At 35.1% G+C, this 59,341-nt stretch overlaps 6 protein-coding genes and 1 non-coding gene across 8 annotated transcripts; 6 read left to right on the forward strand and 1 right to left on the reverse strand.

Moving 5' to 3' along the window:
* Positions 1-4,511: 4,511 nt before the first annotated feature.
* Positions 4,512-9,626, forward strand: LOC107178060 (uncharacterized). The gene is made up of 10 exons (XM_052438985.1): positions 4,512-4,752; positions 6,352-7,135; positions 7,227-7,373; positions 7,459-7,566; positions 7,663-7,824; positions 7,910-8,155; positions 8,242-8,697; positions 8,794-8,889; positions 8,980-9,108; positions 9,179-9,626. Exons 2-10 carry the CDS (start codon positions 6,356-6,358, stop codon positions 9,575-9,577), a joined length of 2,523 nt encoding a protein of 840 aa, XP_052294945.1. The 5' UTR covers positions 4,512-4,752; positions 6,352-6,355; the 3' UTR covers positions 9,578-9,626.
* A 58-nt stretch (positions 9,627-9,684) lies between these two features.
* Positions 9,685-13,376, reverse strand: LOC107174493 (uncharacterized). The gene is made up of 2 exons (XM_052438979.1): positions 13,236-13,376; positions 9,685-12,420 (listed from the first exon to the last, which is right to left on the reverse strand). The coding sequence occupies exon 2, from the start codon at positions 12,413-12,415 to the stop codon at positions 9,794-9,796; it is 2,622 nt and encodes an 873-aa protein (XP_052294939.1). The 5' UTR covers positions 12,416-12,420; positions 13,236-13,376; the 3' UTR covers positions 9,685-9,793.
* Positions 13,377-14,278: 902 nt separating this feature from the next.
* LOC102621119 (uncharacterized) lies at positions 14,279-21,319 on the forward strand. 2 transcript variants are annotated; one of them, XM_006478267.4, is made up of 9 exons: positions 14,279-14,613; positions 14,715-14,826; positions 15,507-15,697; positions 15,805-15,899; positions 15,975-16,388; positions 17,479-17,587; positions 18,423-19,071; positions 20,233-20,375; positions 21,020-21,319. In XM_006478267.4, exons 1-8 carry the CDS (start codon positions 14,479-14,481, stop codon positions 20,355-20,357), a joined length of 1,830 nt encoding a protein of 609 aa, XP_006478330.2. In that variant the 5' UTR covers positions 14,279-14,478; the 3' UTR covers positions 20,358-20,375; positions 21,020-21,319. The 2 variants fall into 2 exon arrangements, with proteins under 2 accessions (XP_006478330.2, XP_052294949.1); XM_052438989.1 differs by having other exon boundaries at positions 20,233-20,361.
* A 2,221-nt stretch (positions 21,320-23,540) lies between these two features.
* Positions 23,541-25,266, forward strand: LOC102621569 (probable carboxylesterase 18). The gene has a single exon (XM_025098728.2). The coding sequence runs from the start codon at positions 23,847-23,849 to the stop codon at positions 24,849-24,851; it is 1,005 nt and encodes a 334-aa protein (XP_024954496.2). The 5' UTR covers positions 23,541-23,846; the 3' UTR covers positions 24,852-25,266.
* Positions 25,267-35,136: 9,870 nt separating this feature from the next.
* On the forward strand, positions 35,137-35,273 carry LOC127901697 (small nucleolar RNA Z247). Its single transcript, XR_008053941.1, has one exon. It is a non-coding gene; the product is annotated as a small nucleolar RNA Z247 (small nucleolar RNA).
* Positions 35,274-43,049: 7,776 nt separating this feature from the next.
* Positions 43,050-44,228, forward strand: LOC102610897 (probable carboxylesterase 18). Its single transcript, XM_006478302.3, has one exon. The coding sequence runs from the start codon at positions 43,092-43,094 to the stop codon at positions 44,121-44,123; it is 1,032 nt and encodes a 343-aa protein (XP_006478365.2). The 5' UTR covers positions 43,050-43,091; the 3' UTR covers positions 44,124-44,228.
* A 6,171-nt stretch (positions 44,229-50,399) lies between these two features.
* Positions 50,400-51,701, forward strand: LOC102623064 (probable carboxylesterase 18). The gene has a single exon (XM_006478273.4). It carries the CDS (start codon positions 50,456-50,458, stop codon positions 51,449-51,451), a length of 996 nt encoding a protein of 331 aa, XP_006478336.2. The 5' UTR covers positions 50,400-50,455; the 3' UTR covers positions 51,452-51,701.
* The last annotated feature ends 7,640 nt before the right edge of the window (positions 51,702-59,341 follow it).

Here is a 59,341-nt window from a genome sequence, read left to right on the forward strand (position 1 = left end):
ATTTATATTCAGTCATTTATTATTTTTATTATGACCATATTTGACTAAATATATGAATAACTATATTTCTTAAAAATTATTTGGCCAATATAATAAAATAAATTGCCAGGTTATATTACTTGGCTTACAATTTGAATATTGCATGTACATGCTCTGGGGCTGGTTGACCTTTAAATTTACAAAACTAACCTTTAAGTTTTAGGAGTTTAGATGCATGGTAAATACTACTAATATGATATGAATAAAATTTATTATCATTATAATTCCACAATTGTTAAGAAACTTTTAAAATAAAATAAAATTAGAAGATGAGTGGATATGGATATGGATTTAGATATTAAGATAGATCCAGATCTGCTCCAGATTCGTCTTAGATCCGCACATCGATATCCAAATCCGATCCGATTGGATTTGGATCACGTAGATCTTGGATCAGATCCAATCCATTGCCATCCCTAGTTTAGTTATATATGTAACGACAACTACGTATAAAGAGCCAAAATCTTAAATACATTTCTTCTCTTTTTAGTATCAATCATTTAATAATCTATCAATAAAACGTTCTTGTAAGACATTCAATTGGCAGAGCTTTACAAATATTTTTAAGGAAAACAATTTATGGAAAGACAAGTACTCCAAAGTCATTTTTGAAAATAAATTTTAAAAAACATTCTAAATAAATTTGTAACCAAAATGCAACCTATTATCGTAAATTATAATGGTGAAAATTACTTTAAAACCATAAAAGGCTAATCCATATAAACATTATAATCCTTTCCATATATATTCACACATAATAAACATTAAGCATAAATTAACCTATCTCGATCGTTAAAAAACTATCAATACCTCAATCACATCATGAGCTTACCACGCCTTATAATCATCAAATTGACATTCATATCAAACTCCTAACTTAGTAATGCTTCTCAATGCCTCAACCTTCTTACCTATGAAAATACCAAACCAACTAAATAATTAAAATTCTATTCACCCTATACGTGTTGAAATTAATCCAATAATATGACACTCCAAGATTTCTAAGACCTTGCAGAGATTCTATTCATACATGAGGGATTTCATATGGAAATAACTCAGAATTGAAAGAGTTATAAATTTATTAAAAAATCACTTTATTTTAAGATAAAACAAAACTGTCTTTTCACTGTTTAATACTGCATAACAACAATTTGAAATTCCATAACTATTTATATACAAATCTAGAAAACATGTCATTTTAAATAATGTCAACAAATATAATAGACATTCAGAGATAAAAATATGAGATTTATTTCACAACAAAAAAATACTTCAAACGAATTTCTCATATCAAGAACTTATTCAGAAAATTTCTCAGCTGAGGTCGCCTAACTCAAAAATTCATAACTTTAGTTATGAAAAATGAAAAATAGTGAAACAAGCTTGGTATAACATTAGAGACACATAATAACGTCCATTAAAAATTTCATGACTGCTTCTAATTCCAAACATAATAAAGACTGATCTGTGATGTGATACTTGAATTTTTGGAAAACAGTTTTCAGGATTGCATAGGGCTAATTCTAAAATTTGTAACATTTATTATACAAGCCCAAAAATAAAAAAATTAAATATGCGCATATTAGACATTTAAAGGAATCTTAAAAAAAATTTCACTTGATTTTAAATATGTAAACATGCTGAAATTATATCATATTTCAGACCCATCAATTTTGGAACATAATTTCAGAAATTCTAGTAGCCCTACTTAATGAATTTTCATAATTATTCTACATCATAATACATTTTAAAATTAAACATGTAACAAATAAACATGTTTATTAATGCGTAATAAAGTTTCAAAAATTTTAAATGAGACTTTAATAGTAAGAAATCATCCAAATTGGAACTACTGCAGAAAAACATAATTTTCCAGGAACGGTGTACCAAATTGGAAAATTCATAGTAAATTCCTCAATACTTAGAATTAGAATTTTGAATCATATGATAGGTCAATAGAAAGATAGAGATGTCTATTATTAATAAAACATAAAATTTTCACTCATAAATATTATTAAGGGCATGCGATTCTCTATCTAAATCCACTCATCAATTAACAACCTCAATCATCTTTAATCCATTCTTAATTAACAAAAACCGCTATCCATGATATCAAAAAACAGTAAAACACCATCCATGACATCAAGAAGCACTAAAACTTGTAAAACATGAGCCAAGAGTGTATGATACTCCCACACACTCAAAAGGACATGATCGATTGCCTCCTCTTCCCCCACAAGTCCTTCTATCCATCCATCTTTTTCTTTCAGAAACCCTTTTGCTCTTATCCCTCTTTAAGCCTTTGTTTCGTTTCCTTTTATTGCCTTAAATGGTGAGAAACCAAAAGAACGGTGGATTTGAAATTTGTTGATATATATCAACTATTATTTACCTAACTTTGCTTTTTATCCCCCCTTTTTTTTTATTTACTTAGAGATATAATCACGACTTGGCAGGCGGAAACCAAATCAAATTATAATCCTGTTATCTCTCTTTAATGCTTCTCTCAAAGGCAAGTATGCACATATCAATATCATATCAAGTCAAATCTGGTCACTCATCTTCTTACCGATTCCATTCATTAATCTCTAATTATAATAAAGAGTATATATATAAAGGCCCAATTAAATTTGGCACGTTACATGCAATTTAAGAAAAAAATTCTTTACTAGAAAAACAATTATTAATTTTTAAAAAATTAGGGCTTTCTTAAAGTTTTGGGTTCTAAAAGGACCTCCTAGTCCACGTAGTGCTAAAGCCATCCCTACTCGCTTTAGTATCGAGAGAACACGCAGGTGTTGGAGGTAGTTATATCAACTTTGATATAATTTTGCATAAAGGTTTCGACAGACCCACGGCAGTGTTCTGTGTGTTGGTTCTCCGATTAACCTTTGATTATTTCTTAATCTTTTGTTATAACTCATGATCATCGTAATTTTTATTAACGTTAATCATTCAAAAGTCAAACCCCCTGAAAAAATAGAAGAAAACGAAAAATGTCAAACCCTAAGATTTTAAATTTACTTTTCACTGACATCTTGACAACCAGATAATTTATAATATTTTTTTTCTTTAAAATAGAAAGAGGAAAAAAATAAATAAAAAAAAAGAAAGAAAAAGTCGTCCATGTATCGGATATAAAGTGAGAATACGTTTTTGACTTTTGAGGTGCCTAAAGGCTAAAGGAGAGCTCAATGTTAAAGAACAGTGGGTCGCTTGTAATTTTCAATAAGGTAATTTCCAAGCTAGTTGGAAAGAGATTACAGTACATTTATTGAAGTGGGCGTTGATGTAAACAGGATGGTAGCATGTTTAAGTGAATTCTTGATATTAACTTTTCTATTTATTATTTTAAAAAATAAACTCATTAAAGGTGACTTAGGGTCGGTTTGGTAATACTATAATTTTTAAAATAATTATTGTTAGCTATATTTTAAAAATAACTAGCTGTGAAGTTAATCAATTAGATGTTAGTTAAATTTATTTTTAAAAATATTGTAAGTTTTAAAAGTAGTCATAAGTATTTGATAAATTTTATTCTCAAAATAATTGTAAAAATATAAATGAATAAATTATACCTAATGTTGAATAAAATTTATTTAAACATTTATAAACACATATATAAAATAATGTTTTATTGTGTACATATAATAATTGATAACTAGATTATATATTTTATATTATTAATTTTATTTTTATACTTTGTTATCTCAGTATAATTAGTAGTAATAATAATAATAATATTTTTAAAATAAATGATTTTATTTCCTAATTAATAAGGATCATTTTTAGTTTTTATAATATAAATGCGGATATATATGAAATTATATTAATTATAAAAGTAATTCTCAAGATTATATTTTTAAAAATGATTCATTTCTTATTATTATTTTTAAATCTACTGTAGGATGGTGTAACTTTGTCAGAATTGATTCATAAAAAATTTAACAAATACTAAAATTAGTTTTTAGCTTCTCAAATCACTTTTAAACCTTCTAAATGTAATTACAAATGGGTCCTTTGTTATGACTTAAAAAGATAATAGCTGTGTAATGAAAGTTATAATAAAAAAAGTTTGCAAGTGTTTGATAAAAGCTTTTTTAAATATTAGTTTTTGTTTTTAAAAAATGGATCAATTAAAAAAAAATATGACAACCCAATTGTTGATAATACCAAACACTTTAACAATTGGATTTTAAAAAAAAGTAATAGGGCCTAAATATTAGAGGTAGGTAAAAATTAGTAGATTATTATTGGTGTTAACAAAGATAATATCGTCCTTCAAAGTTTATGATGTATTACAATTTTATATAAATTTAGTTGTAAACTCATTTTTTTTTGGGTGATGTCAAAGCAATGTCATCATTTCAGTAACGGTATTTATGAAAATGTAATAAAATGTGAGGTTTTATAGGGAAATTTACAAAACAAGCCAAAAAAAGAAGGCATTTTTCAACTTTAACCCTTCAAATTTTTTTCTTTCAACATTAGCCAAATCACCACATTTTGGACGAAATTACCCTCCTCATTCTCACGTTTCCCTCAAGCAAATTCCTTCCCCTCTCACCAAAATCTCATCACCGGAAGTTCTATAGATTGTCGGCGGCAGCGTACATCGGCAGCGGAGAAAGTTGTTGGCACTTGAAAGAAGCTAAATCACGTTGAAAATCTTCGGAGATCTCCAAAATCAAAGAAAAAAATTGAAAACCCTAGGTGAGTTGTTATTGCCATTTTTCTTGTTGTTGTTGTTGCTGTTGTTGTTTGGGATGTTGTTGTTGTTTGGGTTGTTGTTGTTGTTTGGGATGTTGTTGTTGTTTGGGATGTTGTTGTTGTTGTTGGTGGTGTTTTAATGGCGGTGGTGGGTGAGATGCATGTGGGAAAGGGAAGAGAAGAGAAAGGGGGGAAGCCAACTCGCGCTGCGTCGCACGCGAGATGCGCGCGGCGTGCGCACCTCGCGCGCGCGAGATGGGCGTGCAGCGCGCATCTCGCGTGCGACAGGCGCATCTCGCGCGCGCGAGGTGCGAACGCCGCGCGCGAGATGCGCATGTCGCACGCGAGATGCGCGCGGCATGCACACCTCGCGCGCGCGAGATGGGCGTGCCGCGCGCATCTCGCGCGCGACATGCCCATCTCGCGCGCGCGATGTGCGCGTGTCGCGCCCATCTTGCGTGCGACAGGCGCATCTCGCGCGCGCGAGGTGCGAACGCCGCGCGCGAGATGCGCATGTCGCACGCGAGATGCGCGCGGCATGCACACCTCGCGCGCGCGAGATGGGCGTGCCGCGCGCATCTCGCGTGCGACATGCCCATCTCGCGCGCGCGAGGTGCGCGTGTCGCGCCCATCTTGCGTGCGACAGGCGCATGTCGCGCGCGCGAGGTGCGAACGCCGCGCGCGACATGCCCATGTCGCACGCGAGATGGGCGCGACACGCGCACCTCGCGCGCGCGAGATGGGCATGTCGCACGCGAGATGCGCGCGGCACGCCCATCTCGCGCGCGCGAGGTGCGCCTGCCGCGCGCATCTCGCGTGCGACATGCGCATCTCGCGCGCGGCGTTCGCACCTCGCGCGCGCGACATGCGCCTGTCGCACGCAAGATGGGCGCGACACGCGCACCTCGCGCGCATCTCATGTGCGACAGGCGCTGCGTCGCACGCGAGATGCGCACGTTGCGCCCATCTCGCGCGCGAGGGCGCGGCCTCGCGCGAGCGAGTTGCGCTAGGCTCGCGCGAGGGAAGCCAAGCGCGCGCGAGCTGCGTGCAGGCAAGCAGCTCGCGCGCTTGGCTTCCCTCGCGCGAGCCTGTCGCACCAAGAGGCAGCACCTCTTGGTGCGACGGGCACCACCTGTCGCACCAAGAGGTGCTGCCTCTTGGTGCGACAGGCTCGCGCGAGGGAAGCCAAGCGCGCGAGCTGCTTGCCTGCACGCAACTCGCGCGCGCTTGGCTTCCCTCGCGCGAGCCTTGCGCAACTCGCTCGCGCGCGGCCGCGCCCTCGCGCGCGAGATGGGCGCAACGTGCGCATCTCGCGTGCGCCAGGCGCTGCGTCGCACGCGAGATGCGCGCGGCGTGCGCACCTCGCGCGCGAGCGAGTTGCGCGCGGCTCGCGCGAGGGAAGCCAAGCGCGCGCGAGTTGCGTGCAGGCAAGCAGCTCGCGCGCTTGGCTTCCCTCGCGCGAGCCTGTCGCACCAAGAGGCAGCACCTCTTGGTGCGACAGGTGGTGCCCGTCGCACCAAGAGGCAGTGCGCAGTGCTGCCTTAATTTTTTTTTTCTTTTGTTCATAATTTTTTAATGTGTGATACTTTTAACTTGTACCAGATAAATGGGCAAATCAAAATTAGCATTGCATAACCCACCCGGACCGATTAAAGAACCGGGAATGATGAAGATACCTTATGTTGATCACTTCCCTGGGCGTATCACGAGTATGTGCAAATTAGATGTCGTTGTTAATGCCATCCGGGAAAAATTAACAAGGCAACAGTTGAAGCTATTCAAAGACGATATATTTGGGCATTTCCTACAGTGCCGGAGCTATCCGTTCAGTGGCGTGATTGTGCACAATATATTGCTTCGGCAAGTGTCACATGGCGATGGAAATGACAAAGATGAGTTATGGTTTCAAGTTGGCGACCATTTGATACGGCTATCGATTGGAGAGTGGTGCCTAGTAACGGGACTTTGCTATGGCGAAAAAGTATTCCTGACGAAGCATAAAACAAATCATAGGTTACTTAATAAGTACTTTGGAGGCAGGATTCGCGATATAAATCTTGGCCAGTTCGAGGAAATATTTATGAACTTACGCTTCAAGACTATGAATGACACCGATGCGCTAAAAATTGCCATGTTTTACTTTGCTGATAGAGTGCTACACGGAAGAAAGGATCATTGTCAAATCAATTTCAATTTACTTAATGAGGTAGATGACATAAATCATTTTCGAAGTATTCCGTGGGGTCGTTTGTCATGGGAAACAATTTATAAAAGCATTGATAATGTATTGAACGGCAAAGCCAAAAAATTTAAGAAGGCAAGCGCAGAAAATCCATTGCATAGAATTGAGAAATACAACTTTTACGGCTTTACGTCGGCAGTGCATGTGAGTGAAGAAGTTTTTTTTATAACTTAGTTTTGTTATAATAAATATTTAATGACACGTTTTTTTTACTTCATATCTTTCCTTGTTGAAGGCATGGATTTTTGAAGCGATCGAAGGACTACCATTAGAGTGGGTAGAGAAAATTAAGAGGAAGGGTGCTCGGATCGTGCGATGGAAGCCTGTGGCTTCTTCAAATATTAACTTCGGCGAAGTGTATTCATACCTGAACGAGCGTCTTGTAAGTCATTTATATGTATGTCTGTATATAAGTATTACATAATATATGGTTATACTAATTGGAAATTTGGTAATCTTTACGACAGGATGACACCATTTTCCAAACCCTGAAACCGGATGCAAAGGAGAGAGCCACAAATTATTGGAAGAGTGTCGAGGATTACGTGCCATATTTGCCAAGTTGGGTCCGTAATGTGGGTATCATCTATAGTATCATTGAAAACCGGGTGCAAAGTCATTTATATGTTTGTTTTTTAGGTATTTATTGTTTTCTGTTTTACTTGGTGCAGCACCAGCCTTCAATCAATGCGCCATCCAGTACAAGGCCAAACGAGGTGGATCCTGACCCCACGAGCCCAATAGGACTGGAGCAGAGTCCTGTTGAGGATGCCGGTGCTGCCGACGACCATTATGAATCCGCACATGATTCAGATGACAGAAATGAGCCAGAGGTAACTTCTGTCGTCCTGAACATTTACAATGCACATATACCTATCCGACATTTTGTCATTACTTTCTTATTTGCGTAAATTGTAGGCAAGGACTAAGTTCCGCAATGATTATTTCGTTGGACGACTGGATAAAATAGAGTCTTCCATTCACGAGTTGAGGTCGGAACTTCAGACTGGACACAGTTCCATTAACGAACTGAGGTCAGAACTTATGGCGGAACGTAGAGAAGCACAACAATATAGAGCAGCGGTCATGGAGTTTATGGCTTCGTTTGGCGCGGGTGCTTCAAAGGGCGCGTACAGTGATTCTCCGTTTGGCCCCGCACCCTCGGTGAGCAAGTTTCGTATGTTTTCGTTATGTTATTATGATTTCAAACCCGAACTTATGTTAATATGTTCATCTCCTCGAAACAACAGGCCCCAGATTGCTATGGTCCGAACGTTGATGCTGGCTATGGTACGCATACTGATGCTGGTAATGACGACGAGCACACCCCTATGTCCTTGTACAGTCTACATGGGGACATATGTGATGACAGTGTACAGATATTCACAGAGGCACCTCCCGGCGTTAGTAAGTTTGGGCGTCCGTACCGACCGTCGTATATATTTGGCAGTCCTTACTTCATTCCTCCTTTCAAGAGAGTTAGGAATGTCAGGGCTCTACCCGCACTCAACATTACGGACTATGAAATTGATGAAAGATCGAGTGTGGATATGAATCCGCTTAGGGGACTAGAAGACTCAAGACTATGTGAGGAGTTTGATCAGTGGTTTGCCGGCAACATTTCCGTGGATCGGCCTGTCCAACAGTCTCGAAATTTCTTTGAAATACTCATGGGCAATGCTTCGATGGGGTGGCTTGGTGACGAGGTAAGCGTGTTTAATGGTTAGTACATTACAATACACAATAATATTTCTGCTGGCATGGATATTGATATAAATTAACTTGGTATAATCCCTTCACAGCATATTCACACGTATTACCGCTTGATCAGCGAGAAGCAACGGCGGTTTCCAAATGCACTACCACAACGCGTCACGCATACAGATACATACTTTTGGGCATGTTTTTAAATTTTATAATCATTAATTATAATTTCGATGTTTTAAATATCTCGAAATGTTATTAATTTTCTACTCATCGTGTAATAGGTGTTCCTAAAGCAATTATGGAACAATGGTAGTTGTGATGTCAATTCATTACAATATGGCAACAACTTGAGCAGCTATATGGATGGGCGGGAAGATCTCATGTCCAAACCGTTTACGGATGTCGATATGGTAAGAATTGTCACTCAATCTTATGGTAATTGTGTATAAAATATACTAATTTACCAATTTATTTATGTAGATATTCATCCCTGTGAATTTGGGCGGCGATCATTGGGTACTAGCTCGAGCGGACCTTCGCGCGAGGAGGATGCGGATTTACGACTCGTTGGTTACCTTTCGCGAGGACAAAACATATTTGCGTAAATTCAAACCTCTTCAGGTCGTCTTCCCTCAATGGCTTCAAGATGTTGGATTCTACAACCTTCGATCTGAGCTGCAGAGTGCCGACCCTTGGAAAGTAAGAATCGTTAAGGATGTGCCCCAACAATCACCTGGAAGTGGTGATTGCGGTGTATTTATGTTGATGTTTACAATGTATTTGATGTTCGGGCTAAAACTTGATTTTGATAGTAGCCACGGGCATTACTTCAGGAAGAAAATTGCTGTAGATATATTCACGGGCGATATTGCCTTGTAAGTCGTTGTATTGTATTAAGACTTGATGTATGGATGTAGATTGTTTTTCTAATAGATATAAACTTTTGATATATTCATATATTTAGCTATAAGTAATTATTGATCAACTTTAGTACTCATTATGCAAATGAACATAACATAATATACCTCATTACATATAATTGTAATATAAATTATAATAAGAGTTCATAATTCATAATTAGTTACAACGACACAGTCAGTTTGGATTTGACACAATGGGATTTTTACATCTCTTGCGGTTATGACCTGGTTGGTTGCATCGACCACATCTCACAGTTCTTCGGTTAACATCCTCACCGATAGAAGGAATTCTTAACTCTGGACGACGACCAGGTGGTGGTGCTTCGATCGGTGGGTTAACTCTGATTTCCTGGATTTCTTCTGGAATGTCCCAATCTGTCATGTCCCCAACCGGTTCTACTGGTTCTGCATATGCCATGACCAATGAATCTTTAGAGTAATAATCAGAGCAAAGACTTATGTAATCCACACGGACGATCAGACAAGCAGCAATTGCATGCGCACAAACAAGCTGATCGAGTTGGAATACTCTACAGGAGCAAGTTCTTTCATGAATGTCAACTATCCCTTCCTTCATACCACCACCCAAAACATGAAATCGATGCTGAGACACTGGCCGAACGGTCATTCTTTCGGCCAAAATTCTCCTTTCGCCGACTATCTCATCTGCCCACGTCGTTAGACGAGTGCTCATCGATTCAGCGACAATTTTCCTATCATAAAACCATTGCTGTAATGTTTTTCTAAAGTGATCAACAAGATGAGTAATAGGAAATTTTCGCGGTTCCCTCATTAAAGAATTCACGCTTTCTGCAATGTTGGTGGTAAGTATGCTGTATCTCCTACCTTCAAATTCGGACCTTGCCCAATTACACGTGCCCACATTATTCTCTAAGTAATCAGCCGCGGCCGAGTGGAGCATCCACAACCCTTCAAGTTGTCTTTTAAATTCTTCGTGTCCATATGCCTTTGCTGCATTAATAAAAGCTGGCTCGAATTGATCCCAAATAGCTTTGGACATCCTGAATTTAGACTTAATGTTGCCTTTGACATGGTAAAAACAAACTCCATGACTAGCAGTGTGAAATGCTTTTAAAACGGCTCGCTTGATGGCAGTGCATCGATCAGAGATAAATACTAACTCTGGCCTATCGCCAATCACTCCGTGTAACTTCGTCATAAACCATTCCCAAGCATCATTGTTTTCTGAATCCATGACCCCAATAGCTAACGGATACAGTTGATTATTACCATCCAAACATGTTGCTACAAACATGCTTCCACGATATAGCCCCTTCAAATGAGTGCCATCTACAGCAATCACAGGCCTTATGTACTGTGTGAAGCCCTTAATGGAAGATCCAAGCGCAACAAAGTAGTATAAGAAATTATCATCTCCATCCCGCTGGAGGTGTGTCACTGTGCCCTCATTCGCTTTGGTCAAAATGTGAGAGTATTTGGGAAGTAAGTTGTATGACTCAGCAGGGTTCCCTCGTACTATTTCAAGACCGACTTCTTTAGCCCGATATGCTTGCTGATATGTTAACTGGACCCCGTATTCTTGCTGCATGTCTGTTCTAATGTCATTCGGCGTGTATATCCGTTTATCCTGAATAAATTTATCCGCAATAAGATGGCCAACAACCCGACTCCTAACTTGGCGGAGGCCACTAGGCAAAACCTCATTAGAGCACGTATGAACATTGTCAACTCTTCTCACTACCCAAGGAACATTATGCTCATCCGAACCTCTTGTTGCGCGAAGACGCCAATTACATGATTCCGAAGAACAATGAGCCTCAAAGCGTGTCGTTGTGGACCGTGCAATCTTGAAATCAAATTTTTCCCGCAAGGCCACTTTGCGCAATTCCAGTATTAACTCATTCTTCTCAACGAACAACTTTCCCACACCAATGTCGGCAGAATTACAGCTTCTAACTAAGTCTGGAGCAACCAAGTTTGAAGGCAAAACTGGAGCAAGACTCACCAGAGGATCAACTGTTGTCCTCCTCCTCGAACGGGCCATCGGAGGAATAGGTCGATTCTCTCTATTGTTAACAGGAATATCATACTGATGCTCATCCTCATTATTGATAGGAATATCGGAATGACCAGTGTCCCTATCATCAACTTCAGTATTGGAGTTCATGCCTTGCACATTATCAGCTTCTGTGTTGTTGGTGTTATAACCAGGATCATCATAACTGCGGAACTCATTATTTTGAAATGGAGAGTAATGTTGCCCTAACAATGTCCCTAATGGTAACACATTATCTTCAACATCCGCTATCGTAATGCCATTATCATCAATAGTGTCATTGTTTTCGTTGACTGGTGAGTAATGTTGTTGGAACGACATTTGTTGTGGTAACACCTCTTCCTCAATATCAGGGACAGACTCGTTTGCTCTAAACGAACTTTCACTTTCCACAAGTGGCTCAGGATTTTCGGCCGGAACTCGAGGATGTGTGGTGACAAATATAGGGATGCATCCATAATTGACCACATCAGAGGCCATGTGCAGCACAACATTAACCATTTCATCATTAAATATATCCATAGGTAGTGAACATGCACGATACATTGTGTTACTAGATCTCAAAGTTGTCTTCATCGACAAACTATATTCAATAGGATTTATCTGTAAAACTTCATACACCCTTGCCATAAATTGCTCAAACGTACAATCTTTCCGAACTAAAAATGCTGTATTCTTCGCATTCACGTACTCCGTACGGCCATCTGCTAATGTCTCCCACCAACCGTCATAACATAATTGAAGTACAACGGAATCCATTAAACCTAAAAAAAAAGGAGAGAGCAAACGAGATAAGATTTCACGCTACAAAACCTAGTAAAAATGAATATGCAGTACATTTATGTGGATGATATGAAGTATACAATTTTTGATTTACTTCGTCTCATCGTAAGCTTCGAAATGATATATTATACGCCTAAAACGGACACATGTAGCCGAAGTTATTACTTTCGGAAAATAACTTAAATTTAGTGAGACAGGCAGTGGGACAGGTGCCTGTCTCACATAAAACCAGCAAATTTATGTGAGACAGGCGCCTGTCCCACTTGCCTGTCTCACATAAAACCAGTGGTAACAAGTGAGACAGGCGCCTGTCCCACTTGCCTGTCTCACATAAAACCAGTGGTAACAAGTGAGACAGGCGCCTGTCTCACTTGCCTGTCTCACATAAAACCAGTGGTAACAAGTGAGACAGGCGCCTGTCTCACTTGCCTGTCTCACATAAAACCAGTGGTAACAAGTGAGACAGGCGCCTGTCTCACACGCCTATCCCACTTGCCTGTCGCACATATTTTGGTGAGACAGGCAAGTGAGACAGGTGCCTGTCTCACATAAAACCAGTAGATTTATGTGAGACAGGTGCCTGTCTCACTTGTTCTGGGCTTCTGTTTCACTCGATTTTTCAGGGGTTTCAATGATTGATTTTCATTTCTCAACTCAAACTAACTACTTTAACAAGTCACATTGTTTTGTTAATGAAAAATAACAACATTTGCAATAAAAACTCACATCAATTTCGAACTCAAATGATAAAATCAATAGATTAAAAGTTTAGGTTATGGTAAGAGTATAAACTAACCTTAAGAAGCTTTCCAATTGATAATTATATCTTCAATTATGTAATACTTGTTTGATGAAATTTGCTAATTTATTGAGAGTAATGGAGTTTGTTGAGTGATGAAATTTGTTAAGTTGAAAAGGAAAAAATGGTGGAAGTGCTGGAATTAATAAGAGAAAGTGGCATGCCTTTGTAAATTTGATGAAAATGATGAGGGTAATGTAGTCCAAAAATAGGGTGTTTGGCTAGTTATGATAGAAAAAAGTTTGAAGGGTTAAAGTTGAAAAATGACTAATTTTTTTGGCTATTTTTGTAAATTTCCCGGTTTTATACCGAGTACCGATGTGTTAATGACAATATAATATTGTAAGGTATTGTACCAATATAGTAGAAAGTATTACTTTTTAATTCTTTTTGAGCTTATTTTTTATTTTATAATTCTTAAAATACTTCTTGGACCTGTTTGTTATTTTACAATTCCTGCAATTTATTATCTTTCAAATTTTCCGAGAATTAACGGTTAACAAAGTTACCTTAATAAAATGGGTGTTATATTTAAGGAAAAATAAAAACAAAATAACCCCACTTATTTATTTTTTTCTCTCTTTAATATATATGACTTAATAAAATCTATATGTATTTGATCAAAACTCAAGGATAACATATTATATAATGTATTCCACCAACGACTTAACCATTTGGTGTGTTCGAGAATAATCATTTGAAATTTATCCCTAAGTTGAATCATTTGATGTGTTCGAGAATAAATCATTAAAATTCAGTTTTACTTTCTTTTCAATCCAAAATTAATTGAATTACATTTGTTTTGCTCTTTCTTTTGCATTTTTTTTATTCTCATCTTTATACAATAATCAATTTGCACAAACATAAAATATTAATTTTTTCTTTCTTTTTCTGTATAGATTATTTTCATTTTTAGAAGTTCGCATTTTTAAATTTTGTAGAGAGAAGGTTTATTAATTTTTTTTTGACATTAAATAGAAAAAAGAGGCTCTAAGAGGATTTTAAAGAGCGCGTTCGGCTCTATAAAATAAGCCCGCATACAAAACCAAAAAAAAAAAAAAAAAAACTCCGAAACTCTGTTGCTGTGCCACTCTGTGACCGCCATATAAACTCAATTTCCAGAACCTTCCAATAATCCCTACAAATCCCAGAAAGCTTAATTCACTCAAACGCACCATCCTAATTTTCAACAACCATCAAGTTTTTCCTTAATTTAATTTAATTTAATTTAACAAGCAAAATGTTTAAGAAAGCAGTGGAAGCAAAATCGCACCAAAGGCTTTCGGGCGCCGACCGGAAGAAGCTCAAACGAACTCTCAGAGACAGGTTTCCTCGCGCTTCCGATGCCGATATCGACGCCTTGCTTCCTCCCAAGGTTTCATTTATCATTTATAATGAATTTATATTTTTTTACAAAAAAAATTATTTGCATCGTGTAATTGTTTATAATTGTTTGTTTTTCATCATTTTGTATAGACGGAGATTACAGTGTCGAAGTTTCAGAACCGAGTCCTCGTTTACAGTGTTGAAGGAGGGTTTCCTGTATTTTTTGACGTTGATGGACGGGGCACGGATATTTTCCCTACAGGTTTGTGAGTCAAGTTTAGTGGGAATTTAATTTTATTGTGCAAAGTTGGAGATAAATGAATATTAAAAAAAGGAGTGTTAAGTTGTTGATAGTATTGAGCTTTTGTGGTTTAGGAGTTGAGATATGAAATGTTGATTTATTTACCCAGTTGAAGTTGCTTTACCTGCATTTGAAGTATGTACAGGTTATGATGACGTTGTTTTTTTTTTTAGAAGGATGACGTTGTTAAAATGCGTTTAAAGTTGGAGAAGATATTAGCTAGTATGGATGCAGTGGGGGTATCTAATAAAATCCTGTCATGTGATTTAATTTTTTCTTTCCCATTTACATATTCACTGTCATGGTTTTGGAATAGTTTTATTGGACGGACATACAGATGATGTGGAATGCCCATACCACCTAAGACTTTAACTGAAGTGAACAAGAATAATAAAATTTTGGGACAAACTTTTGGGAATCTCAGTCGGACTGCAAGTTAAAAGTGGAATTGTGTTATTAGAATTCTACATAGCCGAAGATTTATTTATGTTAATGCAGATCATCTAATGGTATTTGTGTCATAGAATACTTCGATGAAACTCGAGATAATGGGAGATTCTTTTATTCTGTGCACTCGTAATATTTTGAGTTTTCATTTTCTTTTGTTTGCTGGTTTGATGGGTTGCTTTTTCTTTGAGCAGTTTTTGCACTGTGGAAGGTCCCTGAGCTTCTGCCGTGTTTTTTGTTGAAGGGAGGTGAAGTTTCTCGATTTGTCATTGGAGGGGCAGATTTGATGTTCCCTGGTATTAGCATACCTGCTGATGGTTTACCGTCATTTTTATCTGGGGAACCGTGGGCAGTGAAAGTTCCTGGCAACCCAGCACCTATTGCCGTAAGCCTATGTGGCATTGCATTTTTCATGGCCATCTGAATTGTCTGACAGGGTGGATTATTAATCTTTTCGGCATTTTGAAAGATTAAATGATTATTGTAATGCAGGTTGGTTCTACTACTATGAGCAGCACTGAAGCTTTGAAAGCTGGTTTACGTGGCAAGGCTCTAAGGATAACTCACTATTATCGTGACTTATTATGGTAAGTATAGCTGGGAACTGTCTGAAAGGTTGACTAGTCAGTCCATAAATGATGTTATCATGTAATATTTTGCAGGGGATCAGTTGAGGGTCATTCTGTGCCAAATGCAGGATTTTTAGAAGATGTGGTAGTTGAGGATCCTGCTTTTTTGTCAACATCCCAAGTTTCTGATTCGTGCGAAGGTGCTGCTGACAGTTCAAATGATCAAAAGAATGGCGAAGAAGGCATTATTGATGCAGACAATGCCAATTCTGAACCTAATTCTACTTCAGCAACACAATATGATTTTGATGGTAATATAGTTGAACAAGTGGCTGCAGATGTGGGTGATTTGAAATTAACAGAAAATGTTGATACTGTTGAAACGAATGAGGAGCAGCATGTTCTAACCACCGAGGATGTGGATGCTTATTTGGACAAATGCCTTCTGCAAGCCTTGCATACGACAGTAAAGGATAAAGACCTTCCTATGCCTGGAAGCACATTGTGGTAAGAAATTGTTATCATATTATTGCACATGTTCTTGCTACCCATGTGTGTAAGTAGCATGATTTGAATTTTATTCTTTTATATTGGTGCAAACTTGTAACTACAGCATGGACATATACGTTGTTTGGTGTTCATTATTATGCCATTTTTGTTATGTGGTAGTGATCGAGGAGTTTATGTATTTGGCTTCAGGGTGTATTATATTGTCTTCTTCATCTTTGTTCTATTATGAGTTTGCTGGTCCAGATGGATGATGGTGAATCAGTGATCTTGTTTGGGTAGTAGGCTTATTTCAACATAGAATTTGGCAACTAGAACAATGCTTTCTCATTGGTGGATAATGAATAATCTGATTAGATCCATCTTTCAGCAGGTAGAGGCTCATTGTTGCAATTGAACATTTAACATGTGTAAATTTCTAACCATAACTCATTTGTCATTTTGTGAATAAACTTACATCTTGTTATCATTATGTATTAACAATAAACCTTTTATCATCAAAACTAATTCTACCTGTAAATACATTTTCATGGAAGGATTTTCTCAGGCTTCATAAGATTTTTTTCTTCTCCTGTTTCAATTAGGTTGAAGCCTGAGTTTTCAGTTTTGGTTGGCTTGGCTTGATGGTTTTTTTCTGAAAATTTGGATAATTGAAATGAAAAGAGATATTGATCATGGGACATATAACTACCATCGTGCATTTATTTTTACTCATGCATATATAGACAGACAGCTTTTTGTCCATGCTTAGAAATTCATTATTTATTATATTAGTCAAACATTGTATTATGCTATGTGCATAGAAACACTTGTGTTCGAGTTCGTAGATAATTCTACTGCAATATTTCTAGTCGTTCAACGTATTGTACTCACTCATGTATGCTTTTTATTTTTATTTCTTTTTTTTTCTCCATAATAAGTACTATTGATTTGTGTGTAGAAACACTTGTGGTTGAGTTCATAGATAATTCTACCGCAATGTTTCTAGTCGTTCAACATATTGTACTCACTCATGCATGCTCATTGTTTTTATTTTTATTTTTTCTCTCTCTCCATAACAAGTACTAGTGATTTGTCGTAATGTGTGCAGGTCAAATCATATATTACCTTGTAGGCCTTCTGGTATCACACTGGATATCAAGAAATCGTCTCACAAGAAATTAACTAAGTGGTTACAGGCTAAATCATCTGCAGGACTGGTGTGTTTCCTTTCTGACTTTAGATTTCTTGTTGTAATAGAATCAAAGCAATGTTAAACATTTTATTGTTAAATTATTATTTGATGAAGCATCAATTTCTGTTTGGATGCAGTGGATATCCAAGTTAGTGATTATGGGTTGCCATTATGGAGTACCTGAAGAAATGAACTTTACTATATGCCTTTTTATAATGAGGAACTGTTAATTAATTTGATGGATGTTTCAATCACAAATGTTGCATGGGTTAGAGTGTTTGCTTTTCAGAAGAAAGAAAATGATGGGCCACAAGGCCCTTTTTTTCTCACTCGTGACCAGTCTGCTGGTGTTTGTTTTTTGGGTAATGATTATTGTACCTGAGTTTTAAAGCTGAGCTTGTGAGGCATTACTTCTTTTCTTGGGGTAGATTGTTCTTTAGTTGTTGTCTCAGTGTTGCGCTAGTCAGGTTGTTGAGGACTGAGATCTCTGTCAGAACTTTAATATCTTGTTTCAGTTTCTTTTGAACTATAGAAATGGAAGTGTGAGACCCAGGTCCTGCCACATTTCAACAATAGGGTTTTATTAGGCTGGTTTATATCTGGGCATAGCTGTGAGGTTTGCTTTTGATAGCGATGGGGCAAGCAATTGTCCACAGGGAACATTGTGACGAAAATGTGTTGGAGCTTTTGTCTGTGCTCATATGTCTTGTTTCATATTATTAAAGCTTCTTATCACAATTGCTTTTTATTAAGACTTCTATTTGAAGATCTTACACCCCTGACTATTTGCCTTCCGTTAGATTGTGTTGCAGTTGATGCTTGTTTTCTGGTTACTAATTAGACGTCACTTGAAATCGCAGATTTCAGTGAAAGAAGATAAATACAAGAAGGAATCGATGTTATTTTCTGTTAATCGTGGTCATCCAGACTACTTATCCTTCAAGCCTGAGAAACGACCAGCAGAGAAAGCCAGTCAAGCTGTTGATCATGCTGCTAGTGACAATATTCAGCCGGCAAAAATCCTCGAAGTCACAGAGGTTTATAAACCAAGTGTGCATGTCAATCCCATTTTTGCCTCTGTTGGTGCTGATACGGGCAGACTTTACACTTTTTCTGAAGCCTGTGATGTTGTCTTCAATTACATTGAGAAAGACAATCTGGTTAAGCCAACTGACAAATCCATTGTAGTTTTGGATCCAACACTATGTGATGCATTGTTCAAGGGAGCCATAAAAAAAGGAACAACATATCCAACTGAGATACATAAGAAAGATTTAGGATCAACATTTGTAAATCGGATGCAGGCCCATCATGTTGTGACCAGAGGAAGTCAGTCAGTTGTTCGTAAAGGTGCTTTGAAGACAATTCAGATAGTAACAGAGCGGCGACAAGGAAACAAAAAAATGACAAAACTGTCAGGTTTGGAAACATTCTTGATGGATCCTGAAGCACTAGCATCAGAGTTGCAGAAAAAATTTGCTTGCAGTACAACAGTTGCAGAACTACCGGGTATGTTCCTTTTTCCCCTTTCTGCTTTCTCCATGACGTTGCCTATTTGATTACAGCATCACAAGTGATTGATTGCTTTGTTTTTGTTTTATATGGAGAAATTAGAGTAACTTACATGTGAGTATGAGAGTATGGTGTGTTAAGTGTATAATCACCTTATTTGGAGAAATTAGACTAACTTATATGTGAATATGACAGTATGCTGTGTTAGATAAGATGAGTCTCCTAGACGGGTGCTATTAGAGAGGCGATCTTTGACATAATAAGCATATTTTTGACAATTAATGAAGTGTGTAATTAAATTGTCGATGAGAGATGCTGAAAATAAGCATAATAGTCTCATAAAAAGATAATGAGACAGGCGGTGTTAAACATAATTGGCATATTTTTGACAATTTAATAAAGTGTATAATCACATTAAAGACAAGTCTCATTTCGATATGTGGGTGCTATTTAGCTTAGGTGGTAGAATCTCTTATGTTGAAAACAAGATATCTGGGGTTCTTACCCTTCCCATGTGGGTGGGCAGGGGATTGGCTTGCTGTTAGACTAAGTTTTTTTTTTTTTCAAAAAAAAAAGAAGGAAGTCTCTTAGAGAGATTCTATGAGGCTGGTGATTAAAACATAATAAGCATATTTTTGACAATTTAATCTTTTTTAAAAAAAAGAAAAATTCAAAATTTAAGCCTTTGCAAACAGATAGAAAATAGCTTTTTTAATCTTCTATTTGCTCTTTCCATTCACGACCAAATGAAGAATAACTTAGAAGAACTTTAGCATTATAAAAGCCTTTTTGTAGCTAGTAGGGTATGGGCACAAAGTCGAACTACATGCTTCTCCCAAGCCACTGAAGCTGGATTGATTCAGCTGAAGATGATTATGATAAGTAATTCTGAACTTCTTGTGCCATTGTGGTTGCCATTCAATGTATTTAGATGTTTATTGTATAATCTTAAAAGTGTCTTAAGTCATTAACCCTTAGTTTGGAGTTTTTGGGATAAAATGAGTCAAAATTTGTGTCACCATATAGAGTCAAAAAGTTTAACATATCATTTCTTTTAAACGCACACCGAGGGAAAAAAAAAAAATCTTAACATGGAATACCACATTTATTTTCTGTTGTTGGTTTGACATTTGTCTTTTTAATTTATTATGCTTCCAGGCAAGAAAGGACAGGAGGTTCTTATTCAAGGTGGAGTGATTGCAGATGTGGCGAAACATCTTGTTGAACAATTTGGGATTCCAAAGAGATATATTGAGGTTCTTGATAAAACCGCCAGAAAATGAGAAGGTGAGAAATGGCTGGTGTGTAATGCAATTTAACTCTTATGGTGTGCCTCTTTATTTGAGTATATGTATATCTGATTCGACATGTGATATTTTCGGTTTTTATTTTTTATTTTTCTGTTTGTACAGACTACTGCATAATGACTAGCAAAGTGCAAGTAAATAAATAGAAAAGAAAAAAACTGTGATGGAGACACTCGACAAATTGTCAATTATCGTTGGATTCCAATAGCATTTTTGATCATGTGGGGTCATCACCAATTTGCAAACTTTGCTGCGATGACCCCAGTTTGGTGATTTTTAATGCTGAGGCTTGTTAATGCATGAGTAAAAGAGACAGTGAAAGTGTTAAAGCATCTAATGCATTATTCTTGAATGCCCTTCTTATGGCCGAAATCATAGTATTTTATCACCGGCTGTAAAGAAATGAACACGTGCCTTTGAATGGAAACAGCAAATAGAAGGTTATGTGGTCCCACACAGTCGTTAAGCTTTCCCACACGGGGTTTATCTGTGATTATGTGGTCCATGTAGTCCCCATGGACAGGTTTTCTTGTAGATGAAATTATTATTCCTCTTGTTATACGTGTGTTATGTTTAGATGCAAGAAATTTATTTTAAGCGAACACTTTATGGTAATAAGGGAATTCCATTTCTTTCAGGTAATGGGCGAGCATGAAGTACTCGGTATCACTGAGGATTCAGACCTGAAACTTGATGTACTTGGTATCAACAAGGAATAAGTCCTGGATTTGAAGAGGGTTAGTGTTCTATATTTGCTGGACTTGCTTTCATGCATGGTTAAAAAGGGGATGTGAAAAGATTTTGCTTTAGGAAATTGCACAGTTAGCTAAACCTGTATATTCAAATCTGGTTTTGCTTTGCTTCTTACTCAATACAGTGGAGTTTTAATCACACAATTGCCCAAAGTTTCTCCATAAATATTTTATTGTTCTATCTCATTTATGGTGCGTTTACTTCATTTCAGGGTAGAATAAGAATGGGCTGGGAATGTAAATAGGTTAGAATGGGAATGAGATTTTAATGTTTACTTGGTAAAAATAAATAGGAATGTGAATGTGTTGAAATGTTATTGATACGTTTACTTGACAAAATAAATGAAAATGAAGAATGAGAATGAGAATTAATTTACTAAAATACTTATAGTATTAAATAATATAATTTTTCTTAGCTAGGTACATGTATAAATATTACTATAAAAATGATATTAATTAAAAAATTAAAATTAATAATAATAATAAATGTTAATAATGATAATATTAATAAAAATAACAATAATTAATAATAATTAAAATAATAAAATAAATAAATTTTGATGAAAATAATAATAATAATAATAATAATAAAGTTGTTAATAATAATAATAATAATAATAATTTGAATAAGGATAATTTGAAAAATATGAAAAAATTAAAAGGATATAAAAGTCAGTTTAGAAAATGAGAATCTATGTTTCCAATCCTCCTCTGGATCCCTCTCTGAAAATGAGATTCTCATTCTTTATTTTCAAATTGCGTGAGATTTACATATTTTATTCTCATTTTTAAATGATATTTTTTTAAATAAAAATGAGTTTCATTCTCATTCCTTCATACCTATTCTCTAAACTCTCAAGTAAATACACTATTACAGTTTGTGATAACGTTTAGATTGAATTGGCTGCTGTATTTTTTTTTTCCATTTCATAATTGATCAATTTTAAATTAAACACATAAAGGTTAATGTGTCGTCATAGCTACCTAAGACGTGCTCGTTACAAAATATAATATTATTGGGACGCAGAAGTACAATCAATTTGAATAATCAACAATTTTTTTTAAAAATAATCTTGCAAACTAAAATAGTCGATGAAAGTTAAGGTGAGCAAAACGTCAAATAAATTCTAACAATCAGATAAACGGTAGAACCCAAAAGTGCCGTTTGGCAATGTCCGGTCAATCTCCCGAACTAGCGTAACGCCGTGTCCAATCCGATTTCAACTTTAAATTTCTTTCTCTATTTGTTTATTGTCTTTTGAAAAGAACCTTAGAGTTGTTAATTTTTTGTTTTTTGTTTTTGAAACTGACTATGACAATCACATTGCCATTTTGCCCTTAGTGTTTCTTTTAATACAAATATATTACAAATCAAAATTTTAAAATTCTGCTAATATTTATAATTAAATACCTACCAATACTACCTTTGATAAGTCTAATTGTAATATAATATAGATTTTATTTTTTGCCCTTAGTATTTTTTTAATAATAGATAGAAATATTACAAATCAAAATTTCAGAATTCTACTAATATTACAATAAGATATCTACTAAGACTATGCATAATAGGTTACATTTGACACGCAAGATTGGATTAGACTAATTATTATAATTGGATTAGATTTGATTGGATTAGATTGAATTATATAATGTCTTATGTTTGGTAAGAATATTATATTGGACTATATTAAATTATATATACATTTTTAGAAGATATTAAATTGTATTTAAATAAAATTAAATAGTACTTAAGTTGACATTTAAATATAAATATGAATTATTCATGAATATTAATAATAAAATAATCATTAAAATTAATTTAAAAGACAATTAATAAAAACTTAAATATAAAGAAAATTATTTATTAGGTAATCATATTTAAAACAAACAAATATAAAATTAGACCAGATTAAATTAAATTAAAAACTATTTGAATATTTAATTTAATTTTATTACATATTTTAAATATATTTTATTTATCAAAAAGTTAGCAAATAGTATATATAAAACAACCAATTAGGGTATTATTAATTTTGATGATTAATTTTAATACTATGACTATTACATGAAATATTACATTAGATACACAAGTAATGGTTAATTAAATAGACAAATATATAATTTTAAATTAGTCCTAACTAAATCCATATATAAATTGGGATTGCTGATTCCATGACGCTGGACTAAGTTCAAATTTAGTCTCTTAATCTAATCCAAAGTGAAGCTTACCAAACATAAGATAAAAAATCAATCTCATAATTAATCCAATCCTATACTGAATCCTAGTTTTCAAACATAACCTCATAGTATAACACAAACTTTTATCCTCATTTAATGAAATTTCAAAATTTCATTAATATTTACAATAAATATCTACTAAGGCTACCCACAATAAGTCTAATTATGGTATAGCACAGACTGCCATCCTCACTTAATTTCAGAGAAAAAACTAAATTTACCCTAATTAAGTTGATAGTGGAAATAAATCCAACAATTATTTAGACTCCAACCCATGCTCCCAAGAGCACAGTGGTACCAAGTGCCGACGGGCAAGCCCGTTGGGGCAGTGTTGTTTAGACGTGTAAAAATCATTTTACTATTTGAAATTCTTGTAAATAATTTGTAGATATTTTTTCAAAAAGAAAAAAAAGTCAATATCTATTTATATATTCACCTTTATCTCCTCCACACCACAAAGGGTCCAAATAGAAATATGTCTGGTCTCTCATGGAAAATCAAGCTCATCAGTTCCATTTCCAACTTCGTCATGAACCTCGCTTGCCGCTCAGACGGCACCGTCAATCGCCGTCTGTCAGCTTTCCTCGACTACAAAGTACCTCCTTCCGTCAAACCTATCAACGGCGTCAAGACCTCCGACATAACCGTCGACCAATCTCGCAAACTTTGGTTCCGCCTCTTCACCCCAATAAACGCCAACGCTGATAATTCTCGCATGCCCGTCATCGTCTACTTCCACGGCGGAGGAGGCGTGTTCCTGTCCGCCGACTCATCAGCTTTTGACACCCTCTGCCGAAGATTCGCCAAAGAACTTAACGCCGTCATCATCTCCGTTAATTACCGGCTCTCGCCTGAGCATAAATACCCATGTCAGTACGAAGATGGCTTCGATGTCATTACGTTCATCGACAATAACCCCAACTTTGAAGGCTTTCCGACGGACGGCGCCGATCTAAGGAACTGTTTCATCGGCGGCGACAGTGCAGGAGGTAACATAGCTCACCACGTGGCGGTCAAGGCTTGTAGAAGAGAGTTTACAAATTTGAATATCATTGGAGTCATAGCGATACAGCCAGGTTTCGGCGGAGAAGAAAGGACGGAATCCGAAATAAGGCTTGCTTCCGGGGCTCCGTTTCTCAACGTGGAGCGTATTGATTGGTTCTGGAGAGCGTTTCTGCCGGAAGGGTCAGACAGGGACCACCCGGCTGCGAATGTTTTTGGGCCGAATTCTGGTGGTGATGCTATTTCGGGGTTTGATTTTCCGGCGACGGTTGTGATTGTTGGAGGGTTTGATCCTCTACTCGACTGGCAAAAGAGGTACTGTGAAGGGTTGAAGAGATGCGGGAAAGAAGCTTATTTGATTGAGTATCCGAATGCATTTCATGGGTTCTATTCCTTTCCGGAGCTGCGGGAGTCTTGTTTGTTTATCAACGAAGTGAGGGATTTTATGCAAAAGCAGTGTGAGAAACTGAAAGAATAAAATACACCCAATTTTTTTTTTTAAATTTAAATGAGGGTTAATGTTTTAACAAAGTGTGAGATAGATTTTCATAGTATTATAAATAAAGTCATTCCTGTAATTTAATAAAATGCGAAATCCTCATTGAAAACACACTTCTTTGAACCCCTTGCACATATGTACAGACCATTAATGTCGAGAAGTACACAAGGTGTTTGATGGTTTCCGCATGTGTTTGTTGAAATGCCTGGGAGTCCTGTTCGTGCAAAGTGGGAATATCGCATCAGCATCGGCATAATCACGCATGTTGATGGGGCAGGGAGCGAGCACGATGTTTTTGACTCAGGTTCGAAAGGGTACGTGTCGCTCTTTCAAAGAATTGTGTGTATTCTTTTTCTTCAAATTTAGTCAATTGCATTAAAAGGTCAATAATCATCATTTCATTGGACTCGAATATAAAATTTAACAAAATCCACGACTCGATCGACCTTCGATTGGGACCAAAAAAAAAAAAATGTAATAATTAATCGATTTTGTTCAATTAGCCGTTACAAAATGTGGCTGCTGTTGATCACCTTATCGGTATGTTGGCTATCAAGTGATTGGTAATTTACTGATATCTCATGCTATGAGAACTTGATACTGAAGGCTAAACGTCAAGATTTACAGGTGGCTTGTTCTGATTTTTCACAGGAGATTAGGTTTTTTCCAAATCTAATCTTATTTTTTCATTTATTGTCATTAATTTGGTTCCTTCATTCCATGCATCAATTTTTTTTTTTCCTTTAAGATGGGGAAAAAAAACTTCAAACCCTATACTTTTCACGTAGAACTAAATTTCATTATTCCAAAATTTGAAATCGTAACAGCTCTCTGTGCAACGTTATTAAATGTGGCATCTCAATTGTAAAGCAAACTTCTACTATGGCGGAGGCACCTACTTGTCTTAAGAAAATTACGAAAACATACATATGCTATACTTAACATATTTAATTTTTAAAATATAACTTTTTTATAATTTGGCCCTCAATAATTGAATACATTTTTTTTTTTACTTTTACCTCTAAAAGTTTACTCTTATAAAATTTTAGCCTCTCTAAGCTCGGCCTCTCTTAACCTCAAGGAAAAAATATACATTTATATTTTATTTGTTTTTGTCTAAATTGCCGCACGTATTGTCCTCTGAAAATTTTAAGAAAAAGACATGCCAATTAAATTGATATGTCAATAAATATACTTTAAGCTACATTCATTACTATCAAGATTATGAAAGTTTGTTTGCATATCAAAATCACGCTGCCATATATCTATTAGGAAATCAATGGATGAAGTAGGGTCATAACTAAAATGAAATTGGAAAAAATAAAGAACAAGCATAAATAGGACATCAGAAATTTACGTGGTTCGACTTTTAACCTAAGTTCATAGGCGAAAACAAAAGGAAACTATTTTACTATACTGAAAAAAATTACAACTTCCCTATAATAATAGGAGAGAACAATTATACTCTCTCTATAATTAGAAAAAACTACTCTTACTTCTCGAAACCTCAATTATACCCAACATTCTCAATTTAAAAACAAATATATTTAGCTCTCAAACTCTTAGCTCTCTCAAAACAGGGGAGAGGAACAAGGGAAATGGGATAATTAAAATGAGGGGGGTGAGCCCCTCTATTTATAGCCAAAATTGGTTATTATTTTATTTTATTTATTTTTTCAATGTTGGTGGCTGTCAAAGTCGTGTTCTACCATATCTCTCTTTTTTTTTCCCCCTTTTTTCTTCCTTCTTCAAATATTTACAGCTTTTAGATCTTCAAAATGGGTTGCTTCTAGAAGCTTTTTCTTGACATTCTCCTATTTGGAGATTTAATTAAGAATCAATCAATCTCTACACCATCTTTTCTTCTTTGCCATTGTCATCTTGCTTACGTTTTTGCAAGGCCACAAAAGGATCTTCTCCATTCAAACTTGTCAACATTTATTGCCTTGGTCAAAACATCTGCAAGGTTCTCCTTGGTATGGATTTTCTACAAATTCACATTTCTGTCTTCTACTACTTCACGAACGTAGTGATACTGAACTCCTATATGCTTTGTTCTGGAATGAAATGCTGGATTTCTTACAATGTGTAAGGCACTCTGACTGTTACAAAATACGAAAATTTTCTCTTATTTGTGTCCGAGCTCCTCCAATAACCTTTGTATCCAAATAACTTCCTTGTATTCTTATGTAGCTGCCATGTAATCTGCTTCTGTTGTAGATAAAGTCACAACAATCTGCAATTTTGAAACTCAACTTATAGCTGCCCCTGCAAGCATAAACACATAACTAGTAGTGGATTTCTTTATATCAAGGTCTCCTACAAAATTTGAATCCACGTAGCCCTTGACAGTAAATTTTGATTTTCCATAACATAATGCAACATCTAAGGTTCCTATGATATATTTGAGAATTATCTTCACAATTTTCCAATACTCTCCACCAGGATTCGCCATGTATCGACTGATTGCTCCCACTGCTTATGTAATGTCTGGTCTTGTACAAATCATAGAGAACATTAAACTTTCCACTGTTGATGCATACGGTACTCGAGACATCTCATTCCTCTTTACTTTATTATTAAGACACATACTTGAGGATAACTTAAAATTAATAGGAAGTGGGATAGAAGTGCCGTAAGATTTTCTTCAAGTAATTCTTCTATGAAAGCCAATTCTTCCTGCCATTTTTGTCTCGGTGAATTTGCATCCCTAAAATCTTGTTTGTTGGTCTCAAGTCCTTTATTTCAAACTCCCTAGCCAACCGTGTCTTCAACTCTTGAACTCGATCTTTATTAGGGCCTGCTACGAATATGTCATCCATATACAATAGCAAAATGATGAAATCATTATTTTCAAACCTCTTGTAATATGCACAATGGTCTGAATTAAGTCTGTTGTATCCAAGACTCATGATGAAGGAATCAAATCTCTGCCAACATCTTGGTGACTGTTTGACACCGTATAGAGATTTGTTCAACCTACAAACCAAATTTTTATTTTCTATTTCAGCAAAACCTTCTGGTTGGAGCATATAAATTTCTTCTTCAAGTTCTCCATGAAGAAATACAGTTTGCACATTTAACTGTTCTAAATATAGGTCAAATGTAGTATACATTGCCAAGACAATTCTGATTGTTGTGAGTCGAATCACCGAAGAAAATATTTCGTTGAAATCAATACCTTCTTTATGAGCATATCCTTTCACCAACAATCTTGCACGATACCGCTTTATTTTGTTATTACCATCATGTTCTATATTGTAGACCCATTTGTTTCCAATAACGTTTCTTCCATGTGGTAGTGGTACAAGTTCCCATGTCTTATTCTTTTGTAGAGCTTCAATTTCTTCCTATATTGTTGTTATCTACAAAATAACATTTGAGTTGTTTAAAACTTAATGGAAAGTTGATGGCTCTCTATCCTCTATTAAAAGACAGTATGCAACATTGATCTCTGTGACATACTCCGAGTGCCACGTTGGCAGTCGTCTCTTATGAGTTGACCGATGAACTTCTAGAGTCTCGGACTCGACTGGCTCTTGTTCTTCGTGTTTTGATGCTACTTCAGAAGAATCTGAATGTTCTTTTTCTAGATTATTTTTCATAAATATTGGTACAATCACTGACTTTTCTTTTATAGTGCTATCATCCTCATTTCTCATTTGTAGTTAATCTTCTACAATGATAATATCTTTGCCGATGACAATCTTGTTGGCAGTTGGGTCCTACAGGTGACACCCTTTTACTCCATCAGCATATCCCATGAAGATACACCTTCTAAATTTTGGATCCACCTTTGTTCTTTCTTGAGCATTGTACATCATGTACATATGACACCCAAATGCTTGCAAATGAGAGTAATCAGCTGACTTTCCAGTCCACATCTCCATTAGCTGGCTTTCCAGTCCCCCACGATCAATTGGCTGTGTCTTTTTAGAGTCTCAATTTGGAGGCTTTTTGGTTTTGGTGCAATCAAAATGTATCTGCTAGCATATTAAATAGCATAGGTAATATTGTAATGGATATTAAGATTTGTACAAAGGAGATTTATTAATTGATAAGACTTTGTTTAATTCTAGTGCCATAAAAGATTGAAAAATATTTTGGGTGGGTGGCCCCCAATTGGCCTTGGTTCAAGCTCAACAAGAATGGAAACCATAAATGTTCAAGATTTTCCAGTGCGAAGGGTTTGATTAGAAATTATTGTGGGGAGTGGATAATTAAGTTTGGCATGAATATTGGAGCAGGTTCAATTACTGGAGCAGAGTTATGTGTCTTATATCAGAGTTTATGCTTGGCTTGGGATGATGGAATTCTTCAGCTTCATGTTGATGTTGACAACCTTTTTGTTACTCAATTGGTGGTCAATCATAATTTTATGCCGAATGAATATGCCTCTCTTATTAAGGGGATCAAAGATTTGTTGAATAGAAACTGCCTAGTGAATATTAACCATGCTTATAAGGAAACCAACTTTACAGCAGACTTTCTTGCTAATTCCTTACTTGTTTATTGCATATTTTCAATTTACCTCCTAATGGGCCTAACTAATGGCTCCATTATAATTGTATTGCGGTTTTACACTCTCGTTATGTTTTGCCTTATCTTGGGTAGACACGTTTATTTACCCTAAAAAATATATATATAATTCCAAGATTTTTACAATGTGAAGAGTATCTTCCATTAATTTTAATTTTATACAAATATCAACTCCTCACATTTGTGTATTGTATATTTTAGAAAACTCAACCGACTTAATTCTTACTTAAAAGTTCACATAAAAGTTGAGACTTGTCTCAATTTTTTATATTGCCCATGAATAATTCTCAAGGATGTGAGATGATCTACCCAATACCTCTAATCATATGTACAAAGTGGTCATTTTGCCTAGTCTTTATCTTAACAAAATAAGTATGGGCGTACTCTTTTAAGAGTTGGAGTCGAACTCGGATTCTGATAGTATATCTGTGAAAGTTCATAAACTTACCTTATATTAAAAAGACCAGCTCATGAATTAGAAAATTACCACCAAACTTTATATGATTATTCTATGATTATCTCTGCAACATTTCCCATAACATGATTTCTCTTTTGTATGTTCTAGTGACATGAAAGGACTTATGGACTCTACTCATGCACGAGTTTACTCTAAATCCTTAAATAGAAAGTCCTAACTAAAAAAAAAAACCCTAAAAGAAATAGCCTAGCAAACCTTCTGAAATTAAGGAAATGAGACAAATTTTCTAGCACCTATTACCTCGTCCTTGTCATAGTGGTAGTTGTGTGAACTTATCATGCATAATTTTGACTCTCAACTATTCTCTCTGTCCAAGAATTTAGAAAAGGAATTCCAAGAAGAATTTAGAAAAGGAAAATCTTCACTATATTAGTTAATGCGGATCAAATGACAAATTTTACAAAAATTTGAATGATGAAAATGAAAATATTCAAATACAATTATTCAGAGATTCTTTCACATTTTTTCCCTCTATATGGTGGTCGCGATTCTTGCCATTCGAATTGTCTTTAGGTCACCATTCAACTTTCTATGCAGAGACTTTGGTTGTTATTTTAGCATTGGGGCTGCATTTGTTCACGGCAAGAAATCTATTAAGGGTTGAAAGTGACTCTATTTTAGTGCCTCATCTGTTTAATTAAAAAGGCAGTTGGATCCTCTTTGGATTCTGAGGAATCAATGGATTAATTGCTACTTTTTTTATTGATTTTTATGGAGTTTTTAGTTTCTCACACTTATAGGGAGTCTCAAGGCAGTAGCTGATGAGCTGGCGAATTTTGGATTATATTATTGTAGTTCATTCACTTGGTGGGATTATTAGCTAGCCCAGGGAAATTACAAGTTCTTTGGCTAATTATTTCCAGGTTACCATTTTGGTTGACATTTTCTTTCTCAACTTTTTATTAAGGCTCTAATTTTTATTCAAATTTTGTCAATCTTACCCGGGGTTGTTGCACACTTCCCTGATTTGGCAATATTTGCACGGTTGTGTATTGATCCAAGCTGTGGAAAAGCTTCAAACTAGCTGCAGAGATATGGGGCCCCCCACCTCCAACATGGATAAAAGTCAACACTGATGGATTATCGAACAAAAATCCTGGGTTATCTGCTTGTGGAAGAATTTTCAGAGATCATCATGGAACCTTGCTTGGCAGTTTCGATATGTTCATTGGTCATCAATCCTCTTTTGATGCTGAATCTATGGCTGTTGCTATTGAATAAGCTTGGTTGAGGGGTTGGCGTAAACTTTGGATTGAATGTGACTCCATGTCCATGCCTCATTATTGTCTTCAGAATTTTAGTTATTCTCCTCCATGTCAACTCCACACTCATCGGTTTAATTGCCTTCGTTTGCTTCGCTTAATGGAATATGATATTTCACATATTTATTGTGAAGGTAATGAAGTGGCGGATACTTTATTTAATGATGGTTCTGATTTTCACATTCCTACTTGGTGGGATTCACCTCCCCATTCAATTCTTTTTTCTTTCAGATTTTTGGGGTGATCCTAATTTTTGTTTTATCTAACTTTTATCACTCTCTTGTTCTCTTTCATCTTCTTAATACTATTTCCTTTTAAATAAAAAAAAAATCTGAAATCTTTGGCCGGTCCCTATTTCGATTAAAATGGAATCATACGGCTACAAGAATGCTCATCCCTATTTTATAATAATAATAATAATAATTATTATTATTTTTGTGAGTGGACAATTAATTTCAAACATGGACCAATCGGAAAGACAATAGTATAAGGGAGGTTTATTGAGTTCTGCTCAAATTTGGGCCCAATGTGTGCATGGTTCCCATAGGATCTTTGCTTGCCTTGGCCCGATATCATTCATGTCGATCCAATCTTTGAGTGGAGTTTGCAGGCTTAAATTTCCGCTTTTCAGATAGGCCTCACCCACGAGTACACACCATTAATTTACAATCACTGTTTTCATCACTGTACTAAGTAAATTCTGTGATATTTAGTCCTCTTTAATTTTGAGGTTAGGTAACTATAAATTAAAATTTATAGTATTAAAATATTTGATAGATACTAATTGTTACATTTTAAAAGTTAATTTAATTTAATTTTATACATATATGATGAAAAATTTATTATATATTTATTGATTTTGTTAAAATTATATTTACTACATATTATTAATTTTATTTTATATTTATAGTTTTTTTTTTACTGTAAATATAGTTTAAAAGTTACAATACCTCATACCAAATATGACCTTAGTTGAAACTAATTTGGTCCACGTGGATAGCTAAATATCTAGAAAAATAAATAAATAAAATGCATCCAATAAATGAATAAATAAATTCTATTTCCCAAAGCATACTGAAAGTTGTAATATGTTGAATTGCAAATTAAAAAAAAATAACAATAATTCATTTTACTGCTCAGAGCCAAACGGCAAAAAATTGTCCTTACCTCGTACGTTGAGAACAAAGTATATATACATGTGTTTATTAATTTTTTTTTCGATAATACCATCAAATGCTTTGTAGTATTCTTGGAGTTGGCCGCTGTCTTTTGGAAGTCAAACGAGAAATTTATTATCAATGGTCGGATATTCTTTAGAGGAGCAAAAGGTGAAACATATTGTTATCCTTGAAACATCTTTCTTTTTATGTGGTTCAATTCGCATGATAAATTTTCCTCCATCTCTCTTTGTTGCATGAATCTTGAATCTTGAATGTACAAATTATGGTAAACCTTTGCTCACCTTCATTCTCATGTGACTCCAATATCACTCGCTGCCCAGATTGCACTGTTCGAAAAGCATCATATATAAGAGATCTGCAGAAGAATCTTGAAGCCTTGCCGAGAGAGTTGCAGAAGTTAGTTGAGACAAGGAATGACGTGAGGATCAGAGTGATCGTTGCCGAACAACAAAAAATGAAACGGCTTGAGCAAGTGGAACCATGGTTTTCAAGGGTGCAAGATGCGGAATCTGAAGTAGCTAAACTGATGCTGGAAAGAAATTGGGAACTTAAGAAACTATGTCTTGGGGGGTGTTGTTCCAAGTCCTGCAAGTCAAGCTACAAGTTCGGAAAAATGGATGTACAAAACATTGCTTGAAGTTCAGAAATTAAGGGTTGAAGGAGATTTCCAGGAGGTGGCACAAAGGTTACCGGAAAATCCAGTTGATGCAAGACCAGTTGCACTGACAATAGTGGGCTTGGAATCAATTTTTGACAAATTGTGGAGATGCCTCACAGAAGAACAGGCGGGAATTATTGGCCTGTACGGTATGGGAAGCGTGGGGAAAACCACCCTGTTGACTCTCATCAACAACAAGTTCCTTGATGAACCAAATTATTTTGACGTTGTGATTTGGGCAGTGGCGTCCAAAGTTGTGGAGATTGAAAAGATTCAAGAAAGTATTGCTAAAAAGATTGGCTTCTTTAACGAGTCATGGGAGAGTAAAACTGTTCAAGAGAAAACAGTGGAAATCTTTAATATCCTGAGCAAGAAAAAGTTTATTTTGTTATTGGATGATATATAGGAGCAAATCGATTTAATTAAAGTCGGGTTGCCTATTCCAAGGCCAACAAGTGCATCTAGGGTAGTTTTCACAACCCGTGAGTTTGAAGTTTGCGGCAGCATGGAAGCTCACAAATCCTTCAAGGTGGAGTGCTTGAGATATGAGGATACCTGGAAATTATTTGAGGAGAAGGTCGGAAGAGACATTCTTGATAGTCATCCTAATATTTCTGAGCTGGCGGAAACCGTGGCCAAAGAGTGTGGTGGTCTGCCACTTGCTCTTATTACCGTTGGTCGATCGAGCCATGGCTAGCAGGAAAACACATCAAGAATGGGAATATGCGATTGAGGTGCTAAGGAGTTAGGCCTCTAAATTCACAGGTAAGGAGAAACGAGTATACTCTCGTTTACAGTTATGATTTTTTACCCAGCGACGTGGGTAGATTTTGCCTCTTGTATTGTAGTTTATTTTCGGAAGATTATAGGATAGACATAGATCAATTGGTAGATTTCTGAATATGTGAGGGATTTTTAGATGAATACGATGAATATGATGAATATCAAGGATACTGCATCGTTGGCACACTTCTTCATGCATGTTTATTGGAAGAAGAAGAGGGCAATCGTGTTAAAATGCACGATGTGATTCGAGATATGGCTTTGTGGATTGCATCTACATTTGAGAATAAGAATGAGAAGTTTTTGGTTCTCGCAGGCGTTGGATTAACTGCAGCACCAAGTGTTGGAGTATAGAAAGAGGTTACAAGGATGTCGCTGATACAAAATAAAATTGAGAAACTATTAGAATCTCCTGACTGTCCTCATCTCCAGACTTTGTTTCTTAATTTCAATAATTTAGATGAAGTCGACAGAGGTTTCTTTCAATCCATGCCTTCTCTTTGTAAAGGAAGCTCACACTAGTATAGTAGTCAGCAGAACAGAGGATGATAGCAGCAAGGTTAATCAGTTACGAGTTGATGATGTGGCATGCCATGTCATGCCTGGTGATTATGAAATATGTATACACGTGACTGATTAGTTAAAAGGTTGTTATATTCAGTTATCAAGTTGAGCTTAAGCACTTATATATAAGAAATAATTCAACACACATTATGTGTGTATTTGATTAATAAAAATCAGAAGTTTTCTCAGATCTATTTCGTAATCCTTTTTATTTTCCTTTGCTTTCTAAGTAACCAAACACCATTTTCAATCTTCAACTTGGTATCAGAGCTACGGCAAAGTAATGGCATCAGTAAATCTTGTTTCATCTTCTGCACCCGTTCTTAACACAACTATTAACTCAACAATTTCTTCATTTACGTTCAACACTCCTGTTAAACTTGATCAATCCAATTTTCTGATATGGAGATCTCAAGTTTTGGCTTCAATCCGTGGTAACAGACTTGAGAAGTTCATAGATGATTCAGCAACTCCACCCTCAACTCACATTGCTCAAAGGATTGGTGATGATATCAGATCTGTGGAGAATCCAGAGTTTGTAATTTGGAGGTCACAAGATCAAGTACTTCTTGGATGGCTGCTCTCATCAATGAGTGAAGGTATTATTAGCTTAGTGTTTAATCTGGAAACTTCTGTTGAGGTGTGGAAGGCTATTGAAACACAATTTGGCTCCCAATCTAAATCTAGACTTTTACATCTGAGATACATGATGAACTCAACTAGGAAAGATGACTTGAAAATCAATGATTACTTCATTAAAATGAAATCTATAGCTGATAACATGGCTGCAGCAAGAAGTACTTTGAATAATGATGATTTAATTCTGCATATACTCTCTGGTTTGGGATCAGAATACAATTTTGTAGCTACTTATATCACTGGACAAGTAGGTGTTGGAAAGATGAATGTTAATGAGGCTTATGCCATGCTTTTAACTCAAGAAGCAAGGATCGAGCAACAAGCTCAAATGCTTGCTGATACAAATGTGAAACAGAATTTTGAAGCTAATCTGGTTCTAAATAGAGGATTTAAGAAAGGAAACATGTCTGGTGGTAAAAACTTTGGTGATTATGGATACAATACTGGAAACAATAGAGGTTTTGAAACTAATCATTACAAAGGCAATTATGGAGGATCTGGATATGGATTTGCTAGTAATGGAGAGTCTCAGTACAAAGCTTATCAAGGTGATAATCAGAGAGGTGGAGGAGGCAATTGGAATCCAAATGCTGGTAATGGAGGATATAATGGCAGACCATCTGGGCAGAGCAAGCCTCAGTGGAATGGTTCTAAACCAACCTGTCAAATATGCCTCAAGACTGGACATACTGCAAACATCTGCTGGAAACTTACAGAGTTCATGAATTCTGGAGCATACAGACCACCACCAAATAGAAATCCAAAAGCTGCATACTTAGCCAACATAGAGGGACCATCTGATGCAAACTGGTACCTGGACAGTGGAGCTACACATCATCTGACAAATGACATGAATAATATGCATGTTTCTGAAAGCTTTACAGGTACTTCTAAACTCATTGTTGGTAATGGTGCTGGTTTAAGCATAACTCACTTAGGCAGTGTAGTCTTGAAAATGCATAAAAATAGAGATGATGCCTTATCAACACTTAAGCTCAATGACATGCTCCTAGTACCACAAATTACCAAAAACCTCATTAGCATATCCAGACTTACCAAAGATAATAATATAGTGGTTGAATTCACTGACAAATTTTGTTTTGTGAAGGACAAGATGAAGAATGTGGTAATATTGCAGGGCAAGGCTGAAAAGAGTCTCTACAGATTGCTATTGGTTTCTTCTAATAAAACTCTTATGACATCATCTGGTCAGAGTTACATTGCTAATGTAGAGTCAACCGAGACTTTAACTCCTCTTTCAATGTTTTCAAGTGTTAGTTCTGAATTCAAAAATAAAACCAACTGCTTACACACTTCAGCAGTTCCTTGTATAAATTCTGAGTGTTTGTTAAGTACTTCTGTATTACATCAAAGGTTAGGTCATCCATCTTCTCATGTTTTAAATCATGTAATCAAAACATGTTCATTTGTTCAAACTATCAATGGAAACAAAACCTTTGACTCTTGTGATGCTTGTAAGATGGGAAAGATGCACAGATTACACTTTCCTGTCATTGAAACAAAAACAAAATTTCCTTTAGAAATACTACACACTAATCTATGGGGGGCCATCTCCTGTGATCTCTCCTCAAGGATATAGATATTATGTAAGTTTTGTTGATGAATGCACCAGATTCACTTGGATATTTCCATTAAAAACAAAAGATGAAACTTTCCCTGTCTTTAAAATCTTCAAAACCCAAATTGAAAAACAACTCAACAGATCCATTAAATGTCTTCAATCTGATTGGGGGGGAGAGTTCAGATCCTTTGTTAACTATCTTCTTGCTGAGGGAATCCAATTCAGACACTCATGTCCCTATACTCACAATCAAAATGGATTAGTAGAAAGAAAACACAGACACATCACTGAACTTGGGTTAACCCTCCTTGCACAAGCTACCATGCCTCTTAAATTTTGGTGGGATTCTTTTCATACAACAACCTATATTATAAACAGACTACCCACTCCTGTATTGAGCATGAAATCTCCCTATGAATCTTTATTTCAACTTTCACTAGATTACAAGTTTCTAAGAGTTTTTGGTTGCTCATGTTTCCCTTTCCTTAGAGAGTACAATAAACACAAGTTTCAGTTTCATACATCCAAATGTGTCTTTCTGGGTTATAGCCCTTTACATAAAGGCTATAAATGTTTACATCCCTCTGGTAAAACTTATATAGCGAGTCATGTTTTATTTGATGAATCTTCCTTTCCATATTCATCTCTTTTTCATATTTCTTCATCTGGAAATCATTCCTCAGATTTCCAGTATAATCTTCTCAAGTGCTATACAGTTCCAGTTTCCAATAGCAATCAAGACACTCTTGAAGCTAATGCAGCTGATAATGACCATTATTCTCCTCTATGTTCGTCTCACAACACACCAAATGTTTCCTCACCATCAAATAACCTTCATACTGACTCACTTCATTGCTCATCACTCACACAATCAGCTTCTGATCTAAACACTTCCATACAGCCCAATAATGCCACATCAATACCAAATCAGCAAAATCCATCTTCTTCACCAGTTGAAACACACCAATCACCAATACCAACACAAGTCAAACCACTAATTTCTACACACAAAATGATCACTAGAGCTAAGGCTGGAATCTTCAAGCCAAAGGCCTTCATTGCCAACCATAATAGCCTGGAACCATCCACCACCTATGAGGCATTATCTGATTCTAAGTGGAAGGAAGCTATGCAGGCAGAGTATGATGCTCTCATGAAGAACAATACCTGGAGCCTAGTACCTATATCTTCCTCTTATAAACCAGTTGGATGCAAATGGGTTTTTCGAACTAAATACAACACTGATGGTTCAATCTCCAAGTACAAAGCAAGACTAGTTGCAAAGGGGTTTCACCAAACTGCAGGCATTAACTATTCAGAAACCTTCAGTCCTGTAATCAAATCTTCAACAGTAAGAGTTATCCTAAGCTTAGCTGTTATGAAAGAGTGGAAAGTAAGGCAAATTGATGTGAATAATGCCTTTCTTAATGGAGAACTTTCTGAAGATGTGTATATGACACAACCTGAGGGTTTTGAATCTAAGGAAGGCTACATTTGCAAACTCAACAAAGCTTTGTATGGGCTAAAACAAGCTCCAAGAGCTTGGTATGAAAAGCTCAAAGGCTGTCTAACTGACTGGCAGTTTATCAATTCTAAAGCTGACACTTCTCTCTTCATCAAGCATGATACAAGAGGATTAATCATTGTTCTCATCTATGTAGATGACATTCTAATTACTGGCCCTGATTCTGATCTACTGGAGGTATTCATAACTAAACTCAGCACAGTGTTTGCTCTTAAGGATTTGGGGCTGGTTGCTTATTTTCTTGGAGTGGAAGTGTGTTACACTGCTCAGGGAATGCATCTTTCTCAAACAAAGTATATCAAAGATTTGTTGAGTAGAGCTTCAATGCAGAATTGCAAAGGTTCTGATACACCTTTTAGTATTGGTTTCAAGCTGGAAAGAGTTATACAAGGTTCTTTAGGGCAAGAGTTTGAGGATCCCACATTGTACAGAAGTCTTGTTGGTGGTCTTCAATATCTAATTCTTACCAGACCTGATATTGCCTACTCAGTTCATAAGCTCAGCCAATATCTCAGTGCTCCCACACTTCAACACTGGTTGGCCTGCAAGAAAGTTCTTAAATATCTTCAAGCAATAATCACCTATGGCCTTCACATTCAAAAGGAGGGAATACTTGAAACTACTGGATTGACTGGTTATTCAGATGCTGATTGGGCATGTGATGTTGATGATCGCAAGTCCATTGGAGCTTATTGCATATATCTTGGTAACAATCTAATCTCTTGGTCATCTAAGAAGCAACCTATTGTTGCTAAATCCAGCACAGAGAGTGAATACAGAGCTCTATCCTCAGCAAGCTCATAATTATCATGGCTGCAATCCTTATTTTCTGAGCTTAAGATTATGAAGTTACCTCCTCCAGTTCTTTGGTGTGACAACCAGAGTGCTGGTGACTTAGCTAGGAATCCTGTTTTTAATTCTAGATCAAAGCACATTGAACTAGATGTTCACTACATCAGAGACAAGGTGCTAAAGAAGGAGCTGGAAATCAGATATATTCCCACAGAGGAACAAGTTGCTGATGTGTTTACAAAACCTCTGTCATTTCCTAAGTTCAGTTACTTCCGCTCCAAGCTCAATGTTATTAACAGACCATTGAGCTTGAAGGGGGATATAAAGGAAGCTCACACTAGTATAGTAGTCAGCAGAACAGAGGATGATAGCAGCAAGGTTAATCAGTTACGCGTTGATGATGTGGCATGCCATGTCATGCCTGGTGATTATGAAATATGTATACACGTGACTGATTAGTTAAAGGTTGTTATATTCAGTTATCAAGTTGAGCTTAAGCACTTGTATATAAGAAATAATTCAACACACATTATGTGTGTATTTGATTAATAAAAATCAGAAGTTTTCTCAGATCTATTTCGTAATCCTTTTTATTTTCCTTTGCTTTCTAAGTAACCAAACACCATTTTCAATCTTCAACTCTCTTAGAGTTTTAAGCCTCTCATATAACCATAGACTATGGAAATTACCTCATGCGATTTCCAACTTGGTTTCATTGCAAAATCTTGATCTATCAAACACCAGATTGGAAAAATTGACAGAATCGATTAAGTGCTTGTTTGATCTTAAATGTTTGAACTTGGATAATACAATCCGCCTGCATACGATTCCACTACAGATTATTTCCAATTTAAAGAAGCTACAAGTATTGAGAATGTTTTTATGCGGTGCCATTGAACAAGAAGAGCGGAGCATTCTGTTTGGAGGTAGTGAGCTTTTGGTAGAGGAATTGCTTGGTTTGGATCATTTACATTTGTTGGGCGTCACCATTGGAAGTTTACGTGCTCTCCAAAGATTGTTAAGCTCCCCTAGATTACAGACCAGTACTCAATCTCTATTCCTTCGTGACTTCTACAATTCGAGGTCGCCCAGTGCTTTATCTGTTGCAAGTTTGAGGACTTGGGGCAGTTCGAGATTGAGTATATGGATGAAGTGAAAAAAAATGGGAATAACACAAGGTTTTTATAATTTGCACATTGTTGATATTCGTTCTTGTCCTGAAATGAAGCACGTGACATGGCTTATTCTTGCCCCAAATCTCAAGAAGATGCGGATATATTTCTGCCCTAATATGAAAGAGATAATCAACAGTGAAAAATTAGGTGAGGTTCCAGTGGAGATGGTGCAAAACCTAAACCCTTTTGCAAGACTTGAACATCTTGAACTGGAAGAATTACGTAATTTGAAGAACATCTACTCGAGTGCCTTGCACTTCCCACTCCGAAAGAAATGACTGTCAAAAAATGCCCAGAGTTTAAGAAGCTCCCACTTGATCGCAACAGTAGAGTGGAACGCAAATCCATTATTAAGGGAGAGGAGAGTTGGTGGAAAGAGCTGGAATGGGATAATCAAGTCAGTCAAAGTTAGATTTTACAGATCAAAAATGAAGAAGAAGATCTGTTTCAGTTTTATTATCACTCAAACTTGATTAACAATAATGAGCTTAACTCAGTATTTATAGTTCAATTTTATGCTTGCTAATCACGCCAATTATTACTTGGCAATCTAACTAACAAAATAACAAATACTCAATTAACAATAGCTAAACTAACAACTAATTCCAGCCACATCTAACTGCATGGGAATCTCTTCATAACAGTTTTGCCACCTGGAATTCTTTAGCTTCTCACGTGCATCTGTCACTCTCACTCCTAGGCTAGCTACTAGATTTACAGCTGGCTTGATTCCAGCTGGCACTCCAACGTGTGTTGCATGAGGTTCAGCTTCATCAGCTAATTCAACAGTCAAAACTTTTCTTGCCTGTTTGAAAGCCATTTAAACTTGCTATCTAGTAGCCTTGTATTATGATAATTCGTATGCGATGTTGTCGCTTTTCATCCAATAAGAATAAATAGTTTTTTTTTATAATTTTTTTTGGGTGATGGAGGGTTTCTTCTTGTTTACTTGTTTGCAATTTGTGTCCTATAATCTGTTAACACTTGCAGTAGTGTAATCTAAATATTAGTAGCAATATAAATCATATTAATCTTCAAATATTGAGTTCACTTAATTTTGATGTTTAACCAAAAGTTTTCAAATTTAATAGATCATTAAACTAAATATACGCTTGACGCCATTACTGTCAGCTAGATTTTGCAAAATTTTCAAAATTTCAAAGGACAAGCCTGCACGTGACTGATGGCGTTAGATAATCTCATAATGAGAGTCAGTTGGTGTGCTCATTCTTATTCAAAAATGGAAACGCAAATGGGAATTATTTTGAGAGTTTAGATAGGTATTAGGTCAAATTCAAGAAGTACTGTTGACATTTTCTCCATCATCAATGTCCAATTTTCTCTCTGATGCAAGCTATTAGGACAATATTTATTTATGTGTTGGCATCCCATTGGCAGCATCGCTGAGTCTCCATTATATAATAAAGGAAGCATTAATTGGCGCAAATTAGTACCCAAAGGTGGTTGGCGGAATTCTTAAGAGTGTATATATCAATATATGTCTTCTTATACTTCGTGTATTTTATAGGTTTTATCACTGGATCATAGGTCTCTTTAATCAGGACAGTTTGTTACAATCAAAATTTTTCATACAGATTACAAATAATGAGGTAGCATCAATCACTAAGAGGCCGGGTGTCTCAAATTGAATAAGTTTTAAATATCTTGTAATCTTTATAACTTAGTGAATTACTTAATGCCCGAGCATGCAATTGTATGTAGGAATTTAAACTTTTAACCATTAAAATCCTTCATTTGTTTTACGTTTCATGCACTTCATTGCTTTTAATAGTTTGTTTAACTTACCTTTTAATTAGGATATGGTCTAGTCGCCTATAAAATTAGATCTCACATAAGCCTTGTAATATTAGTTATTTGCATAGAAGCGAACGGCACAAATTTTGTCCCTCTCGTAAGTATATATCTTTTTTTCCTTCCTCGTCATAGGGTTGGAAACAATGTATTCGATTTTATACTTCTTATTGCGTGTTTCAACAAAAAATAAAAAATAAAAAAAATCTATACTTCTTGTGATTAATTTTCCGGTAAAACCATCGACCTTTTGTCTTTTCTTTATGTTGGCCACTAAGTTCTGCCGTATGTCAAAAGTACATATAGTTTTACACCCAAAGAAGAAAAAATGCCTACGTAGTAAAACGAAATTTTTGTTATTATTGTTTTTTTTTTAATTTAACTGCGATGATAGTACTGTATCAATTTCTTAATGTATCCATGATTTACAAAGTTGAAAATTGACGTTTCATGAAACTTACCCAAAATAATTTTGAGAAGTATGAAAGAGTGTTTTGCTTGCTCACAATGTTACGTTGCAGTAAAATTACGACAATAATATACTAACTTAACTGAAACTTAAAGTGCCTATATATCTAACTAATCTCAAGTGATATATTAATTGATTTTTACTAACCTTTAACATTAGTATAGTATTATTCAAATATATTATCAGTAAAACCGATCAGCTTGTAATCAGTATTAACTCCGGATTTTAACACGTTCCAGACTTTTTAATACATGGAAAATATTTTTGGGAACTTCAATATAATTTTTTCTCCCTAAGAGAGTAACCTAATTGGTTAGCTATCTTTAATTGAATCCAGAAGCTTAATGGCTAATCATGTATTCTCTTTACAATAACCTCGGGGAAGAGTAACCTCTAACCAGCAAAAACTTATGTTTGTAATAATGCTAGCCGTCTCCGAATTAGACAATTGAACAGTAACCGCATCAAAACATGCTATCATGCATAGAGCTATCCGGCCAAATATTCCTTCTACGGCTGCTTATTCTAATATTTTGCAATTAATTATAGTGATTAAACAAAATAAAAATTAACTTGAACCTAATCGACAAAGAACGTATTGTCTAGTGAGTCACCACCACAACATTATGGAGAGGGTTTTAGTATATGTTGCTTCTTGTCAGCTGCCGAAATTCTCTTTGAACAAACTCCTATAATACCTCAAATTAATACGCATACAGCAATATCTGATAAAATTAAGTGAACTAGAAGAGAGAAAAAAATGTCTAATAATAATAATAATACTCCGTCAACATGGACAAATCTCTCGTGGACAGTGAAGCTTGCCATGTCAGTTATCTCTTGGGGTATCAAGCTCTCTCGCCGTTCAGACGGCTCCGTTAACCGCCGTCTCATGAGCTTCTTCGACTTCAAATCTCCACCTTCCTCCATCAACGGCGTCAAGACATCTGACATAATCGTTGACCCATCTCGCAACCTCTGGTTCCGCCTCTACGTCCCCATCACCACCACCACCACCACAGCAGCAACAAATGACGTCAACAGCAGCCAGCTGCCGGTCATCGTCCACTTTCACGGCGGAGGGTTCGCCTGCATCTGTGCTGACTCCGTAGGCAGCGACAACCTCTGTCGAAGACTAGCTAAAGAACTCAATGCTGTCATTGTGTCAGTGAATTACAGGAACTCGCCTGAACATAAGTACCCAAGTCAAGTTGAAGATGGATTCGATGTGCTCCGGTACATAGAATTAAACCCTAATTTCGAAGGCTTTCCGACAGATGCTGACCTGAAGAACTGTTTCGTCAGCGGGGACAGCGCAGGCGGAAACCTAGCTCATCATGTTGCGCTCAAAGGCTCCAACTATGGGTTCAGAAATTTGAGGATCGTTGGAGTTATAGCACTTCAGCCATTTTTTGGAGGAGAAGAAAGGACTGAATCCGAAATAAAGCTAGCTGGAGCTCCGTTTATTACCGTGAAAGGCACCGATTGGCTGTGGCAGGCTTTCTTGCCGGAAGGTGCAGACAGAGACCACCCGGCGGCTAATGTTTTCGGGCCTAAATCGGAGGATATTTCGGGGTTGAATTTTCCGGCGACGATAGTAATTGTTGGAGGGTATGATCCTTTACTAGACTGGCAAAAGAGGTACTATGAAGGGTTGAAGAAAGCTGGAAAAGAAGTGTACTTGATTGAGTATCCAAATGTGTTTCATTCTTTCTATGGAGTCCCGGACGTGCCTGAGTCGGCTTTGTGTATTGATGAGGTGAAAACATTCATGCAAAAGGTAGTAGGCTAGTTGATTAACTGTTAAGTGTGTTCGAGCATTAGTTATAGGAAGTGTAGGGATGGAAATGGGGCATATATGGATTCAGATTCATTATGCTCCAAATAAGATTTACAATAAAAGTTCAGATCCGTAGTTGTTCCAGATTTATCATGAATTTATACTTTTCGCTTCATATTCATATCCAAAACAAAAACTAAAGATCTATATCTACTCTAAATTTAAAAAAAAAAATTCAAATCTAAATATGTTCTAAATCCGTCTGAATTCTAAATTTCAATAATAAGAGAACAATAATTTTTTAGACAAAAAATTAAAGATTAAAATGCATTGGTAACAATTAAATTATATAATTTGCATAAAAAATCTAATAAGTATTGTAGCTTCTACTTTTACACGAAAACAAGCAAATAAGAAAGATAATAAAATATCTATTAAAAGTAATTGTAGGAAAAAGATCATTGTAATATTCTAATGTCTCCTTTACCATCCTTATATCCACAACACACCATCATCATTCTTATATCATTAAATAACATATAAGTTAAATATGATTTATTATATTTGGTGCATTATTATTTTTATTATGACCATATTTAACTAAAAATATGACTAACATAATTATTTTATAGTTGATAGCCACCACTAATTAGTGATTATACAACATAAATAAGATTATAAGAAAATGATAAAAAAAACTCTAGTCTAGAGATTTTCCCGCCAATTAAAGGATTGATCCAAGCATTCAAATGAAGTGGAGAAACAAAAACAGACTAAAGAAAAGAAAGAGGCTAAATTGTAGAGTGAAGAATTTTTAAAAAATTAGGGTTGTCCTAATTTTATTTTACACTTAATAAATTTTTGTCTCATTATAATTTAAATATCTTTAAGTTTTAAGATTCTTAAATACATGCTAAACGGTACTAATAATCAATAATTTTTAGCCCTCATCCATCTTTCTATATATTTGCTCTATTTCCCACAAGTAGAACCAAGAGCTAAAAGTCTTAAAAGCTAGACTTTCTGCATCAAGAACAAAAATTAAAAGCTATGGTTTCATATGTTTGCTGTAGTTTTTCATTTCCTCCAACCCATATTGTTGGAAATTTGTTGACACATCACTTTTGCTGAAAATTATATAATTGTATGTATTATTATTTGTACTGAGCCCCAGGACAAATTCCTGGGGTCTGCCACCGATCGGCGTAATAAATATTTGTTTTATATTAATTATCCCACTTTACTCAAGATATAAAGTTTTTCCAAGTTACATAAGATATATATGATATCCCTTTAAATACACAAAATGAAAAAAAAAATAAAAAATACAATGTTGACTGTTAATTTTCTTTCACTTAATTGCAACACAATTGTCATGCTACTAAACAACAATCTTCATTTGTTTCCCTATGAAAATCTCCAGTTTCTGCTCTTTAATTTGTTGCGGCTGTTTTTGTCGTCTAAATATAATTTTACTTCCACATTTTAAGCTACTTATTAATGGAGAATAAATCATTTCTCATTTTTCTCCTCTTGAAACAATCCAATAATGCAAGTGTCAGAAAGCAGCAGTTTAAGTTTCAGATAGCAACAAACTATATATGCAAGTGCAAAAATAATGCTGTGTGGTATAAATTATAAAGAATTACTACCTCAGGCAGGCACAGAGAACTGCGATCTGGAATTTGGACCACCATAGTAATACAATTTCCGAGGCGCAGCTATGAAAGGGTCCGGGTTGGCCTTTGAATCTTTTTTTTTTTTTTTTTTTGAAGAGGCCCAACCAACAGATTTTGAAAAATATCATCAAGTAACTTGTATGGTGGTCCACTGGTCCTTAACACTATTCTTTACAATTTTAATGAAATTAATAAATGTTCATATTATTTCCTAACAAATTCATGCTCAATAAATAATATTTTTTTGAAAAATTATTTTATTTTAACTAGGATTAAAATAAAATAAGTTAGCCTCGCCCCTGGATACGATATTGGCCCTAAAAGTATCTCCCTCCAATGACTTGCATATCTTCTTGATTCTAATTCTAACCTGAAATTTATGAAGTTTCATAAGTACCTCTATACCATTGTTATAATAAGTTTATTAAGTGCTTCAAAAACCATCTGTTGCGGACGTCTACGAATTTTTTTTTTTTTTTCAAAGAGCAGGCGGCGGAAATCCTCTTGCATGATTTCGTTGTTATACAACTTATGATGATTAGTTGCCAGATGCATTTTAATTGTTAAGGAGCCCGTGATTGTTTTTCAAATGATTTATTTATTCATTTACTAATAAAGAAATGATTAATATTTAGTAAATTTAAAAACGTGTTTGAAAATTCGTCTATAAAATAGTGTCGAGTTGGCAAAAATTGTTTTTTCAGTAAAAAATAATTCAAGTTCAAAAATGATTTTAAAGGAAAAAAAAAAAAGAGGACTGATACAGAGTTTTCTTAAATAATGCGGGTACTATATTATTATTGCGCAACATTAAATAGGCTAATCAAAATTAAAAGATGGCTCTTTCTCCTCCTATCCACTGACAACAATAAATATTATAATGTGGGGACCGCCAGCTGTGCAACAAATGTGGAAAACACGAAAAAGAAAAACGAGAAAGATGGCTCTTTCTCCTCCCATCCACAATTACCATTCTTGATTCTTCGCTAATTGTGGAAAACGAGAACGGCTTGTTTTTCTTGGGAAATGAAATGCTAGCCTAAAAGCTAATAACATATGTTTTGTTATTGTTTAATTTGGAAAAAGAAAAACAGTGGACCAAAATCACTGACACCCCCCCCCCCCCCCAAATTTCTCAATGAAACAAAATTTCCTATAATAATCATAAATATAAATATTTTTGTCCACTTACGATAATCAGTCGCCGCCACATTCCTCCAGGTTTCGTGCTCGTCATCCATGTAGGCCATGGCCTGTTGAATATTGATACTCTTGAGAGTAAGTCATTACCCCTATTTAATATAAGTTTAAATATAATTAGTTAGAATACTCATTGATGCTCATCATGTGTGATATTAATTGATTTTATTATTAATTATTAATCTATTATTTTTATAATTTACTCAATAAATGATATATAAGAACTCCATAATTAAGTATCTTAGTTGAGTATCCAAAATTAGTAAGTAGAGTATTACCCTTAAAAATAGTCATTTTCTTTTTTTTTAAAATATTAGTGATGTTGCGTAAGTTAGCAAGTGTAATAGTTGGCATAATTAATATAATGTAGAGTAAAGTATTGTCTCACAGAGACTATAGTCTATTATCTATCAACATTATTGTAACCCTAATTTATTTGAACAATTAATTAAGAGAAGTTAGATTAAAATAAACATAAAATAAAGCAATTAAAAATTAAATGAAGATGCAAGCAGTAACATAAATTAGCAAAAGATTTAGGCACTAACACATATGACTTCACCATAACCCATTCAATTTAATTCCTCCATCTATGCGATTAATGATTTTTACCCACATTTACAATGAATTTTCCTAATTCATTCAATATTTTCTTTAAGTAATATAAAAAATACCTTCACATATTAACCTACTATAAGTCATATGAATTTAAATATGCAAAGATTTTAATTTAGCTCTATGAAAATTCTTAAATAAAACTGCAGGAATTATGTTGGTATATTTTTGTCTTTCATTCTGTTGGACCAAAAATAAAATAAGTCTAATAAGGCCCAAATAAATAAGGCTCATCTAATAGATTTCCTCCCAATTAAGCCCACGAAGTGGTGGACAAATGACCTAAAATGATCCTCCTGAGTAACAAGGTTTCAAAGCCCAAAAGGAGCCAAGGTCCTAGATTCCTATCCTAAGACAAATCACCTAGGATAAATCAACTAGGTGGCAAGGATTTAAAATCCAAAACGTGCTGAGGTTTTAGGCTCTTACCCTAAGACAAACCTCCTAAGTTTGAAGGCTCTTATGATCCCAAGGTCTTAGTAAAAATAACCTAAGGATAAAACATTCCTTCCTCTAATTTGTAGACAAGTTTGTATATCTATGTGTCAATCCACATGGGCATTAGAGGACAAGTGTTGCCAAATGTCACAAGAACAATAACATTTGTCATCAAAATAACTAGGACCCAAGTCAAATCAGTTTGGTCGATAAATATGTCTTTCATTCACATCAAAAGGTAAGACGAAAAAAGAGACTCAAAAGGGAAAAATGCTAACTTTCTCCCTCTAATCTTTCTCTTTCTAAATTCATATTTCCAAAAGTCCGATGACTGACTTGACCGTCGGAGGGTTTACGCCGGTAAAGCCGACCCTCTGATAATTTTCTTGTGTTTGTAGAGTATCACAGGACAAGGACCTTCTGATTGCCTAAGGAAGTGGACTCGGAAGAGTATATACAAAGGCCCATAAAGATCAGCCCAAAGAATGAACTCACCATCATAAGTTGAGACAAAATTTGCACCAACACATTCAATTCATGACATCCACTATACGAAGCAAAAACACATAAATTCCTCTGAGTCTCATTATTTATCCTCAATCATGTATCGAATAATAACCAAAATAATACAAATTTATAAAATTAAATTTTCATAGTTATGTTAATAGCCCTAATAAAATAAATTAGTTCTTGAGAAATTATGGAGAATTCATAAGAATGGTAGGTAACACTCAAACGTGACATTTAGAAAAAAGAAACAAAAACTCAACAAAATAATCTCGGCGTCTTCTTCCTCCAAATTGCTTCTGCTGCTCTTGGTTATGTTCGCGCGGCTGCTGCTTCTCTTCTTCTCGGCTTCTGTTGCATCGGCTGTTCTTAATTCTATGTATCTCTCGAAAGCTAAAACAATTGCCTCTCGGAAAGCTAAAACAGTTGCCCCTGGGAAAGCCTAAAAAGAATTTTATATGCATTAAATCTAGCCGCATCCACTTGACATGCAATTTCCATTTAATTGACACGTCCTGTCATGAAATCTCTAGGTGCTTTAGGATTAATTTAGTCCATCTTTAAAAGCCAAGCCCACTTCTTCTGTAATTGTTCACGTTCATACGTGTTTGCCCTGTTAATAAAAATAGATAATCCCCAATGCTACTTCTTCACGTCTTCAAGTGATTGCTTCAATTGTGGCTTGGCTCCTCGACATTCTTCCACTTTAATCTCCTATTACTTTCCTTAAACTTTCAATTGATTTCTTTTTTAAACTCTTCTTACTCAAATATTTTCAAATATACGTACAGCAATAAAACACAAGAATTAAGTTAAAAATAAATAAGAATAATAATAAAAACAAAAACTAGACATAAAAATTATGGCAAATGCTATGTTACATTTAATGTAACGTACACACTTCACAACAACCACACAAAATATGTGGGTCCATAATTTGTGTGGTTGTTGTGGAGTGTATATGTTACATTAAATGTAACATAGGGGTTCCCTAAAATTATATAAGGCAAGCATTATATTAATATATAAAATAAGCACATATAATGACGTAATAAAAAATGTAAAAATTAAATATGAAATAAATCAATAATCACAACAATAGAATTAAATAATACTGATAACTGCTTAATTACTTTTCGGGTATTACAGTGCGGTCCGTTAAAACATGTATCCTTACATTTAGGCCCCCTAGGAAGCAGTCCGTAAGTTTATAGCAAATGTCAAGAAAAATGCCTTGAATGTGACCGGCGCACTTTGCTATCCTTGCACTCATTGTCATTGGATACAATTTTGACATTCATTTACGAATTTGAAATGGGCAATAATGCAGCCAACGAAAAAATAACGCAGCGGAGCAAAAGTTTGGTGCACTTGAGATGTCCAGAATAAAATGTTCTAAACTTTGGGAAATCAGGTAAGAAAACTATCTTTGAAAAAAAAAAAAGAATTGGATAAAGTGTTCATAGATTATTGGACGAATTTTTTTAATGAAAAAACTCTAATATTTCTTCTTATAAATAAATAAATAAACTCAATTAAAGAATTATTAACAAATATTTTATAATTTAAAAGATCAGCATATCCGTAATAATAATTGGATTATATATATATATATTATTAAATTTTAACCATGCAGTTATTTAGAATTTAAAGATGTTATATTTAATCTAACTTATTCTTACTTGGAATCCAATCTATATAAACAGTAATGATATACGTACTACAATTAATACAACATCACTACAGGATAAAAAAATTTCATTATAATAAAAAGAATATTTCAGTAGACAAAATTCCTTTTTCTTCTTATAGATGTTGTACTAATTATTGTAGACATACCATTATTCCTATATAACTACCCAAAAGAGAAGTGGAGAGAAATATTTCAGTGTCAAAAGAAAAATAATGTCCACGAATTCCAAAACTTCACCAAACCTCCCATGGAAGGCATGGCTCTCCATATCGACGCTCTCCTTTGCCATGCAAATATGTTTCCACCGCAACATGACTGTCAATCGTTTCCTCTTTAACCTCTATGATCGCAAATCCTCTCCTTCAACCAAAAATGGCGTCACGAGCTTCGATGTCTTAGTCGACGCCACCCGGGATCTCTGGTTCCGCCTCTACTCGCCCACCAACACGACTGCAACAAACTTGCCAGTCATCGTCTACTTCCACGGCGGAGGATTTGCAATCCTTGCTGCCAATTCAAAAGTATACGATGATGCTTGTAGAAGGCTAGCTGTGGAAGTCCCGGCTGTCGTCATTTCCGTTAACTATCGTCGTTCGCCGGAGCATCGGTGTCCAAGTCAATACGAAGATGGGATTGATGCACTCAAATTCATTGACAGCAGCTTCATAGACATTCAAAACTTTCCGGCTTGTGCTGATATCAAACAGTGTTTTCTTGCCGGAGATAGTGCCGGAGGCAACTTGGCCCATAACGTGGCAGTTCTTGCTGATGGGTGTAATTTTTCCAGGCTGAGACTTAATGGACTCATAGCGATACAGCCATTTTTCGGCGGAGAAGAAAGGACTGAATCAGAAATGAGGTTTCAGAGAGATCCACTGGTTGGATTGAAGCTTACAGATTGGATGTGGAAGGCGTTTTTGCCAGAAGGGTCAAATCGGGACCATCCGGCAGCTAACGTTTTCGGGCCTAACGCAGCTGATATCTCCGGCGTAAACTTGCCGCCGATGATTATTTTCATCGGAGGGTTTGATCCTTTACAAGATGGGGGAAAGAGATACTACGAGGGACTAAAGAAATGTGGGAAAGATGCTTATTTGATTGAGTATCCGAATGCGGTTCACTGTTTCTATTTATTCCCTGAGGTGCCTGAGTGTTCTTTGTTCCTTAAGGAGGTGAAGGATTTCATATGCAGTCAAGCAGCTAAATAAATAAATGAAAAACATCTTGTTGTTTTTGAATAAATAATTTCAACGCTCCTCTTTGTATTGTTGTTCAAGCGATGAAAGGGTTTGTGTTTGCTTGTGATAAATAGTCGTATATAATTTTCATTTGTAAATAATCGTCGTGAATTTTTTTTCGTTTTTAGCAAGAAAGATGAACTAATGCCACTGAATTTCGCCTTTTCATGATTTCATTGTGTAATTTTGCAGGAATAAATAATTTTTTTATCTTTAATTATATGATTCGCTCCATTTCAAATTGATTCAATCAACTTATATTTTCGCCCAAAATTTTGTCTTTTCCAATACCGGTGATAGAGCTAAAACGATCGGGCGAAACCAAAACGATCTTTCAATAAATTATTTTTGTTTATTAAATTTTATTAATAAAACATAAAGGTTATTAGCCGTGGCGATCCCATGAATTTAATCCAGTACAGCCTTTGCACAAACAATTAAAAAAAGAGTGGAACTATTGACACCCCTCTAAAAACCTCTTAACACCCCCTTTTTTTTATTAACCCTATTAAAATATTTAAAAATATTATAAATTTTTTTAACATCTCGTTTAATGAAAAAAATACCTTTAATTAAAATTTATTAGTGTAAACTCAATCTTTAACTTTTATTTATTTTTACTAAAAAAAAGAGTGGAACTATTGACACCCCTCTAAAAACCTCTTAACACCCCCTTTTTTTATTAACCCTATTAAAATATTTAAAAATATTATAAATTTTTTTAACATCTCGTTTAATGAAAAAAATACCTTTAATTAAAATTTATTAGTGTAAACTCAATCTTTAACTTTTATTTATTTTTACTAATAGTGGTATGAGATAATGACACTCATGGCTGGGTATTTATAAAATCCTACATTGAAATTTAAAATTATTATACAAAAATATGTTGTATAAAGAATTTTTTTAAAAAAAAATATTTAACTTTTTAAATGAGGTTTAATTAAAAATTATCTTATTATGTAATTTTAATAAAAATTAAAATTATAAAATAATTAAAAAAATTTTAAAAAGTATTTGGAGGAGTGCCAATAGTCCTACACTCCCACTCTTAAAAAAAAATTAGGGGATGATAACAAAAGCAAAAGACTGGTGGTGACATGTCACCAACAGTAGCGCCGAAGTCTATTAGGGATTAGGGGCTTAGGGTCATAGGGTGATCTTACACGGAAATTCAAAAATTTCCATCCTGATCAAAATATAATTAGAGTAGAAATTTTCTTTCTTAGTAGTAAAAGGCAATGATAAAAAGAGGGATATTAAAATTTTTAATGAATAACACATATAAATTAGAGATAAGAATGATTTTGTTTAAATAATATTAACAAAAGTTATTAATTAGAGTATGAAAATCATTAGAAGTACATAACAGAGTTTTTAAATCGTTTATGGTACATATTTAAGAATAGGGCCTCATACATATTGGGGTTTAGTAGCTCCACAATCCAATAAATCATAAATATTGGGCCAAATTTAAAAATCCGAGAGGACTTCAATATAGCTTAAATAGACCATACATCTAATTTGTTTAAAAAAAAAAAACAAATCAAGGATAATAATATTTGACTCCTTGTGATATTTGACCCATTCCTTATATCTCACGTGCCCCTATTAATCACTTTATATTAATGCTTATTTTATTCTTATATAAAATTACTTAAAAAGGTGAACAACTTTTAAATGCACCCACATGATAATTTCTATTAATATCTAATTTAACTAATCTAATTTCTTATACTCTAATTTCTTTTAGTTTTTTTAAATTATTATCTTTTCTTAAATATTGTATACTCTATTTTTGTAATCATGGAAAAATATCAATTTTTTTATATGGTTATGGAAATGGTGGATAAAACCTAAAAAAAAAGATATTATAGTGATTATGAATTTAAAAAAATAGATTTTATAAGTTTTATATGATGGGTGTTTGGAAAAAAAGATAAAAATTATAATAAGAGTAAATTCGGGATTAGGTGGGGTATGTTGAGTGATAAAAATTACAATAAAGATAAAAATTTTCTAAGTTTTGAAAATAGATTTTATTTGGCTTTGACGTGCTAACATATTATAAATATATTCAATAAATTTAAAAATAATAACAATGAGTACTAATGTAGTTTATTTTTTACACAAAAAAATAAACAACAAGTACAATGTTGTAGTCATGTAACATTTTACTGGTGCTTGGACTTATTTGTTTTTGGGCATAGTTGTAGCCAACCCATTTTAGTCATTTTTGTCCAAGCCAATTAGCTAAAAACCATAGGTTTCAATAGATAAGTTGGAGAGAAAAACATGAGAGCTAGCTTCTTCTCCACTTGTTTGGCACTTTGGCTAGAAGAGGAGGTTCGTTGTGCAAGAGCCGCTAAAGATTTTCTTAGTTTTTATCATTTAAGCACCAAAATTATTGAGTAATTTTGGAGGTATTTAAGATATGCATATTTATAACATTTGAGTACTCTATTTCTTATATATCCTATAATTATTGTATTTGATCTATAAGATTAAGATTTGGGAATTTTGATAATTGAGGTTATTGAATGACTATGAAAACCACGAGGATTAAGGAAATGTGCTAGATTTTTATGATTGTCACTTACTGTGAAAATCATTTAAAATTATGTATTTTGAGTTATGTATTATATATATATATATATTTGGTGGAACTAGACCTCTTGGGCATTGCCTAGAATTTTGGTTCATCCAAAAATGTGTTGTATGCTATTTTTAATGAATTTTTGAATTAGGGCCTATGATTCTGTAAAATTGACATTTCTACAATAGTCAAAGCGAAGAAATGTTTAGACTGACCAAACCTTCTCAAAAAATTATAAAAGTTCTTCAATCTATTGTTTTATATATCTAGTTTATCATATTAAAAATTGGAGTATGAATTCCTTGCATTTTAATTATTGTAAATTAATAAGTATAGGGCCGTCAATTCTAAAATTTGGATTTCAAGACATAATTATTTGGTGGTAAATTGGGAATGATATTTTTTTACCATTAAATGATGAAATGTGAATAATTATAAGGGCAATATGGTTACAATACTTGGAGCAATATAAAGATGCCATTTAGAAGAATTTACTGCATTGGAAAAGTTAAAGTTGGGCACATTAAGAAATTTATGAGAAATAATAAATCTAGTACAAAAGGAATATTTTTATCTCTTTTCACTAAATATGACACATAACCCTAAAAATGCTCTCTCTTTTTAACTTAAGAAGAATAACATCTAACACTAATTTTTATGCGCTCTTTTTATCACTAGCCTCTACTGTATAAATATCTCGTTCACCCATATTAGGGCATGCTCTTTTATGCTAACATTGCCTTGCCTTCTCTCATTTCTTCTCCTTTCTTACACACACACACACACAAACTCTCTTTTCATCTTTTAGATAATCACTCACTTCCCCATTTTAGGAAGCCATTTCTATTATTTACCTTCATCATCTTCTTCAGCATATTATCACTCTCCATATATTCAATCATCATCTTTATTTTTTTCAACACCACTCATCTCTATATAGCAATTTAGCTTATGATATTTATCTTGGATAATGTAAAATCTTATATGACCTCCAATTTATATGGTAGATTGGTGATTACTTGGTCTCATGGACATAGGCCAACGGATGAACCATGTAAATACTATGTATTCTTTATAATTCTGTTTATTTTGCTATATTTTCAATTTGAAGTCCAGATTTTGTTTCACGTATGAGCTTATCTGCGATATCCCAGCTACACTAAGTATTATGTTAGACAATCTAAGCTATCCTAATACATTTGAGCTACTCTTAAACATATATTAGCTCCTATATCAACTCCTAATGGGCTTTATTGAGCTCTCCCTATTTTTCCTCATATTAGCACCTCCACTCATTACCTAGGGTGTTTCAGCTAAACCACTTGCCCCAAACATTTAAAAAAAAAACACACCTAAAGCCAAACTTAGCACAAGCTCCTCTCAATTATAAATTTATTTGTTTCAATCAAATTTGAGTTGAATTTAGTTAAAATTGCCCTATTGGTTCGAAGCGAATCCTAGTAAAAATTTGGTAAAATAATTGGCACCATTTGTGGGGAGCTATACAAAAAGCTTTCATTGCAGTGGCTAGTTTAGTTTAGGTCATGTTTGAATAAAAGGGCAACTGAGGTACCTCAGATGCAAACATCATCACGTACATTACCTAAGATATGCCAATAATTGCCAAGCAAAGCTTTGCCTACCCAATCAGGATAAACCAAATATCGCTCAACTATTTAGATTCAAGCCATTATCAGTTTCATATTTGAATTCGTTGATGGTTCGCGTGGATAGAGACATGGGGTTTTGTAAACAAGGAAATACCTAAAGGAGAATCTGAAGAGTAACAATTGATTTTTATGGATGCACTTCCAAATTCACAAGAAGCAGTTAATGCTTGGAACTATCACTAGAAGCATGCTTTCAGGGACTTTCTTTTCACCTATATTTAGTTTTAATATCATTCATATGTGTTTATAAATATTATATGAAAACCTCAAAGGGACCTCAGGGGTACCGCATAGTTTTCAATTTTATTATGAATATATATTTGTGAATATTCTATGAAGACCCAGTAGGGACCTCCCAGGTACTTGCAACGGTCAAGTTCATTATGAATATGTAGCTGTAATATTGTATAAAGACCTTGTGAGGATCTTAAAGGTACCCTACCATGGTTAGCTTCTTTATAAATATATCTTTATAAATATTATGTTAAAACCCTATAGGGAACCTAAGGTACCCTGTAATGGTCAGTTACACTTTTCAGTTTCTTAAGTCTTTAATGACATAGCAGGAAGTCTTGGAATCCCCCATTTCTTTTAGGATAACAAAGCTGAGTCATGTAATGATTTGTGCTTTTATTATCTATGAATGCATATTTTTTTAGAATGTGATGACGTATATTCTTTTATTCGTCTTGCGATTATATAATGTGGATGAATAATTAAAAATACTATTTAAAATGAGTGCGTTTCCCATTAATTTAACTCCATGTCTATTTTTATGATGCAACATAATTCTAAGAGATGGTGTTATCTTAGAGCAACATGGGATACTTGACTTGCCCTGATCTAGATGGTCAACTTGAGGTAGAAGTTAGCAAAAATAATGGAAAGATATAATCAGCAATTTTTGAGTGATCATAAAAATGTCTTTGTTTGTAAAAGGAGAGAGAGGGTCAAAGAAGACCCGAGGACAAAATCCATAATCGTCCTAGCTTCATGAGGATTCCTTAAGGTTTGCATGTGCCCACACCCCCATTCTCTTACCTAAGCCAAAGTAAGGGACAAAACATTTATAAGTTAAAGGCAATCACACGAGTTAGATACAAAAAGTCCTTACAAGGGCAAGTAGATCGCCCCTTTTGTCACTATTTATTTTGTTTATTTGATTTTAAGCAAATGGCATATCATGAGGTTTTTGACCATTTTGTAAAAAGGTAAGCGAGCAGCAGCCTTTTCTTACAATCTTCTTTCTTTAATTTCACTATTATTTCTTAAAATATACTCATCAGTTGGTGTGAAAGCAGGGTTTCAAAGGCTGATGCTACTAGACAAGAGAAAGATAATAATTTTAAAACCAGTGTTGTTTAAAACTTTGAGAAGCAGGATGCAATTATGCAGGAAATTCTTACTAGGCTTCAAAGTTTGGATGCTAATAAATACAATCGAGTGTCCAGTATAGTCAAAGTTCCTCCAGCGACAACAAAAGCCCAATCACCCAAGGAGATCAAGTGTAACTGGCAGTACGTGATAAGATGACAAACTTGTCATTTGGTCTTAAGTTGCTTTTTGGAAGTTCGACGGGGAAGATCCAAATGCTTAGATGTATAGGGCAGAACAATACTTTTTGAGTATCAAGGTATCATGGGCGACCATCAAGTGCAACCAGTATCATAGGCGTAGCCTTGCGGTGGTACTGTTAGTTTAAAAAACAAAACACGCCCACCATTTAATTTAGGAAAATACTACTTTCCCCGGGTTAAACCCCAAAACTCATCCAAACGACGCCATTTCATCTTTTTTTTTCCTCTTTCATTCTTCCTAAACGACACTGTTTTGGCTAAGGAAAAACCAGCAACAGGTTGGCAGCCCCACATTGCTTTCTCTTTCTCTTCCGTCTTCCCCTTCCTCTCACAGCCATTAATGATCCATTCATATCTCACTGCCAAATTCAGTGACATACACTTAGTAGGTGCAATAGCAAAACATCTGATTTTGTTCCTCTTAATGTTCCCAAACTTGTCCAGATTCTGAACCACAATCAACACCAACAATGCCACCACCCCTGCACCCAGTGAATGCCTAGCAAATGTCAAAGTATAATTTAGGTTCCTGTCAACCAACCCCCTTAAAAATTCACACTTGGCATCGAAAACCCACCTTGTAGCCTTCAATAACCCATTGTGAACATATCCACCATCAAACTTTGTCTGCCCAAGTTTGTTATCAAGCAAAACTGCATAATCACCTTCTTTTGCTAGGTTAAGCCCCCTAATTGCCAAAACTATATCAGTTTTTTTTGTAAGACAACCCAGTCTGGATTGATTATAGAAGAGAAGAGAACGAGGAGAGCATGCAGGCAACCTGTATTTCAGTTCGAAGAAGGAAAATGGAACGAGGCAAACGAAGGGGCAGCTGGGTTTTGAAGGATTTGCAAACGAACGTGGCTGTCGGTCGATGAAGAGAACGAAGCAATGGGTCTGTAGTTGGGTTAAATGAAGAGACGGAAGAAATCAGAACAAAGAAAAAAAAATAGAATTAGAATGGTGTCGTTTCAAAACGAATCAAAATAAAAAAAAATAAGAGTCGAAAACGACAATCTATGCTTCCGTTTTGGGATTTGACCCGGGACAAATAACATAACTCTTTAATTTACCATAAAGGATAATTTTATAAAATCAAACAAAATTTTATTCCTTTTAACACCCATTCTAATTTTATGTCGTAGTTAATTTTAAAAATATTGCTGTAATTGGAGAAAAAAATTGAAGGGGATAAATTTTTTATTGCAACAAAATAGGAAGTAAATACATTTAATGAGAGTATTTACAAGAAAATTTAATTTTTCATTTGAACATATGATGATCATTCAGATAATAATCAGAAAATTTTATTTTTTTATTTAGATAAAAATATCTTACATTAAAACTTTAAATATAAAAATAAATAATTTTATTGACAAAATGTGGTCAAAACAGCCATTTCATATAGAGCAGAAATGCACGAGACAATTTACAATTTCAGTAACCATGCCAATAGTATTTTGTCGTGTCGTAAAGAAATGAGTCCTACAAAAGGACCTATGTGTTTCATCTAAAATGGACCCACTGCAGGCTACACCTTTGATCTATTATTCTTTCACATGGACCACCACGATTGGGCCTGCCACCTCGATATTTTGACTGATGTGGCAGCAAGCTAGTCTCACCCGTGTTCTTCTCTGCCATCCAATGACATTTGGTTACGTAAAGCAATCGTTAATCGACAAGTGTGTAGCAATTGTTAGAAAGCTATTATGCCACATGTAACGATATCTTCATCAAGCGGTCAATGAGAATCATAAAGTAGGTACATTTTTAATCATTTGTAATTGTCCAAATGGACCAAATGTGGTAAAGTATAGAGAAAAGCTCCCAAGCCCCCGTTCCATTTAGGAAATGTTTTGTTTCTGTACTTTCATGTGTTGCGTAATTTCATTATTCTTATTTTTCGAATACTATTTTATATCAAAAGGTGAAGTCAAAAAGGTTAGAGTAGCTTCAAAATCCTTTTTTTTTAAATTAATATTAAAGTCACACTTATAATTATAACGCCTATATT

Source organism: Citrus sinensis, chromosome 3, assembly GCF_022201045.2.
Source record: "Citrus sinensis cultivar Valencia sweet orange chromosome 3, DVS_A1.0, whole genome shotgun sequence".
Lineage (NCBI taxonomy): Eukaryota > Viridiplantae > Streptophyta > Magnoliopsida > Sapindales > Rutaceae > Citrus > Citrus sinensis.

What these genes read in the sequence shown, in the direction of transcription:
- LOC107178060 (XM_052438985.1), top strand. Translation starts at nt 6,356, where the DNA reads ATGGGCAAATCAAAATTAGCATTGCATAACCCACCCGGACCGATTAAA. An exon ending in CATACCTGAACGAGCGTCTT is followed by an intron (nt 7,374 to 7,458) that starts GTAAGTCATTTA and finishes TCTTTACGACAG; the next exon opens with GATGACACCATTTTCCAAAC. An exon ending in CGTTTGGCCCCGCACCCTCG is followed by an intron (nt 8,156 to 8,241) that starts GTGAGCAAGTTT and finishes TCGAAACAACAG; the next exon opens with GCCCCAGATTGCTATGGTCC.
- LOC107174493 (XM_052438979.1), bottom strand. Translation starts at nt 12,415, where the DNA reads ATGGATTCCGTTGTACTTCAATTATGTTATGACGGTTGGTGGGAGACA.
- LOC102621119 (XM_006478267.4), top strand. Translation starts at nt 14,479, where the DNA reads ATGTTTAAGAAAGCAGTGGAAGCAAAATCGCACCAAAGGCTTTCGGGC. An exon ending in CACGGATATTTTCCCTACAG is followed by an intron (nt 14,827 to 15,506) that starts GTTTGTGAGTCA and finishes TTCTTTGAGCAG; the next exon opens with TTTTTGCACTGTGGAAGGTC. An exon ending in CTAAATCATCTGCAGGACTG is followed by an intron (nt 17,588 to 18,422) that starts GTGTGTTTCCTT and finishes TTGAAATCGCAG; the next exon opens with ATTTCAGTGAAAGAAGATAA.
- LOC102621569 (XM_025098728.2), top strand. Translation starts at nt 23,847, where the DNA reads ATGTCTGGTCTCTCATGGAAAATCAAGCTCATCAGTTCCATTTCCAAC.
- LOC102610897 (XM_006478302.3), top strand. Translation starts at nt 43,092, where the DNA reads ATGTCTAATAATAATAATAATACTCCGTCAACATGGACAAATCTCTCG.
- LOC102623064 (XM_006478273.4), top strand. Translation starts at nt 50,456, where the DNA reads ATGTCCACGAATTCCAAAACTTCACCAAACCTCCCATGGAAGGCATGG.